General features: G+C 33.8%; 2 protein-coding genes and 1 long non-coding RNA gene across 4 annotated transcripts; all 3 read right to left on the reverse strand.

Annotated features, from left to right (window-relative positions):
- Positions 1–3,713: 3,713 nt before the first annotated feature.
- Positions 3,714–29,293, reverse strand: LOC138309407 (solute carrier organic anion transporter family member 74D-like). The gene is made up of 11 exons (XM_069250595.1): positions 29,203–29,293; positions 26,714–26,830; positions 22,589–23,354; positions 17,334–17,420; positions 16,733–16,921; positions 15,802–15,966; positions 13,996–14,179; positions 12,334–12,487; positions 11,310–11,464; positions 10,878–10,942; positions 3,714–4,558 (listed from the first exon to the last, which is right to left on the reverse strand). The coding sequence occupies exons 3-11, from the start codon at positions 23,343–23,345 to the stop codon at positions 4,284–4,286; spliced, it is 2,031 nt and encodes a 676-aa protein (XP_069106696.1). The 5' UTR covers positions 23,346–23,354; positions 26,714–26,830; positions 29,203–29,293; the 3' UTR covers positions 3,714–4,283.
- A 9,212-nt stretch (positions 29,294–38,505) lies between these two features.
- LOC138309406 (solute carrier organic anion transporter family member 2A1-like) lies at positions 38,506–50,948 on the reverse strand. 2 transcript variants are annotated; one of them, XM_069250594.1, is made up of 11 exons: positions 50,801–50,948; positions 48,070–48,824; positions 47,665–47,751; positions 47,358–47,546; positions 45,763–45,927; positions 44,963–45,143; positions 42,371–42,521; positions 41,768–41,922; positions 41,227–41,291; positions 39,719–40,014; positions 38,506–39,017 (listed from the first exon to the last, which is right to left on the reverse strand). In XM_069250594.1, the coding sequence occupies exons 2-11, from the start codon at positions 48,815–48,817 to the stop codon at positions 39,003–39,005; spliced, it is 2,052 nt and encodes a 683-aa protein (XP_069106695.1). In that variant the 5' UTR covers positions 48,818–48,824; positions 50,801–50,948; the 3' UTR covers positions 38,506–39,002. The 2 variants fall into 2 exon arrangements, with proteins under 2 accessions (XP_069106695.1, XP_069106694.1); XM_069250593.1 differs by having other exon boundaries at positions 39,704–40,014.
- Positions 50,949–60,056: 9,108 nt separating this feature from the next.
- On the reverse strand, positions 60,057–63,021 carry LOC138309526 (uncharacterized). Its single transcript, XR_011206295.1, has 2 exons — positions 62,735–63,021; positions 60,057–61,429 (listed from the first exon to the last, which is right to left on the reverse strand). It is a non-coding gene; the product is annotated as an uncharacterized lncRNA (long non-coding RNA).
- Positions 63,022–72,089: the final 9,068 nt, after the last annotated feature.

Below are 72,089 nucleotides of genomic sequence, written 5' to 3' on the forward strand. Positions count from 1 at the left end.
CTCCCTCGAACTCTAAACATCCCAGAATCCTTAGCGGTTGGATCGGAAGTAGTTACCATATTGATGACTGATCCTGACGTCACCGATACCCATACTTACATATTTTCCTACAATCCTTCGTCTGCAGCTTCTGCGTTTTCATTTGATACTACGTGTGGGTAATCTTTTATAATAACATCCCTTATCATTATAAAAATTCTATAGCATAGAAAGATGAGTGTTTTTGTTGTAGTTTGTTCGATAAATATAGAAAGCAACATTAGCATTCGCCCTCAAGGAGAGGGATTGTGCTTTCATGTATATACATGTAGACCTACAATGTACACTGATGCCCAATTTTTTGGATTCGTATCTTACAGATATTTCAAGTCCCGATGTATTCGCTATTGAAAAGTAAAAAAACTAATTTGAACACTTCTATTTAATGTTCAAAATGCATACATTGCAGATACATTCATATTGTAAATCCATCACTAAACTGCTATTATAATTACTACTAATTGCTTTTTAGTCTAATTAGAAAGTGGACCAGATGTTTAAATATCAAATATTATATATATGAAACAACACTTTCAAAGATATATGCTACAACAAATGAATACTGATATGTATTCCCTAATCCATCCATTTCAGCACGACGCGTGACTGTGGCCTCGCCACTTAATTACGAGTCCGGAGTGATCCAGTATACGATTAGTTTTACCGTAGATGACGGGCACCTGTCAGACGGACCGAAGGACCTCATCATCAACATTCTCGACGTCAACGAAGCCCCTGTATTCCAGAAGGCCATTTATTCAACCGCCTATATAGAACGCGGTGTACGTGATGAGTTTCGTTGAAGAATTTCGTCTTTGCATATTGTAGAGTTAGCTCCCTTGCGGGTAGGAATCGATTGTGTCGTCATTATGTTGTTGGCGCAATTCACGTCGTTATCTCCGAAAGTTATGATGTTACGATCGCAAGCACATGACGTCAAAATCAATACCTACCCGCAAAGAAAGATAACTAGTAACTAATATGCAAATGCAGAATACAGAATCAAGCTAACAAATGAAATATATTCGCGAGGTCATTTCATACACTCCTCAAAACGATCTTGAAATAAATCAAAAGCATAATAACCTAAAACGGATATGTCTTTGACAATCCTTTACAATACAAGAAAAGATAATATTTTTGAGATCAAGAACAGATATGAATGAATGTTTGATTACTTTAGGAGTAGATACATATTTCAAAATACAACGTCCATCAGGAAAAATACCAAGGCATGAAAGCTAATTCTAACAGATCAACATTTTTTATCTGAAGATGTTATTTTATTGTAGATAGATGTTTGTCAAACTCCATCATTGTTTAGCTCTAAAGAAATTTTAAGGAAGATAACGAATGGTTTTAACAATAATAGGAATAGGAAGACAAACTATCTGGTATTGTTTCCATCAAGTAACGTACGCTTAACAAATTCGTTTTTTCCAGATTAATTATGCCCTCCCAGATCCCGGTTTTGTTGTCACTGACGACGATATAGGAGACACAGTTTCGTATTCTATTACTTCCGGTAACTCACTTGGACGATTTTTCATGAACTCCACTACAGGAATAATTTCATATATGGTTAACTATGACGTCGACAATGGAAACATGCCAGAATTCGTAGACTTGGTCGTTACTGCAACGGATTCTGACGGTCTGACAGCGACGACATTACTACAGGTTACAATAGTGGACAACAATGATAATGGCCCGGTGTTTGAGCAGAACTCGTACGAGACAACGATAACGTCGGAATTAGCCATCGGGTCCTCCGTGATCCAGGTCATAGCCACGGACGCTGACCTTGAGTATTACTATAACAATATCGTATATACATTATATTCCGGATCAACGGAATATTTCGGAATCAAAGACAATGGTGAGATTTACCTTGTGAAGAGTGTGTCACTTTACGGGAACAATACAGAGTTAGATATAGTAATACGTGCAACAAGTCCGGGGAGAAATACTGATGTTCCTGTCAAGGTCATTGTGGTGCCTCCAAGCAGTGATGACTTCTTTGATGATTCTGGAAATGTTGCCTGGTTTTCGATTTGTATTATTATAGGTGTAGTTGGAGTCGTTATATCCTGCGTTTTGTTATATCGTTACTTCCGGTATGGGTATATCTGCGCCAAAAAGACAGCGGAGACAAGGTGAGTTTGGAAATCAATGTTCTATTTATAAATACTTTGTAAAAGGTCCATAGAATAAACAAGAAGAATCGCCACACTAAACTGACAGTGACGAAGACATACACCATTATCTTAAAATATAATAAAACTGATTTCAACAGAAATTCTTTGAAATACAGAAACGGTAATACGAAAGAATCTAGAAATATTACTATTTTATTCTGCAGCAATCCCTAAATAATGATCTAGATTGGGGTACGACAACAAATCAAATTTATCACTTGTTTATTTAAGACACTAAGGCACTTGACCTTGTTTCTTTTAATACGTTTTATCATTATTTCAGCGTTGAACATATAAATATGAAGAACGCCGATTCTACCACTAGGTAAATATTATTGCTCTTTTAAACGAGAAATACTAGATAACCAGTGATTGTATATGTCCTGACTTACTTAATGTTGTAAACAATGAAATAAAATATATTAATTAAGAGAGGTGGTTAAATGCTATTTTTTAGCAGACGCGTTCCATTTTCTGTATTTGTCCTGTGGTTTTTATATTATGAGAACTAAATTAATACATGTGTGAATATTTTTTTGTAAAATTTATCACGTATTAATTAATTAGTAATGAATTTATTGTGGTTTGAAATTATTCTGAGAGATACATTTATCATTAAATAACTTACTTCTTGTTAATTTTACTTAACGCTCATAGCCCATAAATGTCAAGAAAAATACAACAATAAAACAAGTTTGAAGAGAATGAAAATTGAGCCGCAAATGCATGGGAACACATATCCCTAAATTATTAATTGTGCCTGCAGAAACTGTTGAATTTGATATTTGTAGTGGTATTTCCAACGAACAACAGATTAACTCGGCAAGAGAGGTTCTCAGAGATATTTAACAACGCCACAGAACGTCTACCAATCAACACAATCGTTTCAAGAATCCATTGGTGTGTCGAGGAATTCTATTGGCCAGGGAATGTTGATAAGTTAACCAGTGTTTTCTGCCATATATATCGTTCTCATAGAGGACGGCGCAAACTGCTTGGCACTACTTTTACGACGTGTGTTACACAAACTGTTGGCACTACTTTTACGACGTGTGTTACACAAACTGCTTGGCACTACTTTTACGACGTGTGTTACACAAACTGCTTGGCATTACTTTCACCACGTGTGTTACACACTGTTTGGCACTACTTTTACCACGTGTGTTACACAAACTGCTTGGCACTACTTTTACGACGTGTGTTACACAAACTGTTTGGCACTACTTCTGCCACGTGTGTTACACAAACTGTTTGGCACTACTTTAACCACGTGTGTTACACAAAATGTTTGGCACTACTTTAACCACGTGTGTTACACAAACTGCTTGGCACTACTTTTACCACGTGTGTTTCACTACATCCTACGTGCAGATTCGGTCATAAACCCAAGGGAAGGGGAATGGTGAAGTTACCTGTAACTTTTAACAATTCATTACAAATATGTTGCTGCAAATAAAAGAATAAGTTAAAATAAAATAAATTTAAATGGCTGTTTATTAGATATTGCAAAGCATAACCGTGCAAAAAGTAATACTTTAAAATTTGGTTTCGTTGGCCGTTTTGAGAAATAGTGACACGCAAAAATACCCAGCTTAGAATTAAAATGAGTTTTAAAATTGTGTGTTATTGACAATTTTAATTTCAAATTCTGATCATAGAATATGCATTACAAGGAATAATAATAGGTACAGGTAGTTGTAGAATAATCATTACAAGGAATAATAATAGGTACAGGTAGTTGTAGAATAATCATTACAAGGAATAATAATACGTGTAGGTACTGGTAAGTCTAATGTTTCATGTCGAGTGTGACAATATTACGTAATCCCGTTTTTTCCTTTTTTATCAAAGTTATTTTCTGCATGTTGTAACCAAGAGTCTGATATTAGTCCACCCTTCAGCATCAAATGGCTAATGACGCTCCATTTTTCCGTTTATCCTTTTTTTAACCAAATAACTTTCGTTCAAAACCAAGACAGCTTGAAATTCTTCCATCTCTACAGCAAAAAATTGGCTATTGACGTTGTTTTAAAATGGAGTTTATATTTATCCTTTATCAAAATCGTCTTTCGGCACGACGACAGTTTCATATTCCTCCACCATTTCACTTGCCCAAGTTTTCAATGTGCGAACTTTATAAAATCCAAACGAGAGACAACATATACCACCGAACATGTATACAAGAGGAATTAGATGGATTTTGAGTCGAAAGTCAACATTATCGTAAAACAAACACGCTCCCTCGGAATCACAGCTTTTTTGCCAAATCAGACATGTCGAGTCGACCACTTTTCCAAAAATAATTGGACTTGGTAGGAACCCTGAAAAGTTCAAAATAAATAAACGTCTTTGATTAAAGATATTCCACAACAAAAACAAAACAGCAGCAGACGAATAAGTATTTTTCTTCAGTTAGAAAAAGTGACTAAGTTTACTCCATTACCAATAATAATAAAAAAAAGTTTGAGCTTTCTTTATTTCAAGATGGAAATATTAAAAATACTTTTTCATCCCGAAAAAAATCCATGGCACTATGCCCTATATGGAATAAAGTACTGATTGTGCAAGCACCATATGCAAAATGAACTATTTTCTGTACACATTTGTGTTAATTGATGAGTATGCTCTTTCGTCGGTGAAGCATCTTTAAGCTTAAAAACCCCAAATATTTCATACTAGAGTTTGCTTGAAACACAATTACAACGAACGTATATTTCTCTCACAATTAAACTAATGAATACAAATCGATACGTACTCATAAAGGCAGATACCTGTGTTATATGGGGAGACGTAATATGCCGGTACTAAGATAGCTCAAAAAAAAATATCGATTTTTTTTTAAAGACAAAACCACATCATATAAAGACAATAGCACATCGTATTTTGGTGCATGCACATAATATAAAGATATAAGCACATAATATAAAGACAAAAGCACATAATATAAAGACACAGCCACATCATATAAAGACAAAAACAAAAACAAATCATATAAAGACAAAATCACATCATATATAGACAAAACCACACAATATAAAGACATAATCACTTAATATAAAGACAAAACCACATAATAATCAGGCAATTGAAACTTAAAACTTAAAAAAGCTCCAGGAGCCGATATGGTAAAGAGCGAACACATTCGATTTGGAGGGAAGGCCGTTATTGAAATTATCAAAAAAAAATATGTTTTTAATTTATTTTTTATTCATTTTTTTTTCAAAAAATATACACATCACAACATATACAGAAGATACATGAAAGACGAGTACAATAGAAGTCACATTTATAGAGTTATTACAAATTGAATATTTTAACGTATGTACATTCATATATTTACAAGTAACTTATTAACGTAACAAATACACGCACACATTCACATAAAAGGGCTATCAAGAGTTATTTCCCTTCCTACAGATGTAATGAGAAATTGAACTAGGGGAGACAACTCTTGATAAAAAACAACACCAAAGACAGGACAAAAAAGATTAAAAAAAAGAGGGGGGGGGGGGGAGTAAACCTAGGTCACAGATCTTTCAATTTTTTTTAAATATTACTGTTTATACATTTAACCAATTTTGTAATTCTGCAAGTGCTTGTGGTTTCCGCTTTAAATTACTGTTGGATATTATAATCCTGTGAGCTTTTAGTTCAAATTTAATATGATTTTTAGACTGTTTAAATTGAGTTCTTTTTCTAGACATTTGCAGTTGTAAATGTATTATTTTACTAGAAGCAGTATCAAATTTTCAATATGGAAATTAGTATTTGTACTATCTTGTTTGCCGAAGATAAAATCCTGTTTTTCGAATCTAAGACTTAAATCATTAGTAATTATAGAAATTCTTAATTGTTCAATCAAATTTGATACATTTTCACAGTCCCAAAATATATGAGTGATTGTTTCTGTGATGTGTTTTACGAAATGTACATAGATTGTTGTTTGATTTACCAATTCTTAAAAGAAATGTTTTTGTAGTTAGTATTCTGTGATTTATTCGGAATTGTAACCATTGAAGCTTTGAGCTAGTAGTATCATTAAAAGGTTGTTTATAAATATTTCCCCATTCATCCCGATCAATTTCAAAATTTTGATTCCATTTATTTTGAGCAGTAGGTATAACTTCATTTTTAATTAAAACATTATATATATTTTGAACACCTTTTTTACAACTTAAAATCAATTTGAGGTTTATTGGTATGTTAGGAAGAGTTATATTTTTTTCAGAGTCAAAACTTTGTTGATTGTTTCTGATGACATGATTAATGGCATTTTTCATACACTGATATTCTAGAAAATTGGTCTGAATATTATACGTTTCACGAAATTCTTCTAGACTATATATGGATTTGTCTGTTTTCAAAATGTTATAGATAAATATAACACCCTTTTCATACCATAACTTCTTAAAAGTAACTTTATGATTTATTCTGATTTCATTATTAAACCAAATAGGGTTTTCTAAAATATTTGTTTTGTAAATATTACTTGAACTTAAGGTCGTACACCAAGCCTCTAGAACATCTCTCCAAAATAATTTTTTACAATTGTTAGATTGTTTTTTTATGTGTTCAATTCCAGTATTCGCTAATTTTTGTTTGTCAAATAGAGATCTTAGAATAATATTCCAGTTTCCTTCTTTACAATAAATTCTTCTTATCCATGATACTTTTAGAGTTGTTATACTTTTAGAGTAGTTATAAAAGATTTTAGATGAATCATTTTAAGCCCCCCTTCCTCATATTTTTTAATAATTACTTTTAATTTGATCCGGTTTACCATTCCATAAAAAATCAAAGCACAGACAATTAATTTGTTTAATATACAAGTTATCAGGATTTGGAAGCGATATAAATAAGTGGTTGAACTGGGATATTAGTAAGGTTTTTATTACAGCTATTTTGCGAATTGGTGTAAGAATTCTTTTGTTTCAAATTGAAATTAGTGATTTTAGTTTTGCAAGTTTTTTGTCGAAATTCAGTTGGATTATTCTGCTTAGATCTACATCATATTCAATACCCAATAGATTAAAGCGTGTGGTTCCCCATTTTAAGTTAAGATTAGAATTAAATGTATTATTACTGTACTTCATACTGCCAATCCAAATTACCTGGGTCTTGGAGAAATTCATTTTTAAACCAGATATATTAGCATAGAAATTTAGTGATTTGAGAGTTTGATCTAAAGATTTTTTTTGAGCCATCTAAAATAACAGATGTGTCATCAGCAAATTGAGATAATAGAATTTCATCTTCATGTAATAGTATACCTTTAATATTTTCATTATTTCTTAGTAGTATGGATAAAATTTCTGCACATAAAATAAAAATATATGAAGAGACGGGGTCACCTTGACAACAGCCTCGCTCTATATGGAAAAAGTTGGACAGATTTCCCCCAATATTTACTGCTGACTTGATTATTGTAGGACCAAAATTAAAGTATTTTAGAGTTTTATCAATAAAGTTGCAGGATACAGAGTCGAAAGCTTTTTCAAAGTCTATTAAAAGTAAAAGTCCCGGTATATTATTTTCTTCTGTATATTGCAGAACATCATATATTAACCTTGTGTTTTCGCCAATGTATCTTCCAGGGATGAATCCAGTTTGATTATTGCTAATTAATTTACTGATTACCTTTTTGAATCGTTCTGCTATTGCGCCTGATGTTAATTTATATATATTATTTAAAAGTGTTATCGGCAATTCATTAATTGTAAGGGGTCCTTCAATATTTAAAGATTCTTGCTCTGATAATTTAGGAACAGTATAAGATTTTAGAAGTTGTTCAAGATTGACATTACTTAAATTACATTAATTAGTGTGATGTTTTCTTTATATAGGTTATTATAGTAATTTTCAGATTCATAAAGAATTTTTTTTTGATCTGAGATAACCGTTCCATCTTTAGTTATGTAAGGAATAATTTTACTAGTATAGTTGCGAGACTCTAAGTTGCAGAAATATTTAGTTGGTTTTTCCCCTTCCCTTATCCATTTCGCTCTAGATCTTATTATGCTACCACTTATTTTTTATGCGGTAAGCTATGTTGTGCTCTTGGGGCGAGATGACCTTAGGTGTGAAAGTTTTGGGGGCAGCAATTTGACTGGTCTTTATCAAGGATCACGTGGACGTGGCCCCTAGTGGGATTTTCTCTGATCCTTTTTATCAAACGTAATGATAATAGGAATCTGTGTTTTATTTTATTAGATTTGATGTAATAGGCACTATGTCTACAGAATAGTGTGAGGTACGAGTTGTCTCAAAACAATAACATACCCTTAGTCGATTGTCAAACTTTTCTTTCGATTGCCACCTCGAAAAGCTGGTATGTCTGACGTTTCGACCGTGCATGTGATTGCATATAATATCCCCTTTTGATACGTCAGTGTTATGTTTATGGCTACACGAGTCTATCTGATAAAGTATCTTGTGGTTATAACCATTGTTTAAACACTGGGGTTGATTTAGTGCACATAGCATGTTGGGTCGAAATAACCCGCCGTATACATCAAACGGGCCGAGACATTTCGTACCTGCACACAATAGATGTAAACAAACATGTAGACAAACACGTTGTGTTAGTGTTATTTCGGACTGAAGAAGGCCCTATAGTGGCTGAATATATATTCCATAGAAATGATTTTGATTTTACTTTGAATTTATTTATTTTGGCCTTTTATTTCGGATTATTAATATACTAGCTTTATACCGTTTTTCCTCATTATGACACTTATTTTTTGTTTTCTTATTTCTTCTAATTCCTTCTTTTTATCTTCTAACTTGTTTAATGATGTATTATTTGGCCCTGTTTTTTCTAATGCCTTAATTTCATTAATTAATTTTTTTCCCTTTCATTAGATGTTTTTTTTATATGACTTGAGTAGGATATAGTTTTACCCCGAATTTCCATCATTAGTGTTTCTAAAAAGAGTTGGTCATTTATTGTAAATACTATAAGATCTGACGATATATCTTTTACATTATTAATATTATAAACGGGTACTGCATATTGAAATTTGATATCTTCTATTGTAGATTTAATAAGTTTTAAAAATTCATTATCGAATAAAAGAGAATTATTAAATTTCCATAAACCTTTTCCACGTTTAAAGTTATTAAAAGACAAGTTAATTATTGAGAAAGAATGATCTGAACGGTAACCTGGTTCAATTATTGAAGAAGTCAAACTTGGTAAAAGACTATATGATATCAGTATATAATCTAATCTGACCTGTTTGTGTGGATTTTTTCTACGCCAAGTATATCCTTTAGTCTCAGGATTCTTTTCTCTAAATGTGTCTACTAGTCCAAAAGTGTCTATATATTCCAAAACTTTCTTTCTTGCATTTGGGTTGTTTATGTTTATAGTTTTCACAATCTAATTTAGGATCAAATATCATGTTAAAGTCTCCACATATTACATATTTGTCATTTCCAAACTCTTCTATCATATCAAATATTTCGTCATAAAAAGGAGGTTGGTCAATGTTAGGTCCATATAAAGTAATTAATGTTATTTTTTCTCCTTTAACTATTATATTTAAAGCTAACGTGTTACCGTTCAGATCTTTCTTTTCCTGTAAAATTTTGTATTCAAACAATAATAATAATTGATATACAACAATATTATTCTTAAATACAATGAGAATTTCATGCAGCATATATTAATCTATGTATAATACATATACATGGATTTCAGTCAGATTAGAAAATTTTATATACATAAAACATTATACGCTGTGTGGCTCTGCCTTCACATACTCCTGCTCACAACCATCGTTGATTCAAAACCCTTTAGCACTTATATAACATATTTGAGTAAGATAATATAACGGACTAATGTGATAAAGGGAAATAACTCTTTAGACAGACGTTCACACCAGAGTTATCTAATTTGACTCGCCATAGATTACGATTTTTGGAAAATAGTTATAAATACGGTTTGATATGTAGTAACAAAATTCATTTATGATATCATGCAATGTGATTTGTACGGGGAAATATTTCATCACATACTATTAAAAAAGATTAATTAGCGCATTACTGAAATATAGTTAATTTGACAGATATCTACTTGTAAATTGTTGGTCAATTTTTGGCGCATATTATGAAAATCACATTACAGTACATATAAAGAAAATAAAATGTCTTTCTGAATACACCCCCTGTGTTGAGACCGAGACGATATATTTGGTAAAGCTGAACTGGCATAAGAATAAAGGAAGATTAAAATATTGTTTTCATAATACTAGTATCACTCACTATTGTGATTGACAACGACGAAGTATAGTTGTTACGACATGATTTTTTAAGTGCCTCAAGATTGAAAGAACAAGCTCAAAAATACCTTATTATGAAAAAAAATATCGATGGTTAATCATAATAAAACAACAACAGAAACAATAACAGAACTATAGGAAAGAGACAGCTAATTATTTACCACAATAAAAAATGACTGTTAAATGTTTCCAAAATTTTGTACAGGGAGATAACTTCACTACACACAGCTGGTGTACTGGGAGATAACTTCACTACACACACCTGGTGTACTGGGAGATAACTTCACTGCACACAGCCGGTGTACTGGGAGATAACTACACTACACACAGCCGGTGTTTGGGGGAAATAACTACATACCTAGTAGTGATGAGAAGAATGAAGATATACCTATTGACGTGGATTTGTCCCGATCTTCCACACACCTGTTAGATATAATGTTACACATCAATAGTGGGTTGGTTTGAACTGAATATACTTTATTCCTGTTAACATCTTTTTTTGTTTATGATCGTATCGATATGTAATTATATTTCTTACCTGAATTCATCATGAATTGAAATCTATGTAAAGAGGCAAAACATGGAGATAAAAAAAAATCATAATAATCAATTTTATTGCTTTGGTAACCGTAGGCCAGTCACTTTTAACTTGAACATTGAAGTCGTTTCTTTACCCAATATGGATTGAAATGCATTACATTGCATGTACTTATATCCATAATCAAAAATTGTTTAAGGATACACATTGTCAAAAAAAAACCACAAATATAATATAGTAGTTATAGCTTGCCTTATTTTTGCCACGATACTTGGTGAAATAGCAAGAGCGACAATAAATCCAGCTGCAAAACTGACGATGGCGAAAGGATACAACATTCCGCAGTCAGATTCACATAGTCCAGCGGAAGCTCTTCCGTCAGGTATGCACGTGCAATTTGCAAAATTCTAAATAATAAAAATATATGAAACGAAGTGGGTGTAGATGCTCCATCTTTGTATAAAAGTTTTTTTTTATGTTATTACATCTATATGTCAACAGATAGCCTTTACACTTTTGTACTAAAAGTGATTTTGAATTTTATGTCTTCATTTATAACTCAAATAAATCACTTTCAATCATGGTTTCTGTTGTTAATAACCCTTTTGAACAAACTGAGCACATCCTTTCTCAGTCATTGATGCATAACTAAATCCATTTACCCGTTTCTTATTTTTTTAATATATGGGTCATGGCAGTAAGTATAATCTACATGTATAAGCCTACCAAGACACACAATTAATTTCTATAATTTCCAAGATTTGTACGGGTTTCGGACTAAGTTAATTTTCACATCATGCAGATGAGTATATTCGTATACTCATCACATTTAGCTGCGTTATATATACAATTATCAATTATGGACTTTTGTCGAGGCCAACATGTTGTAATAACACTAAAATAATGATCGCCGGCGTTATTATTAAGGTTAAGACACCCGTTCAGACGTGAAGTATTCATTGGTTAATCTTATATATGATATCGATACAGTATTGCCAGTGACAGCCTTTGATATCGAATTGATGTGTTTGCGAATATGTTGAAACTGATGAGGTGAAAATGTGGTTTACGATATTACAAAAACTTGATATCTTATCCCAACCTTCCCTAGTTACGAATTTACAGAAACTTGATAAGTAAACCCAACCTTCTCTAGTTACGATATTACAGAAACTTGATAACTTACCCCAACCTTCCATAGTTACGAAATTACAGAAACTTGATAAATTAAACCACCCTTCTCTAGTTACGATATTACAGGAACTTGATAACTTACCCCACCCTTCCCAAGTGGTGACTCACAGCCGGCGTAACATGGAGAATGGTAGTTAATTCCATTTGATCCACAGATAGGGAAAAAGTCTTCTTCTTTACAACCGCAAGTCGATGAGCATATCGCTGAGTGGTTACCTGATGAATAGGCGTACCTACTGTAACATATTAACAAGGTAAATATTCCACTAAAAGTACATCTAATATAACATAATAACAAGGTAATATTCCACTAAAAGTACATCTTATATCACACAATAACAAGCTAATATAACATAATAACAAGGTAATATTCCACTAAAAGTACATCTTATATCACACAATAACAAGCTAATATAACATAATAACAAGGTAATATTCCACTAAAAGTACATCTTATATCACACAATAACAAGCTAATATAACATAATAACAAGGTTATATTCCACTAAAAGTACAATCTTATATCACACAATAACAAGCTCTAATATAACATAATAACAAGGTTATATTCCACTAAAAGTACATCTTATATCACACAATAACAAGGTATATTCCACTAAAAGTACATCTTATATCACACAATAACAAGTAATATTCCACTAAAGTACATCTATATATTATACATAATAACAAGGTAATATTCCACTAAAAGTACAACTAATATAACATAATAACAAGCTAATTCACATAATAACAAGGTATTTCACTCAAAGTAACAGCTAATTTCTCACATAATACAAGCTAATATATATTACAACAAACAAAGTTAAGTTCAATAAAGTACATTAATATACATAATAACAAGGTAGTATTCCACTCAAAAATGTTACATATGAATATTAATAAATATCTAATATACATAATCAAGGTATGTTCCACTCAAAGTACATCTTATATCACACAATAACAAGCTAATATAACATAATAACAAGGTTATATTCCACTAAAAGTACATCTTATATCACACAATAACAAGCTAATATAACATAATAACAAGGTTATATTCCACTAAAAGTACATCTTATATCACACAATAACAAGCTAATATAACATAATAACAAGGTTATATTCCAATGAAAGTAAAATTGATATTACATAATAACAAGGTAATATTCCAATGAAAGTACGGCTAAATGATGCATAGTCAAACTTAAACCACCCTCCAGTCTCTATCTTGTAACTGACCAAAGATAGGGATGAAGAAGAAAGCTTGGAGGTTGTCAAAAGCTATACCCGTGATTACACTTTTGATGATATATTTTTCTATATTCTATATTATTTATTTACCGTGACAATGTGTATGTCCTGACAGACTTAGGTCACTGTTTCCATTCTTAGTTACGCCTGATTTCCATCAGTGTTTGCCGTTCTTTTTAAAATTGATAAAGAATATAATCAATTTCTTATTTTCTGATATCTGCATTTACGCTTATCATATTAACAAACCAAACCCAAAGTTAAGTTCAGAAATCAAACACGTGAACATTATGACGTGATAATGATGACGCGGACACGTCAAGTGATCACCGTCAAAATATTGTTCAATATGAAGGATTAACTAAATCTATCACGCATCATGCAGATTTTCAGCAAATCTCTGGCATTTATATATACTAAAAGTTTGATTCAAACAAAGTTGAACGCTGAAATAGATGTGTATTCAGAAGGGAGTAAAATGTCGTACCTGTTAGGGCCTACTAACTCAGGCTGGTCACACCCGAGTATCAAACCCCCCGCAAAGAGGATCATATTCCCAGCGTATAGACCTATTAACAAGCCGAGCGTCTTACAAGGTGTGAGTTTGATCTTTCTGGTGATGAAACCGCCAAAGAATGAGCCTAGGGCGACCGAGGAAATGTTGGCGAAGGCTGAAATAGGATGATGTTGTCATGGTGACATTTCACTTAAAAAAAAAACAGAACCAACCTATATTTGGATTCTTCAAGTGACATACAGACGAACTAATTTCAGTGCAATGATATTTAAACGCAAAATTGATTTTTTACCACTGTTGTGCCGTGATAAAATTGATATGATAAGAACATAGAGAAAACAATATTACCTTTATTATCATAACTTAGCGCAAAATGACTGGCTAGGAAAGATCTCAATTATTTTTGCCGATAAACACAATACCGTCACAGAAAATATTGTTATCAATTGTTATTTTTCAACAAAACTGATCTCATTTCTGACACAAATAATAAGTAATCTAGCATATTTAAGAAAATCTGTCATGATCTCAGCACAGAGGTAAAATAAAATCAAATCGAAATAACAAATCCAACGATCATAGGCCTTGTGACGTTTAAATGGAGACAAACATAAAACAATGAAAATGTGTCAAGTCGTAATATTGAAATCCCCGGGGAAAAGGAAAATACGTCAAATAATCTCTATATCTAGGTTTTCGCTCGTCACATGACGGTGGTTATCACTTCCAACAGGAATATGTTCCAAAAACTCAAAAATGTAATTAAAGTTTTATCGGATCAAGATTAAATATTTTTTTAAACATTGACGAAAAGAGTTTCTGATAACAACTACAGAACCGTTTAAGATCGGTTTACATCATATGTTATAAACATTATTTCAAATTATTTAAAGGTTAAATATGTTTGGAAAATCGTATTATCGACTCACCATCCTTAATCGATGACATTAAGTCATTGTCTCTATTATGATGCCACGCGTCATATAATGAAGGTCATGTCACAATGATATATTGATAAAAGTTTGATCACTGACTCTTGACTCTAGTAATGTTGTTTTGATTATTAGCTTTATACATTATGCATCCGAATAATCTTGAATACTTTCAACTGTCAACTCATGCGCAAATATAGTCCCGTTGATGTAAAACCCAGCAAAGCCTAACCAAAGCGAGGAACACTAGAGAGCCAATAAATTAACATAAATTACTTGACACGAGAAACAACCTCTTTCGTGTAAGTAGGAAGATAGTGACATTTCACTCTCGGAGTCATTAATTAGGTAAATTCTGCGGTAGAGAATAGGGTTTTACTTAATTTAGTAATACCTCTGGTGATATATCACTATCCTTTTATCACATAATCCGCCTGATATCCAGTAATTTCGCCCGTGTAATATATTTGCGAATGTCACTTGTTTAAAGTGACCTGGAACGATTTTCATTGGCTGGAAATTCATAATGACGTCGGACAGAAACAATAAAATGACGTCAGTAAAAATGATGTGACGTCAGGATTACGAAGACGTCGGGACAAAATGGCGGCGTCCGTAGATTTTTGGAATACATTTGAACGTGAAATTCTTTGTTATGTAGGTATTTGTAGCTATTTGATAAAAAGTATCTTAGATTTGTGTTCATTTTATATGAAATTTTATGAAACTGGTCTCGAAGCTTTAATTTTTGCTCGCCAAGGCTCGGAAATATAAAAACTTCTTAAACTCGTTTCATAAAATCTCATATAAAATGATCACTCATGTAAGATCCTATATATCGTACCTAAAGTAATGTTGGCCTGCCATAATGGGATGTTGAATTGAGTGTGTATGTACTTGGACAGGAACGCGTAATAGCCCGCTCTACCCGCCATATCCAGGGTAGAACTGATCATCTGAGCCATATAAACAGGGTTGTTTATGATACGCCAGTACGACAGTGCACTCTCTACAAAGAACAAAAATCGTAATTAGGGCGACATACATGATATGTTTATCTAACGTCGCATATTGAGTAACAAACAGCATTAGTTCTGTAGATCTACCATGGCGACAAACAAAGTAAGAATACAAATAAATAACAAGATAGATTATAAACAGTAAAGCATGCGTGTAAGTAGGGCAAGCATGTATAACACCACATTGTTTAAAGACAAAAATGGTACTAAAATGAAGCAGCACATATTATATTGCAGAATATTAAATAGGTTGAATTTTAAGTTATTAATGGATACTAGTATATGACACATATACTTCAAAAGGTATAAAACACTTAGAGAGTGTATTGCACATATATGCTAACATAGCACAGTGTCAAATTTGACAGAATATACACCAATATAGTGTTCAGAACTAAAAGGGATAGACTTTGTAGTAAGTTCTAAGTAAATATTGAAGCTGGAAACGATGGAATAAAATAATATGCTGCATAATATTACATGAATAGATATATTTCGGAGGTAAGTAAAAAAAATTGAAATTCACAAAACGTGATAAACGAAATATAAAGCGAAAGCATCATCACCATCATTATTAAATCATCACACGCAATCACTCGTTTTTTTCTTATATTCGCTTTGGGGCTTTTAAATATGAATTTGCAATAAATCGATATTAATTTTATTGAACGTCTCGACGAAAGATGTTAAACTTTAAAAAGTTTAAAAATAAAACTTTTAATAGCACCGATACGACAGATCATAATGACATTTCACCTTTGATTTTCTCTTTCCGGTTCATTTCCTCTCGGGCTTTCCCTTCTATTACAGGAGCTGCTTGTTTCTTCAGATGTTTTGGAAACAGAACGAGCGGTAAGGAGAATACAATACTAGCGGCCCCAAACACGAGGAAGCCGAGCCACCAGGCTCCTACCCAGCGAGGGTCTCGTGGGGACATATCAACGTCTGTAAATCAACAGATACCAACACAATAAGGTAATAAATCCATAAAAGTGAACATGCTAGTTAATATGGAAATACTTATTTGTCTTTGCAATTAAAGAAAATTGTCTTCTTTTGTGGGTAGTTATTGATTCTGACGTCATGGGTTTGAAAGCAGAATTTCCCTTATTTTTGCATGCATAGTCAACAAGAGTCTTGTCGACGGACGGTAAAACCAATTTAAACTGCTTTCCTCCCTTTAGTTCCCTACTCTCCGCCAGGCTGCGCTCCTCGCTGTGAAGATTTCGCATGGAAGGTACCAAAGGCGGGAACAAGTTTTAGAAAAAATGGCGCATGCAAAATAGTGGCATCACAATCAATACCTTCCGCAAGGAAGATAAATTCGTACTATAGAAAACTAAAACGGAATACGTACCTTCTAATGTGACGTAGACACGGCTAAGCATTCCTCCAAACACATAGCCTAATACTGGACCACATATAGCTAGGGCTACGATGATACCTAGTCAACATACAGAGGAATAATGGTGATAGATACCCAGTCAACATAAAGAGGAATAATGGCGATAGATACCCAGTCAACATAAGCAGTAATAATGGAGATAGATACCCAGTCAACATAAAGAGGAATAATGGCGATAGATACCCAGTCAACATAAACAGTAATAATGGAGATAGATACCCAGTCAATAATAAGCAGTAATAATGGAGATAGATACCCAGTCAACATAAAGAGGAATAATGGCGATAGATACCCAGTCAACATAAAGAGTAATAATGGAGATAGATACCCAGTCAACATAAACAGTAATAATGGCGATAGATACCCAGTCAACATAAGCAGTAATAATGGCGATATATACCCAGTCAACATAAGCAGTAATAATGGAGATAGATACCCAGTCAACATAAACAGTAATAATGGAGATAGATACCCAGTCAACATAAGCAGTAATAATGGCGATAGATACCCAGTCAACATAAACAGTAATAATGGCGATAGATACCCAATCAACATAAACAGTAATAATGGAGATAGATACCCAGTCAACATAAAGAGGAATAATGGAGATAGATACCCAGTCAACATAAAGAGGAATAATGGCGATAGATACCCAGTCAACATAAACAGTAATAATGGAGATAGATACCCAGTCAACATAAACAGTAATAATGGCGATAGATACCCAGTCAACATAAACAGTAATAATGGAGATAGATACCCAGTCAATAATAAGCAGTAATAATGGAGATAGATACCCAGTCAACATAAACAGTAATAATGGAGATAGATACCCAGTCAACATAAACAGTAATAATGGCGATAGATACCCAGTCAACATAAAGAGGAATAATGGAGATAGATACCCAGTCAACATAAACAGTAATAATGGAGATAGATACCCAGTCAATAATAAGCAGTAATAATGGAGATAGATACCCACACAACATAAAGAGGAATAATGGCGATAGATACCCAGTCAACATAAACAGTAATAATGGCGATAGATACCCAGTCAACATACAGAGGAATAATGGAGATAGATACCCAGTCAACATAAACAGTAATAATGGAGATAGATACCCAGTCAACATAAACAGTAATAATGGAGATAGATACCCAGTCAACATAAGCAGTAATAATGGCGATAGATACCCAGTCAACATAAACAGTAATAATGGAGATAGATACCCAGTCAACATAAACAGTAATAATGGAGATAGATACCCAGTCAACATAAACAGTAATAATGGAGATAGATACCCAGTCAACATAAAGAGGAATAATGGAGATAGATACCCAGTCAACATAAACAGTAATAATGGAGATAGATACCCAGTCAACATAAGCAGTAATAATGGAGATAGATACCCAGTCAACATAAACAGTAATAATGGCGATAGATACCCAGTCAACATAAAGAGGAATAATGGAGATAGATACCCAGTCAACATAAACAGTAATAATGGCGATAGATACCCAGTCAACATAAAGAGGAATAATGGAGATAGATACCCAGTCAACATAAAGAGGAATAATGGAGATAGATACCCAGTCAATAATAAGCAGTAATAATGGAGATAGATACCCAGTCAACATAAGCAGAATAATGGCGATAGATACCCATTCAACATAAACAGTAATAATGGAGATAGATACCCAGTCAACATAAGCAGAATAATGGAGATAGATACCCACACAACATAAAGAGGAATAATGGAGATAGATACCCAGTCAACATAAACAGTAATAATGGCGATAGATACCCAGTCAACATAAAGAGGAATAATGGAGATAGATACCCAGTCAACATAAACAGTAATAATGGAGATAGATACCCAGTCAACATAAGCAGTAATAATGGCGATAGATACCCAGTCAACATAAGCAGTAATAATGGAGATAGATACCCAGTCAACATAAAGAGGAATAATGGCGATAGATACCCAGTCAATAATAAGCAGTAATAATGGAGATAGATACCCAGTCAACATAAGCAGTAATAATGGAGATAGATACCCAGTCAACATAAACAGTAATAATGGAGATAGATACCCAGTCAACATAAAGAGGAATAATGGAGATAGATACCCAGTCAACATAAAGAGGAATAATGGCGATAGATACCCAGTCAACATAAACAGTAATAATGGAGATAGATACCCAGTCAACATAAAGAGGAATAATGGAGATAGATACCCAGTCAACATAAACAGTAATAATGGAGATAGATACCCAGTCAACATAAACAGTAATAATGGCGATAGATACCCAGTCAACATAAAGAGGAATAATGGAGATAGATACCCAGTCAACATAAACAGTAATAATGGAGATAGATACCCAGTCAATAATAAGCAGTAATAATGGAGATAGATACCCACACTACATAAAGAGGAATAATGGCGATAGATACCCAGTCAACATAAGCAGAATAATGGCGATAGATACCCATTCAACATAAACAGTAATAATGGAGATAGATACCCAGTCAACATAAGCAGAATAATGGAGATAGATACCCACACAACATAAGCAGTAATAATGGAGATAGATACCCAGTCAACATAAAGAGGAATAATGGCGATAGATACCCAGTCAACATAAAGAGGAATAATGGAGATAGATACCCAGTCAACATAAAGAGGAATAATGGCGATAGATACCCAGTCAACATAAACAGTAATAATGGCGATAGATACCCAGTCAACATAAAGAGGAATAATGGCGATAGATACCAAGTCAACATAAAGAGGAATAATGGCGATAGATACCCACACAACATAAAGAGGAATAATGGAGATAGATACCCAGTCAACATAAACAGTAATAATGGCGATAGATACCCAGTCAACATAAAGAGGAATAATGGAGATAGATACCCAGTCAACATAAACAGTAATAATGGCGATAGATACCCAGTCAACATAAACAAAATAATGGAGATAGATACCAGTCAACATAAGTCATACATCACATAAAGAGGAATAATGGAGATAGATAGATACCCAGTCAACATAAACAGTAATAATGGCGATAGATACCCAGTCAACATAAACAGTAATAATGGAGATAGATACCCAGTCAACATAAACAGTAATAATGGCGATAGATACCCAGTCAACATAAAGAGGAATAATGGAGATAGATACCCAGTCAACATAAACAGTAATAATGGAGATAGATACCCAGTCAACATAAACAGTAATAATGGAGATAGATACCCACACAACATAAAGAGGAATAATGGAGATAGATACCCAGTCAACATAAGCAGTAATAATGGAGATAGATACCCAGTCAACATAAAGAGGAATAATGGCGATAGATACCCAGTCAACATAAACAGTAATAATGGAGATAGATACCCAGTCAACATAAAGAGGAATAATGGAGATAGATACCCAGTCAACATAAAGAGGAATAATGGCGATAGATACCCAGTCAACATAAACAGTAATAATGGAGATAGATACCCAGTCAATAATAAGCAGTAATAATGGAGATAGATACCCAGTCAACATAAAGAGGAATAATGGCGATAGATACCCAGTCAACATAAAGAGGAATAATGGAGATAGATACCCAGTCAACATAAGCAGAATAATGGAGATAGATACCCAGTCAACATAAGCAGAATAATGGAGATAGATACCCAGTCAACATAAACAGTAATAATGGCGATAGATACCCAGTCAACATAAGCAGAATAATGGAGATAGATACCCAGTCAACATAAACAGTAATAATGGCGATAGATACCCAGTCAACATAAACAGTAATAATGGCGATAGATACCCAGTCAACATAAGCAGTAATAATGGCGATAGATACCCAGTCAACATAAACAGTAATAATGGAGATAGATACCCAGTCAACATAAGCAGTAATAATGGCGATAGATACCCAGTCAACATAAGCAGAATAATGGAGATAGATACCCACACAACATAAAGAGGAATAATGGAGATAGATACCCAGTCAACATAAACAGTAATAATGGAGATAGATACCCAGTCAACATAAGCAGTAATAATGGAGATAGATACCCAGTCAATAATAAGCAGTAATAATGGAGATAGATACCCAGTCAACATAAGCAGTAATAATGGAGATAGATACCCACACAACATAAAGAGGAATAATGGAGATAGATACCCAGTCAACATAAACAGTAATAATGGAGATAGATACCCAGTCAACATAAAGAGGAATAATGGAGATAGATACCCAGTCAACATAAAGAGGAATAATGGCGATAGATACCCAGTCAACATAAACAGTAATAATGGCGATAGATACCCAGTCAACATAAAGAGGAATAATGGAGATAGATACCCAGTCAACATAAACAGTAATAATGGAGATAGATACCCAGTCAACATAAGCAGAATAATGGAGATAGATACCCAGTCAACATAAACAGTAATAATGGAGATAGATACTCAGTCAACATAAAGAGGAATAATGGCGATAGATACCCAGTCAACATTAAAAGCACTCCGGATTTATTTGAAGACATCCATACAAAGGTGGTTATACTTCCCAAATGGATGTAATAGGATAATATACGGTACTCTTATAGGTTACAAATGCAGCACAAAATAGTTGTTCGCATTAAAATTGGAATAGGCAGAAACTATTACACAAGCAAATAAAAAGTGAACTTTCAACTTTGTATTTGAAGTTCACCATTTTAAACAGATTTCCTCATGCTCATTAATATGCCCTTTCACTTCACTGGTCAGAAACGAACATGGAGAGCAAAGACTAACACTCTATACAATGGTTTTGATATTCACAAGTCAATTATTTATCAGTTTATTTTAGATTATGTAATGGAAAGAAGTGTGTTTAACATATATATATGTATGTTTCGGTCCAGTTGTTCAAAATGGGATCAGGCTAACCACTGTTTAACGATTATTTTCAAATCAATATTACAAGCTTATTTTAATAGTAAATTGACAAATTCTTTAAATTCCTTTTAAAGGTTATTCCATCATTTATCATCTAAGCCAACTTTAGAACAGATGTAACCACAGGTTTTGGCAGCAAACAAAAATTATAATTCCATAAATAATGCAATTTAGAAAACCACGTATGGGATAACCTTGTCCTGTGAACCCTATATAATGTAAGTGAACACATTTAATACAGTGTCATACCCATGTAAAAGCCGGTCCTTTTTCGTTTTCCATTGTCGTCAACATAGACGGTGACAAAAGGGCCCCTCAGGGATTTACCTACGCCTTGTAGCATCATACCGATGCCAAAAAACGCCAGAAACATGTTTCGTATTCCATCATTTACCAGCTCAATTCCGGAAGCCTGATCAGCTTTACCAGCCACGCATGCGTCGGATGTGAAGTTACTTCCGTTGATATAAGGAGCACACAACGGGATGTTGTTCGAAGCCGACATAACAGGGATACTTCCGTTGTCAGGGACAACTGGATTTGACGTCATAAATTGAATGCTGTTGCTAGCAAGACTTATAAAATGAGGGAGGCTGCAGAGGATTCCAGAGACGCCATATAAAACGAATGCGCCAAACAAGATCAGCGGGATATGCACGTATTTCGCCAAAGAACTGATAAATAGAATGAAACAAAAATATCCGATATCATTAAAACTCATAATGATACCACTATAGCTACTCTTCAGTCCATACTGCCTCTCAATGCTGGGAATTTGTGATCCCAAATATGACGTCATTATTGACGTCATGACTCCCACGACGCTATAAACGCCCATAAAAGATTGAACATTGGCGAACCGTTGTAGAAAATCTGGTCGGCAGGAGCCGATTCCACATTTCCTAGAATCAGAATCGTCCTCCCCCTCCTCTTCCATCAGGACTTTATCATCTTTGCTGAGAACTAGCGCATCACCTGGAGGCTCCTGGGTGTCTGAGTTCCTCATCCTGATATTCTGGAATTTGGAAATATGAACTATTACTACAAGATTATTACAAAGATAAGCACGTTAATTTTATTGTTAAAGCGCATATGCAACTTAGTCAAATTCTTCTCCAAGAAAGAGTTTATTTCATGGAAGAAGATGGATGCCACCGAAGCAGTGCTGCTGGTGTATTGTTCATTTATAATCTGTTAGTTGATGTATTTAATGGTATATCTTGTCAAAAGCGGTTATATTGTTGCCCTCGTGGAAACTCCAGATTTTATTAACAGCAAACAGAAGCGAAATGTGATAAGATGGTAAACCGTAATTGAAAGCCTTTAGTTACAATACGATACCTGGAGTATCAGGTAGGCGCTGTTGTTTTAATGCTAATATATTGTAAGATATTTAGCACGGCTCTATGCGTATACACGTATAAATCAATGCTTGAGTACAGTGTCATCCAAAATCCTTTTGGATTTTATTATGTTATTCGAATCTTTGTAAACATAAACCACTATCTATCGGGTTATTTTTATTAAAATTTGATGTCATCAGCTTGTATAAGGGACCATTAATGCCACGTGTCGCCGTAAAATTTTAGGTGTGTATGCACCTGACATTGCTAGATAGGTGTTTTTTTTCCTCCTAGATAAAACTATCCATCTCCGGCGTCTCGAATGTGTTATCTCAAGGAGGTCAAGGTTGCTATTTTGTATGTGATGTAACAGATTAAAATTCGTTTAAACAAGATTCTTTTTGTTCTCCATAATCACATCGACATTATAAATATTGTAAATTTCACCACTAGGATGACACGATGATAACAACCGCGTTTGACTGTATGCATTTCCAAAATGGTGATTAAATTACAAAAAGTTCGTGTTGAATAATACTTATTTGCTAGAGTTATTTGTCCTTGCGAATAGGTATCGATTGTGATGTCATAGGTAGCAAACAAGAGAAGAACAGCCTGACCCCGGTCTATATTTTTATTAAGTGGGGAGTCCCTGTTTTGAGCCATGCATAAAAAAATAAAAATCAAATATATTCTGAAATTGGTACATCCAATATGGAGGGTTTGATTTAAGCTTTAATTTTTTCAAAAATAAACATAACAAAAATGGGTTAGAGATTACAATTCTGGGCTCCTCCGGAAGTGCGTCTTGACCGGAAATGCTAGCTTTAGTTGAAGAAAAATCCATAGCGCGGGTTTTGGCAAAAATATTGAAAAATCCACACGATCGACCTATGAAATAAATTAACTTATTTTGCCATTGTGATAGAAGTGCTCAATTTAAGGTAGGTCTTAAGAAAAAAATTGAGTACAATTTTCTGCAATTTTGGGCTAAAAATCATGATATTTTGCAATTTTTCAGGTAGTTTTTTGTTGTTACCATGGTATTCACATGCATGAATAAGCGCAGAATATGGCCAAATCTGTATCAAAATATCAAATTGTAATTGCAAAAGTTGTGCTGATTAAAGGCCCAATATCCGTATCTTTCTTATTTTTTTTTATGATTTAGAAGAATGTTGAAAAAAGAATCCTATTGTAAATCATGCAGAGACGGGACTAAATCGAAGTCAAGATGAGCGATTATGATTAGGAATATTTTGATAAAAATTAAATAAATATTGAACATCGCTAGGTGGGTCCCACTTAGTCAAACAAGCCGAAGTTAGCCGACATTGTAACGTCGTTGCCGAGAACGTCATGTGACTATCGTAACTACGTAACGTCTGTCCGAACTCTTCCGAAAATGGGTCATGAACTTTCCGACTTCCGTTCGGCAATAATCGTAACTTCTATGGCGACCAGTTTAAAATGAAGGCATGTTTACATGCATCGACTTTCAACAACTGCTGTACCAAAGTTATTAAAAAAACATTATAAATACTCTTTAATATATCTTAATTTCAACTACATCTACAAATACGAACAATATCGGAGTCGAGTTTAACTTGAATATTTGCTAATAGTTACGTATAGTGTGCCTTTAATTATATATATACTTTTGTACAGGTATTTTTTACAGTTAAATGACTATATCTATATTTCTAAGGCATGCGCCTTATTTTCATAGATTGTCCAAATCTACTGTTTTCTGCCACCATATGTTTGCAAACATAAAGAGAAAAACGACGTGAGCTTAGCTCACATATTAATGACATCGCAATAAATGCGTATCCACAAGGGGGATAACTATGTAATCTGCACACACGGTATATCGTGAAGGGTCAGGAATAGGTGGTAAGTTGTAGCAGAATATAAATAGAATGGCGATACAAAACAGATATTTACCGTTTATTACTTTTGTAACATTCAGTTTTAAGATATGAATAAATATATATTAAACCATTCCGCCTGAAGACGCCTGTTAAGGAAGAAACGTCTTGTAGCAAAGTCTGAGTTTTATTTATTCATTCATTCATTTCTTTATTCCATTAACTTCAAGAGTAACATGATATGAACAAATAAGTAAAGAAAAAAAACAATATGGAAAACACGGAAATACGTAAATGAAAATTATAAATAAAATAATAAAGTAGTATATAATACGGCCTTGGTCATTATTTCATTATTTTATATTCTACCAAGGTGGTATAACAGTATATAGACAAAATCAAAGGTCCTTAAGCTGTATATTAGGTATGTAGTTCATTTCACAAATGTCAATTACAAGAATAACGGTGGCGATAGGACGTCACCCTGAAAAACTCAACCTCTGAGTAATGAAACCACAGAAGGAAAAATGAATCGATGTATGTGATATATCAAACCTCATCTGACCATGTATTAGCCAATAGGAATAGAGGAAAATCAGAGCAAACCTAAAATATATAAGCAATTTTCACATTACGGATTGGTAGAGGAAAATGCCGCACCAACAGCGATATAAACAGGACAATGGATAGAAGATAAACCAACAGAATATATATATCTCACACATAAAACACTTAATGCAGTAAACATATTTGAATTTGTCTTTGTATTGTATGTGTACACATTACCTGTATTCGCAATAGATAAATACCAGATGCACTTACCTTGTTCGTATTTTTCTTGTTTATCATGTTATCTTACCGAGTCTATCTGTTTCTCTGTTTGTTTATATTTCACGTCCCACCCACAGGTAAGGTCATTTAGAGTTAAACTCCAGATTAACAGACACCAATAGCTTAACTTTAAAATCATATTAAAGTAAAACGTAGATAAGTAAGGCTTAATCAAACTTCGATGTTTCTATGGGCGTTTAAAAGACTGTGATTGGTGATCAATGCAGTTAAAAACAAATAGCAATCATATCAGAAAAGGATAAGGCATTATCTGGTAAGATTGTAACATCTTACATTACATATATTACGATCAATAAAAATCTACTCACCCTGATGATCGGTGCTGAAGTGTTGATGTGTCCTGTCCAGGTATCAGGGACATATGAAGTTAGCTAATAGCTCCTATATGCTGACCTCTGATCACACCAACATATGCAGACTCATACCTATAAATTAACGATATAGACCCATATAAATTCTGTGTAGGTCAACATTCAGGGCTTTAATGGATTGATCTAGATTTACATTAATTGCATTTCAGATTTTTTTTCAATTTCAACAAGTTTTATTGACATATTATTTACAGTCAAGAGGATTAGACAACATGCAAGGCCTTTCTAGGTCATCTCCTTAAGGTGAAAAGTGGCAAGAAGTATATACAAATATAATAGTTTATCTACAAGTACACATTAATACAAATATTCAAACAAGCAAAAACAAAATTGCATTCCAGATGTCATTAAACAAAATAAAACAGGGGACGCCAGCATTCCCCGAATGTCTGAGATAATATTTCTTTAACTTTAAGGACTGTATTAACTTAAAATGAAATTCCATAGAAAAGCATGACACAATTAAAGGGAAGTTCCTTAAGAATTTTCTCTTCACTTCTGTATTGCTTTCCTGTGGAGATTTCAGGTTATGGAATTATGATGAAACCTGACCCTGGTTTACCTTCTTCTTATATTATACCGTTATATGTACAACAGAACAAATACATTTCAAATCACTGCTTCCACTTGTGCGCATGATCTGAGAATTTACTAGTCTGCTTCCAGTCTAACGATGAAGAGAATGTGTTAATCTACAGTACGTCGACATTAGAAAAGGTACACTTTGAGATCTTTGGAAATATATATTGATAAATAGTATATAACATTTTGCAGGGTAATTTTATGTTCCAAATACTAACTATACATGTTTAGTTTCTTTTAATATCTTCGCTGTAGCAAATCGTATGTATGGACATGCACATTTGGAATAAATAAAGAATATTGAATACGAAACCTTCCGAAGGTTGTTTAACTTGTATTCATGTACAACCTCTGTCCCCATGTACAGTAGTAACTTCCGGGCTTTGGTGTCGCAGACTTATGCCTCGTCATCTTTTATCAAGAAGCTAAATGACAGACAATTAACATTTGTTGACTGAACTGCATGACGTTAACATGTGTATGCTGAGCTAGAAGGCCGAACTGTTGGTTAAGGTCGGGAGGCATCCCGAGTCAACAGTTTGGTGGAGGGCTTATAACTTGATATACTCATGTAAGACTATATTAAAACGAAACGTATGATCGCTGTTAATGTATGCTACGGGGCTCAATGTTATGGAACCGCACTTGACTGAAAGTTGAAGTTCGATATTAAAGGTAGTAATTCCATGGTATGGAAAATCAAAATATTCAAATAAGAGCTTGATTAAAGTGACTATATAATAATGTGACTTAATTAAATAACTAGACTTCTCCTTGTTTGTTGTGATGCATGCAGCGAAGCAATACTATAAATATATTTAATATACCTCTACTTTATTTGCGCTATATAAAAGTTTCTTGGTTAAATTGACTAGCTTCATACTTTTTTTCCAAAATCCTCGCTCAGCTGTGTGTTAGTTTTTCGAACTAACACAACCCTGGAAGCTAGCACACACCCGGACCCAGAGCTTTTCGAAGTGGGTGGGGCTTGTTTCCGATGGAACTAGTTTCCGTTCACGCCATCTCCATTTACGTAATCAACCGACTTTAGTATCATCGGAAACTGTTACCGAGCACGTTGTCATGTAAATATTGAAAGTGAGAGGTTTGTGAAAAATGTAATTGGATCAGAGGACAATACCTTTTATTTACATTTTAGACTACCTGTAAGTTTAGTTTTATAATTTTTATCTTTTTTATTTTTATAATTTATGTTTAGTGGTACAAAATGTTAAAATATTGAGAAATCATAGCGGAATCAAATTATAACCTGCAGTTTGAATAGGAACAAAACAAAACGGACATGGAATTACAATTATCACCTCGGAATAATTTGATGTCTAGTGACCAGCTTACCATGGCAACCATACTTCGTCACTGAGAAGTTGTTTGTGGTTGGACAGAAGTCTTAAAATCCAATATATCTTCATCGACATATCTGTATATATAGATTACAATGAAGTCGTGATTACTATGGCCGATCACTATAGGCTTGTATAGACGGCAACAATACCAATACCACTCCCAGCTAATGAGTCCATTTCAATATGTAACAGGCAGTCTTTACCTGAGCTTCACACATCTTGCAACACCCCTTTTCTCAGATATCCGAACCTTGAGATGTGTCTAATGATCTATTTGACGAACACCTCACTGTGAAAATGTATGTCTGCATATTATCATGGAAATAGGTAGTTGACTCAATTTACTACAATAGCTCCCTGGTACATATTTATATTGATACCGGCATGACTCTTTTACACTGTTTAAAGATATGATTTGAATGAAGTGTCGATTACAATACTGTCGCTGGTATAGACATTGTAGGATATAAAGCTACCTACTGGTATCAGCTACAGTACCATTCTACCTTTGGCGTGGTATCAGCTACAGTTCCATTCTACCTTTGGCGTGGTAAGACAAGCTGGATAGTCCTGTTCCATTTCAGATATCAGCACTGTGGATATTCTCTGGATTTACATAGACAAGGCAGTAGAAAGTAAGCTTTAAATTTTACATTTACATAATTTAAACCTGTTTTATTGACATAAGATTAAATTTATTTTGCAAACTGTGTGAATCCAAGTGGCGGATTATCACAAGTGCTTCAACAACCTTTTTTCATGTCCCGATGACATTAATAAATACTTACATCAATGTTTATAATTAATGTTTTAGACCATAGTATAAATTAAAACAGGTTTTCATGATTTTATTGGTTTATCAAAGGATTTTTTTTTTCAAAATCAATACGCAATGTTTATGTCTCTATAGTGACATGACGATAAAGTCGGTTTTTTCGCGCCGTTTACAGAACTGTTTTCATAATGGTATAAAAAAAAATATCTAATATTGATATTCGTGGTGTAAGTCGTAGATTCTGTGTGATGTGGTGTAGAACTCAAAACGCAGAATTGAAAGTTCAGTATCACATTAAATGGGTATGGCGTGACCCAGTACTTAACTAGTTGTAGTACTTAGGGAGTGATACTATGCACCGTAACGATTATGGTTTTAAAGCGAAATACATTACACATCAATAATTTGATAATCAGATATGATTCTAGTTAATTAAAATCACGATTTCCGGATAGTTTAAACTACATAACCGTGATTTGACCGGAAAAACCCTAAGGTTGATACAGTTTTGACCAACATTTAAATATACACCTGCAATACATTTCAATCTATAAAATTTCTAAACTTCATATTATATCACATTCTTCTCCATATTAAAAATTATAACAAATTACTTATAATTTGCTTTAATTTATTATAAAATTTCAAAAATACTGACCAATCAGAAGGTAAGATTGCGAGTATCTGAAAACAAGGAAAATCAATTATTAACCCACAATGTAATAACTGTCGTTTTCAACCTCGCCATTAATTTACAAACACTACACTATAACGACAAGTTTGATATATAGTGCATTCATTGAGTTGTAATCATTAATTAGTTACATTTTGTAAGGAAAAAGAGCCAGATTATTCTCTATTTGCATATTACAGAGTTATCTGCCGTTGCAGGAAGGTATTGATTGTGACGTCATGTGTTTGCGAGCCGAACTCATACATTTTGGAGAAAACGATGTGAATTGCAACCACAAAATAATGACATCACAATGGATACCTACAAGCAAGGTAGCTACTCTGCAAAGACGGAACACCCGTATCATACAGTGATTTTCGGTTTATCTAGAATACTCTGGTTTAAATGTAACAACCGGTTGCCGTCAAAAAGCTATTCAGGTCGATCCTGAAACATTTGTAATCATTTTCCCTTTCATCTCTTAGTAGAAAAAATCCGAGAATGTCATGAAAGTACGACGCTATTGTGACGTCACATTTAAGACATCGGTACCGTATTGATTTGGAAAAATAACCTCTTGGAAACTCAAATGAATGGTACGATTAAACGTATTGTATTTTATCAAATAGTCTGAATAATTGATCATAAGCATTGATGTCACCATTTTTTTAATTATATCGGGTTATGAAATAAATTTTGTTTGCAAAATCCGTAGCGAATTTTCAGAGTTTGCAAACAAAATCTCTTTCATACCTCGATGAAATTAAAAAAAAAAATCATCGTTTAACTTAAATGCATTTTAAATAGATTCTTTTAGGATATGTCAAAACCAGACTTGTTTTATATATTTTATACAAGGGCTTTTGCTGTTACGAAATCCATGTATGATCATGTATTTACAGTGGCAATCAGGTTCTGGCGTAGTAATAACTTCGTAAGAGTTCAAGAGGTCACAAAATGACTTGGTTCATCCCTGTGTAAGAATTTACTGAAGAACATTAACCAGAAATTCCTTCAATTGATCAAAATGAAAATAAATTTCATTAAATTTGAAATGGATCTAATTGATGTAATTCCGATTTATAATTCATTATGTTAATTGTTCGTTATAAGAATTCAATCATAATTGTTGACAGGATATTCGGGGAAAATGAATAACACCAACATTACCGAGACCAAAGATCAGGACAGTACAGCTTACCCGTGGACTGCAGTGATGGTAGCCTTCTGCTTTGTCTCTGTGATAGCGTTTGTAGAGCATCTGACGGTAGTTTTCATTGCTTGTCTAAACAAGACACTGCGACAGAAACCATTTGTTATGTCCATTCTACTACTGAGCGGAAGTGATATGTTTCTGTGTGTGGCTATATTCCTCCTTTCGTTGATTCATCTGGTATCGTTACGTCAGAGATGGATATGTGGATTAGCATTTTTCCTTATCCAACTCGGCTATGTCACTTCACTGGTCCAGACTTTAATTATCTGTGTTGAACGATACCTGCGGACAAGAAGTATTCCGATGATGGGGAAATTTTCTGTGCGCCATCGTTTGGTTCTCACAACCATATGCATTGGACTATGCTGTCCTATACTCGGAATACCGTACCTATTCACGGTCCAAGAGTCCGATATAGCATCGTGTGGTTTGGTAATGCTATTTCGGGAAAATTTCGGATTTGCATTATTCCCAGTAAAGTCGATTCTCTTCCTATTATGGCTGTGCACGATCATAGTGTATGTAATTACGGCAAGAAATTTCCGAAATAATATCAGAAAGACAAATCGTCTGAGAGAAATGCAATCCGTCCGAAACAAAACTTTTGCTGGAGCCACTGAAGCGATAACACCTACCAAAGATTATGTAATAAAACCACGTTCGGTTACTGTTATTACTGGTATTGTGGAAACTAGCAATGTTCAATCTAAATTTAGAGATACTGTTCCAGCAAAGGGGGGGGGGGGGGGGGGGGGACTGTTCCAGCAAAGCTCGAGAATATTGCAGGTAAAAGTGATAGTTTGCCTCATTATGTTCCATCATGTTCACTCCAGAAAGGGAAACAACCAAAAAAAAGTAATTCAAACACAAGCCACACGGAAATATTAGTTAAAACGGAAAGAGAGGAGGACAATGATCAAGAAGAGGGTGTGGCAGAAATGGACCAATCACACAGGCTCTGTGTTGGTGAGACAGGATCATGGGGAACATCTACAACATCCCCTTATTCTTCCTGTCCTCCAACTACGTTGAATGTGCATTCGACAGCAAAAACAGCGCCACAAACACAAGTAGCGAAAGCCTTCAGAATAGTTTCCACCGTTTTTATTGTTTTCCTAATAACAATGTCGTCACACACTTTGATTGGACTTGTTAGTATATTTTATCACGTGCCGCCAAGTATTCAATTAGCAGGTGCGATACCAGCTGCTGCGTCCATTCTGACTAACCCATTCATGTTTGCCTTCCTTCTACAAGATTTTAGAAATATCCTGAGATGCCAGTAAAGTGATCAACAGTTTCTGTTGAAACGATACGACGTTACAGTTAGAAACACCTGACGTAATGATATCTAAAGCAGGCAAATATTTTATTCTGTGTTTGTATGTAACAGAGTTATCTGCCCTTGTTGGTAGGTATTAATTGTAACGTCACACTATTACGCCAGAAAACGGCGTGAATTTCGCTCACAAAATAATGACGTCACCTCCTTGCATGGGAGCTAACTCGGAAATATGCTAACATAGCACTTATCGATATAATGTGCTGAAAACCATCTGCCGTAAATGTGTTATCCATTTGGCTGTTGCGATTATTCCTTCCAATAAACGCCATTCCAGGTTATTCTGTAATTTTAATAGTTACACTGCTTGTAAGTGACATAATACGGAAAAAAAATATTGAGGTCTAAAATATACTTGTATCCCGCGAGGAAATACGGAATACCTGCTAACACAACTTCATCTTGGATATCGCGTGACGTCATTTTAACCAATAGGAATAAAGGATTATTGTCTTAGGCGGGATAAATATATATATATATTAAAAATTTTATTTAAAATAAGTTTACAATACCTAAGCGTAGTTAGTATTCTGTTCAATGTTTCAATCCCATGACCAGTAATTCAAGCAGGAATGTATTTACGTGACACTATCAGACCTCCGATATATGACGGAAGAAGTTACAGATACAGGATACCGCTATACTTCCTACCTAATGCGAGTTTAACAAACTTTGCATATACCAACACAGCTAGTTATGACTGAAACTATTATTTACATAAATGCTACAATTCGATATGTTAGAAGCATCAGGAGTGTGTTATCCTATGACATTTGGTGCCCGTATAGGGACCATAGTGAGCAACACTAGGACAACGTCCCGGTGGTGCGGATCAGAGTAGTCCCGATGATATTACGACTTCGTAGCGCTGCCAACCTTTTCTTGTATCGTCGATTATAATTATACAGGTCGTATTTTTTTTATTTCAGGGTTTATTTCTAGGTGTTGTGTGTGTTAATCTCCGTTGTAAATAAATATTTGTATGTAAGAACCAGCAAAGTGTATTTATCATTGTTACTTTTGGTTGTTATCCAAAATAATATTGTCGCATTTGTCTGTTGGTAGCGTAATCATTGAAATCGTAAATATACATCATTCTGATTCCTTTTAGGCGTTCAAAGACGTCCATTCAATAAGCTCTAAAGATGACAAAGTTATTATACTTCCGCGATGATGTGAAAATTGAGCAAATCCCAAGATATCGCCTGTTATTGGCTATATCTTGCGGTCGCCGTTTCCATGTAGAATTCTACAGTGCTTTAATATACAAAATCGCCCACGTCACTAATGTGTGAGTAATGTGCTTCAAAATGTAGCACCACACGCGAGTATTTGTCTACAGTAGGAAATCTTGCTCACGTAAAAGCTTGACTTGTATCTAAGTCACGTGAACAACGGAATATACTACGTACTAACCTATACGCAGCTTTAAGCGTGTGCTTATATAGAGATTGAACAGTGTTTTGATTGCGATAAAGGTGGTATGAACGCAATTTGATACAGATATATTCAATGTAGCGCGTTAGCCTACATGTAGAATGTGTCTGTATCCCATTGCGTCCATACCAACTTTAACGCAATCAAAACGCTGTTCAATCTATATTTTACATATATAAGTCTATTTTTACATGTTCGTGATAAAAAAATCGATGGTTGTTGCTAAGCTGGGTAACTACGGTAGTTTGGATGGCCGTAGATATAGTTCCGATTGTTGAATGTTATAGCTGCAGTTTGATTTGGAATATAACAATAACAGCTTTCAATTACTTTCAAAATATGTTTTTTTTTCAATTTGATCGCATATCAATAATGTCCATTTCGAATAAAAATTGAGATAACCGAGGCGGAATGACTACCGGTAGGTATCGTTGTCAGGGTAGTGATGCGGTGCGAAGTCGAACGAGCCGCCATATTTGATTTTCAACCGAAGAAAGTGACTGTGATATATATATATATATATATATAGTCTATTGATGGTATGACCGTTGTGCTGCTGAATGTTTGTCATGTATGTATCGGTCTACGAACGCGATTTAGACTAAATTCTTCAGAGTCATGACTTTTGTTTTAAAGTACGGAGGATAGACAAGTGATTGCATGGTGTGTGTAGGCCTATTTTGAATGCAAAGATGGGGGTAAAGCTGTTTCGGATAGGCTACCTGTAATGGGTTTTTTTCCTGAAAACCTGTGCATGACCTGTTTACCTATTGTTCGCTTAGACGCTCCCAGAATTGTTCTCCGAAAATCAGAAGTTCTGTATATTTATGCAAGATGAGTGACCGTACACACATACTGACGTAACTATGGAATTTCCCAAATATTTCTGAGGAAAGCCCCCCACTCCCCCCCCCCCCTCCGGTTGTAGCCCCGACCAGTAATTCATTTTGTTGTTAATTTCCGTTACAATGCTTAAACGCATCTTTTGTTTTGATGTCAAATACAGATTTAATTGGATCTAATAAAAATATCTTTATTGCTAATTTGAAAAACTTATGACGCAAAATCTTATCGAGGCGTGAAGTAGAAATAGTCCGAACCTGCATCGCGTTTGTATTCATACGTCATTAGCTACGCCCATTTTAAATGTTGCCTGTTCAAAGCCCGTGCTTATGCGCTCTTAGATAATTTCAGGACAATAAATGAAGCGAAAATGTGTGTTCGTAATATCTTAGTTATATAATTTAGTTTAGAAGCTCTGCAGATACCTCTGCCGTTGAAATGATGAAAAACGGTTCGACAGATTTCAGATTTCAGGCTTTGATACGCTTTGATTTCTGGAATAGTATTCAAGTAAGCTCCAAACGAAAATGGCCGTTCACTTCCTTAGAAACGATGCCCGGGACATCTCAAACGCATTTGGGATTTGAGTTTGTTTTTTTTATCTGAACACGAAAGTTTTTACCTAGCATTTTCAGCTTTAAGTAATTATCAAATATCATCATACATTTATATTCACTTATACTTTACTTCTGCTACGAACCATGCCAAAGTGAAGTCTATGAGGGTATAAATGACACCCAAAACGTCACAAATGTTGACATAGTAACATCAACTGATCACCGTCAAATGGATGTTCCATTACATCTTGTGGTGTATTCCGTCGTTGATAACTAGTGCGCAATATGAAGATTGTCTTCTAATCTGCATCGCTTTTTAATGTCAGAATTTGCAACGTAGAAAATACAGTGGAACAAGCAAAAATAATAATGGCGACTTAGAGTAATAGATACGACAGGATCACATCAATCCGTATTTCTACTTTAGATTCGTTTGTTTAGGTTTTGCGATCTTACAGCCATATTTGTTATTAAAGTGATGACTGGGGAGTTTGAGGTCCTCGGTTTCTGTACACAATCAATGTTATATTACATATACTCTGTTTTACGACTTAGTCACGGATACAGATACCAGATATGGTATTAATTTGTATTTCATATGGATATATATGATACAGGGAAATAAGTTCTAAATGATGCGAGGAATTCTTTCATGTTGTGTGAAACACATCATTGTAAAAGGCACTCAATGAAAGCTCTGGTATCTATATATAGACCTAATGTTCCATTTGGATGCCAGTTTTTTATCTGTTTCTCGTTTTCTTTATGCGTGATATCAATAATTGTTTTGTTAGCGGTTATGTCATATTACGTAAAAATGATCAGTCATAAAGACACGACAACCAAGTAGGCTTGAATCACCAGGTCATGTTCTTATCTAATTAGCACTGTGTAATCATATTAGTGAAACATGACTACCCAGTTGAAGAACAATGAACTGATATACGAGGTGAGAAAAACGAAGATACGGAATGTTTTATTGCGATACAATTATAAATGATAATCTATGACAGTGTGTGTCATTGTGTAATCGATACCACAGATGGAGAAATAGGATCTCAGAGTACTCATATTTTGTGAAACTCGTCTGGAAGTAAGGTGAGCAAAAATGAAAACTTCTTAGACTCTTTTCATAAAATGTCATATGATATGATGATAGGAGCACAGATCTTAGATACTTTGTTATCAACTCCAGCGATTTGCAGCCAATGAAACGAGCTCGAGGTTAAATTACACTGGTAACATACAAGAATATTAACATTAAATTGTGCGAAATTACTGGATATCAGACAGTTTGCATGATAGACATTAATCATCGCAGCATTTTCGTCCCATATTCAAGATTGTTATACCCCTATGAAATAGTTTCTATATAAACTACGATAATCTAATCCTATCTACGATACCCTTTAATCCAATCTACGATACTCTCTTATCCAATCTACGATACCCTCTAATTCAATCTACGATACCCTTTAATCCAATCTACGATACTTTCTAATCTAAATTAAGATACCCTCTAATCTAAATTAAGATACCCTCTAATTCCATCTACGATACCCTCTAATCCAATCTACGATACTCTCTTATCCAATCTACGATATCCTCTAATTCAATCTACGATACCCTTTAATCCAATCTACGATACCCTCTAATCTAAATTAAGATACCCTCTAATTCCATCTACGATACCCTCTAATCCAATATACGATACCTTCTAATCCAATCTACGATACTCTCTTATCCAATATACGATACTTTCTTATCCGATCTACGATACTTTCTTATCCGATCTACGATACTTTCTTATCCGATCTACGATACTTTCTTATCCGATCTACGATACCGTTTACTCCTATCTACGATACTTTCTTATCCAATCTACGATACTTTCTTATCCGATCTAAGATACTTTCTTATCCGATCTACGATACCGTTTACTCCTATCTACGATACTCTCTTATCCTATCTAAGATACTTTCTTATCCAATCTACGATACTTTCTTATCCAATCTACGATACTTTCTTATCCAATCTACGATACTTTCTTATCCAATCTACGATACCCTCTGATCCTATCTACGATACTTTCTTATCCAATCTACGATACTTTCTTATCCTATCTACGATACTTTCTTATCTAATCTACGATACCCTCTAATCCTATCAGCAATACCCTCTAATCTAAATTACGATACCCTCTATTCCGATCTACGATACTTTCTTATCCAATTTACGATACTCTCTAATCCAATCTACGATACAATGTAATCCAATCTACGATACCCTCTAATCCTATCTACGATACCCTTTAATCCAATCTACGATACTTTCGTATCCAATCTGCAATATCCTCTAATCCTATCTACGATACCCTCTAATCCTATCAACGATACCCTCTAATCCTATCTACGATACCCTCTAATCCAATCTACGATACTTTCTTATCCTATCTAGAGTACACTCTATTCCAATAAACATCGCAGTTGAATGAAATTAGCGGAAGTACATTTCAGCTAGATTGAATTAACCCTGTCTCCGCTTACCGCGAGATGTTTATCCACGAACATAACCCGTTATAAGTTATGGATATATTTTACTGCTTTTTAAGTGTACCTCCTTTCGACTTTTCCCGAATTTGATCTAGATTTGTATACTAGTGGTTAGCATAGTTATCATCATGATTTTTTGGTGAAGGCGAGAACGCTGTCACTTGTGGAGCACATTGTTCAGTGCGATTCGTGCTCTTTCAGAATGTTCAGTGACCAAAGGCGGTACATGTATCATATGTATTTTCTCCCTTGTTTACTTAGTAATCGTTTGTATTCAGGATATGTTCGAATATCAGTATTCTTTGCTTTATTCCATTGTCTGTATAGCTTTTGCTTTTTTATCATTTAGATGTTTACTAAAACAAACATATCAAACTAACAAGTTCACTTGGATTTGTGGTTTTCTAAAAGCATGTTTTATTTACATTATTTTGTAAACATATAAGTCTTGCTTATTACTGCCCCTTGTGGTTGCAAAAATCTCTATTTCATTAAATTACAATATATTATCGAGATTAATGTATAACCTTGATAGAAAAAATAACAAACAATAGCTATTTGTTCTGATTGGAAATATAGCCGAACTATACAGCCACCTGACAGCCACATTGGCCCTTTGGGACCGTACTACGCAGATGGTCGTCTTTATGCAGAGATTGGCGGTAAGGCATGTTTTCTGAATGGTAGATAGCGATACGCAAAAGGACTTTTGTTCAGAAATAGACTAGTCTCAAGACATGTCCAGCATGGTATAAATGAGTAATGATTATATCAACACCTGATATATACAGGTGTCTGGACAAAAAAACAGGTCAATGAGAGGTTTCCATTGTAATTACAGGAAATTGATTTGTTCTCTTTTTTCCAAACACGCCTCCGAACACATCAAACCTCAGGCTTCTGAAATAACGAACACAAATGAAGTTTACCGGCAACAGAGCATTCGGACAATAATTAACACAAAAGTGCACATAGGATAATTTAATTTGCTTTTGTTGACAACGTAGTCAGTATCTCATTCAATAGAGCATACTGTCATTTTTTTAGGAATGCAATTTATTGTTTTTTATTATTTCAAAAAGTTTTCTTCTGAAGAAAAATAAGAAAGATTACTTTTATTGTACTTTTATTTTACTTTTATGGTTTTAGTGTATAGTGAGTAACTTTAGTTATCGAAGAAAAAAATCGTCCGGCTTGTTTTAATTGATGAAAATTAATATTCGACGCTTATGTAGCGCCTTAATGATATTTTTATAAATGATGAATTTATATGTGGATCTGATATCACCTGGCTGAATAGAACATAACTTAATTAGTTATGGACTATAGTTGCATTTCATATTAATTAACTTACAAACTGAATTTTTTAATAATTTGCAATTTTGCAACATTCGATTCCGTAGTACTTTCTGTTTAATTTTTAAGAATTCAAAAACCGAATGGAACTCAATAAATGATAATCATTTAATCAATCTGATTAAAAGACAGATCATTATTATCACTACGTTTGATTTTTGATCGGAGTGGTTATAAGGAACTGTATTTTAATCAGTTTGTTCATTTACATATTTTTCTTAATTACTAACCTTTTCATCACTCACTTTTTCATCACCGTCTGTAAGAACTTTCATCTCTTCTGGAACCTTGACATCTTTCTGGGACGATAACTTTCTCTTCATATTTTGGGGCCATTCGTCGAGGTTCCGAACCAGATATAAAGCTAGGAATAGGAAAGCCAGTGATACGACCTTGTAGCCAAGGATGACCCCGTGAACTTTTAACCTTAGACCCGACAATATATAGTGCAAACACGCCCCAGAGGACGAGCACGTGTCCTGCCAGATAATGCACGTGGTGTCAATTACCTTTCCAATTATAATGGGTGTCGGCATCCAACCTGGATCATATAAACGATTAATTAATACTAATTGATAAATAATTACAGGTATTCAGTGGATATCTTAATTATTTATGTAACAAGGTAGTTATCTCCCTCTATGTCATTGACAGATTGTGTATCACTGTTTTTCTCTGGGTCCTAAATGGTCATTTCTAACAAAAATTGACCTGTGTATCAAGACCACTTGCTACGAAGATCATTTTTGCTTGGTTTATTGGTGGTTTGTATAAACAAGTTTATGAACAGATACAGTAGAACAAAACAAATTACTACATAGCTGTGGATATCGCTGTATTTGCGTTTAATTGATTTAAATGAACAAACCCGCTTAAACAATGAATCATCTGCATCTCTTTTGTAATGTCAGAATTTGCACTGCAGTAAATTGAGGAAGAAGCAAAAAAAATAATAATAGGAGCTTATTTTTAAAACACGTGAAAAACGACAGGATCACTTAAATCTGTATTTCTATTTTTGATTCGTTTGTTTAGGTTTTGCGATCTTACAGCAATATTTGTTATTAAAGTGATGTACGGGGAGTTGAAGGTCCTCGATTACTGTACATAATCTATGTTGTATTATATATACACTGTTATACGGCCTCGTCACTGATACAGATACCAGATATGGCATTAATGTGTATTTTATATGGATATGCATGATACAGGGAAACAACTTCTAAATGACGCGAGGAATTATTTCAGGTTGTGTGAAAAACATCAGAAAAGACACTCAATGAAAACCATGAGTCACTCACTAAAACATAGGAATGTGACACAATTGAGAGGTATCTATGCTTACAAATATTATATGTCATTTCATATTATAAAATGTTTACGAAATTTAAGATTAAGATATTTCTTAACACAAAAACATTTAATATCCTAGACATGTTATATATCTGAAGGCTGCCAAGGTTGGGGCCTTGGGGTCCGCCTTCAAAAAAAGATTAAGAAAAATATTATTATATGATAGTGTGTTGCACGAATCTCCTACTGTGGGAGGACACTAAGTGTTATGGAATATACTATGAATTTTGAATATATTTTTTTTAACCTAAATAACTATGAATTTGAGTTCGTATCCCACGTAATCCACCAACAGTATCCATTATATCAGAATTATACTGTAACAACTACACATCATCTGCTTTATATGACAAGTGACTGCAATCACACTTTACTGCATTTATCAGATGAGAATAGTTACCTAGAATAGAACTGAGAAAAGACATGCAGCCTAGCGCTGTAGCTTTGTCTTTATCCTCCACACACCTGAAACGAGAACACCATGACAATACGAACAATTGGTAATAACGCCGCAATATACAATGTAGGTTACCATATATCCATTTATTTTATTTTTTTCTTAGTTTTGCTTGTTGTTTTTTTGTTGTTGTTGTTGTTGTTTTTTTTTTGAGAACTTAGATTTTATGATATTCTCATACATAATCTGATGGCTGACCAAAGTCTTATTTCTAACATGCTATATATTTATGAGAATAGTTAAGCTAAGAAAATGAAAACAACTTTCTTCTCTAAATTTGTTATTGTAACTTTTCTATTCTATCTTAGTATTTTAATAACCTTATGTAACATTGTGAAAAGTCTTCCCATAGCGATCAACATTTGATTCAGAAACTCAAAATATAATTGCAATTATTGTTTGATACATTCGTGCGATTGCAGTATAAATTAAGTCACATGATTACAACATAAATGCATAAGCTGAAATGAAAAACTCTGGTTACCGTAATTTAGCGATGAATCCTGGAGATATAAGAAGTGCATTTAGAAGCCCCCCTAAAACACACAGTACGGCGAACGGGTAAATCATCACGCAATCTGTCTGGCACCGACCGGAAGTCGCCATTCCATCCGGAATACAAGTACAGTTGGTAAAATGCTTCAAAGAAAACATACAAAATCAGTTCTAATTGATTAGGAGAATATTTCCAACGCACGTAAATCAAGCAGGATTTGATTTTAAGCTATTTACACCTTCAAAATATCTTCTATGATAGGGTAGAACACTGACCTTACAGAACGCAGTTAAATATTCGGATCTGAAACATCACTGAATTATAGATACGATATAACAGGGTAAATATGTAAAGTTTCAATAATCAGTTCAAAAATAGTCGAAGTTAAGTTTAATCATCTGGCTTGAAGTCGTTGATAGAATAAGAAGCATTGTGTCCAAAGTAGCTTGAAACGATTTGTCAATTTATTCTAGTTCATCTAAAGTGAAATCAACAAACAAGCTATTCCTTTACTTATGCTATGATATGGACAAAAAACAAATCCAAATGATTGTGAAAGTTTTTCAGCATAAAATGAACAGAACGCGTTACCTGCCCTTTAATGGGAACTGAGGAGCACCCGGCATAGCAGGGAGAATGATAGTTAACGCCGTTAGAGCCACACACGGGGAAGAATATACTATCCTCACAAGCACAGCCAGCGGAACAATCAGCCGAGGTCAGGTTCTGTCCGGGGTGGTACCTACACATACAACGGTCATATAAACACGCTATGTCATTGACATCACCCCAAAATCAAAGCCTTACTTAACATTCACACAGTCACACAAACCATTAATGAGTCAATCATTTACAACGTCAATTCCTTCACATGGTCTCGCATTCAAGATCAAGCCTCGCACTGCATTCGCCGGGTCAAACACGCGAAATCTAAGTTCTAATTATTTACAATCATATTTAGATAGGTAAAATGTCAACAGACAATTAGGAGCGTTATACGTAATTTGTTTTATGTTGACGTAACAACTTTTATATAACGATATTTTTACACAACTTGTGGAAATGTTTGACATTTGATGACTAGTATGATGTGTACCCTATCACTATCAACAGTCAACGTCACATTTACAATTTCCACAAGAGATGTAACAATAGCATTTCATAAACTATGCTTTCCAGTCTGAAGAAAATGTTTATAAAATTTTACTTATTGTCATAAAAGCAGGATAAGTGAATTTTAGATAAAATATTTGCCTATTTTCACTTATTTGCTCTTTTTGCGCGTAAATTTGACCTGAAACTTGTCGCATAAAAATGGCCAGAAGTTGGCCTGTATTTACCTATTTTATTTCATTTACGTGTTTAATAACTATAGCATGATCGTAAAAGGCGACTAAAATTAGGATTTTATCGTTTAGCTTCAGTGATACAGCACTATAAAAAGGGCAACAGTACCACTATACAAGAAGACACAACATGAATATACCGCAGTCTCCCAAAACACGCACCTCGCACAACATACACGCGAAACACCGCATACATGGGAGGCCCTTACTTGACCATAGCTGTTAATAGGACGTTAATTAATCAAACAAACAAACAAACGTATGTAATACACAGTACAGATTACAACTAGTACTGTTTTTATACAGCTAATATTGGTGGGTTTATTTCAAATATTTTTCTTAATATAAAACATTTCATTGCAAAACATTAACTTATTCTATCTTTGTAATTTTTCAGTTTTACCTAAAAAAAATGGTGTTTTTTTTTAATTACTCATTGAACAACTCTGATTGTATAGGTCACTATGGCGTTATTTGCCTTCAAACCTGATAATGTCGCAGACTTTTATTTAATTAATATACTGTAAATCAACCTTTTTTCGAGTGTTATTAAGTCTCGCGTATTTCGCGAACAAGATGAATTCACGAAAATAAATGACAGCTAAGACCTTTCAATTGGAAAACAATTAAGGTTTTTAACTGTTAATCATGAAATAAAAACGACGTGAAAAAGACATTAGGTTAGCGATCACGAAATAAATACGCTGTGAAAAAAGACAAAAGGTCTTCAACCCGAAATAAAAACGCCAAGACCGCGAAATAAAAACGACGTGAAAAAAAGGCCTTACCTCTGAGATCGCAAAATTAAGTCGTCGCGAAATAAATTTGTTAACAGTATTTCGTTTCACCATTTTCCACCCTAACTCAGGTAGCAGTGTACAGTAGATTTGAAAAATTCAGCAAAATAATGTGCAGGCTTTAATTATGTACACACAGCTTTTTAACCTTAAATAACACCTATATAAAAGTATATATATATTTTAATCTACACAACATTTGCAATTGTCATGCAGAGTTCATTTTTGGACAGGTCTGCTTTTTGTTGTTTTGTGAGCCTGTAAAAACCATGGTAACCAATTTTTTTCTGAAAAATTGCAAAAAATTGGGATTTTTGACCCAAAATTACACTCCCTCTACTAGAATTTTTTTCTTGAATACAGTTTAAAACTAAGCATCACTATCGTGATAGCGGAACTGAGCCTTTTTCGACATAGGTATACTATTAAACTTTTGAGCAATCTTACCTCGTACCGCAGCTATCAATTTCTGCTGCTACAGAATTGAGTTTTGCCGTCTTAGACGCACATTAGGATACCCTCTAAACCATTAATCTCGAACCCATTTTGTTGAATTTCTTTATGCAAATGTGAAGCCTACATATAAGTCTCTAGATTGAATTCACCAATTTTAGGACATATATTTTTTATGCATATATTAAAACAGGGGCTTTCTGCTTAATATAAAAAAATCTCACCCATGGCCATTCGGTCTAACTGTACACTGCTACCTCATTCACTTATGGTATCTGATTAAAAAGAGTCATTCCCTTTTCTACCCCGTAATCTTATAGTGGAATCGCCAATCCGTAGAATGTAAAAACTCCCACCATTACTGCAAACCAACTTTCTTGCGCGTGCAAATTACTTTCGCGAATTTCGCGATCAGAATAAATCCGCGAAGGTTTATCTCAATATGATATAGGAATATAACCCTTCATTATACTATTTTATAATTCCATTTAATTTTCAAATTGGTAAAAATTAATCTTCGCAAACTTATTTTAAACAGAAATTCAGTAGTCGCAAAAGAAGGTTTATAGTATCACAGAGGTACACACTTTTCTGGTCCCACGAACTCGGGCTGGTCACATCCGAGGAAGAGCGAAAACAGGAACACTACAGTGTAGGTACTATATATAGATATCATCAGTCCCAAGGTTTTCCGGGGGGTCAAGTTGATCATGCGCGTGAGCAGACCGCCCAGGAACGTCCCCAGTCCTACGGCAGCCTTGGTTGACGCTGAAATCAAGTTTAATACCTTATTGTGTTCAATTTTTAAGCACAGTTACAGAAGAAGCTTATATGACTATCAGCCTCAACAAGAATGTCTTCTAAAATTTTGTACGGCATGGAAACGCAAAAGTAAACAATCGATTTACTGTAGGCAAATAATATGAACAGAATAAACATATGAAGTATGAATCTTAGTGTCAACTTGCTTGAGTCGGTTATTTTCCTAACTATTATTCAATTGGAAAGTATTCTATATGTTAAGATTAATTCCTTAGCGTAAATTGGTTCCTAACTTCTGTAAACCTTTCATATGGGAAAGTTTAAGTTTTGGAAGTTCGGTAACTTTAGAAATGTACTTAAACTTGTCCACGAATCGCCTTTCAGTTCTAATTTGTTGTTACACTATATAACATGAAATTTTCTGTATGTAGGTACTTCTGATTTTTCTATGGAACTACGATTAAAAAAGCAATGAAAGATATTTAATTCAATATTGAATTCATTGTGACAAAGATGAACTATGAATATATCAACCCTCGCAATAGATTGTAAGTTCCAAAACAGGAAAGAACTACCAACGATCTGTTCATGTTATACAGTAAGGAATTAAGTGTGTTTTACTTACCCAGAATCATGTTTGCTTGCCACAGAGGAATGTTGAACTGGATTTTAATGTATTTGGAGAGAAATGAGATGTACCCGCCGATAGATCCCAGGTGTATAGTACCGCTAACAAGGAGACATACCCACACACCGTTAGAAAAACAACGTTTGAATGATGTCAGACGCTCTGTCAAATCAAAACCATATTATTACTATTATCGTCCATCTGGTCAATATAATGTTTTATTAACCAGGCTAAATGGTTTAATTATACAGGGTGTCCCATAAATTATGTTACACTTTCAAAGTTCACTATTTTCTTTAGTACAGCAGGTAAAGCACCAGGATTTCATCTCCAAAAAGCCTGCAAACATACATTTCGTGATTTGATTAACAAACAGCTTAACAAACAAATTTAAGTTATCATAGCAACGATTTTCATAAAAGACACATTTTTGAAAAATGAAGTCAAAACGCCGTAATCTTTGATATTTGAGTAACCTTTGAACAGTAGCATTGAAGATTTGTTCCTATTTTATAATGCCTAATTAATGCCTTGGACAATATTTTCTTGTGTTGGTGAGTATTTTCCGTAATTCTGGAAATACTCATACAGAAATGATTTGAGATATCAAAGAGCTGGGGCATGACATGACCAAAAACTCTGTTTTACAAAGTATTAAACAATGCACAGTGCCTGTATAATGTCTTCTTGGCGTGCCAATATCCTTAATGTGATGACGTCATGATGACGTCAATGGTTTTCAGAAAGTCAAATTAATATTTTATATTATGCATTCAATAAAACGTTTGATTGCATGTTTTCATATACCAAAATATCTTTTTTGATGCTCATCTATGTTATAAGTACATGTATTTACATTTTGAAAGTGTAACCTGATTTATGGGTCACCCTGTACTATGTCGATATTAAACTTGCAAATGTTTCGTGTAAAATGTTACAATATCGTAATCATTCGTTCAATAGCTTAATCGCTAGGAAATGACATGCTATGGAACCTGGTTATATTGAGTTCTTTGGGGACTGAAAACTCCCTTCAAATATAACCAAGGATATGTGTGAACAAAGATTATAATTCATTTCAAATTAAGCAGTACATGTGTTTCAATATGATAAATTAAATGGGTTCCACTGAAGTACTCGAATTAACGGAAATTTTTTTTTTAATTGTGGAAGAAAATAATTCACTTATTTTACCTCAAACAAAGTAAAGCGGATAGTGCAAAAGTGCTAAAATAGTATAACCAACCAACTATGAACATTTACAGTAATGTAAGGTAGTATTAATAATATTTCATCGCTAAAATGTTATTTTCTGTGATTACCTACGCTAAATCAACCAATGTGATGGGTTCAAATAACTTTGATGTTTGTAATAGTTGTGGAATATAATATGCATTTTATGTATTGATATGCGTCAAAGCAGCGTCGGAGACCTACGGTTGATTGCACAATAGTGTATTGTGTAGTGCAATCGACCGTGGGTCTACGAACATTACTTCAAAGTAGATCATTTAATGTACATACACCACGGTTTATCAATGTTTCCAACATAGGTGTAACCTCAGTTATCCTTTCACAATGAAACATTTTACCTTTAACTTTTTCCAATATTTTCATGTCTTTGGTTGATTTCCCTTTCACAGTTATCGGCTTCGGTTTCTTTATATTTCGGGGGAAGAATACAATCGGAAGTGCAAACACAACAGAGGCTCCTCCAAACAACAGAAAGCCAATCCACCAGGCACCGATCCATCTCGGGTCTCTAGGGCTTATATCGACATCTGAAACGTGGAATGGAGTTTCGTGGTAAGGGAGATAAATCACTATGTTTTGATGCTAACGAATGAATTTTGACAAATGATCCGAGCTCTGAAGAGAAACGAAACAATGGATACTTACCTTCCAACGTAACGTAGATTTTACTGAACACACCACCCACCACGAAAGCAATTGAGGGACCAGCTATTGCAACGGCTATGATAATTCCTAATACATAAAAAATAGAAGAAAGAAAATAAGTTGAAGTGTGGTACAGTTGGAAAACGTAACAATAAACCGGTCTTGACATTTGTTTCCGTTCACTAACCCATAACGTTATGTACGAACACTCTTCTCAATTGCGTTATCTGAGATTTACAAAATAGACAAAAATAATTTCAAATACCGATTCATTTTAGAACTACGAATGATTTTGTTTGGTAAAAATGTACACTGACATATGTTGAACATTATCGAAGAACTTACGAAATTGACAAAACAAAATTGTAATGATTTGTTTAAGAACTACGAATCCTTTGAACTAACCCATGTAGAACCCAGTCTTCCTCTTTTCACCATTGTCGTCAACATAAACAGTAACAAAAGGGCCTCGCAGTGATTTCGCCACTCCCTGAAGGACCATTCCAATTCCGAATATGGCCAAAAACATCGTACGCACATCACTATGGCTTTCGTCATCTGCGCTTTCCTTCTTCATACCGTCGACGCATGCATCATTGTCAAAAGTTGACGTATTTCCGGATACCAAATCACATAAAGGAAACACTTTATTTCTCGTCGAGAGAGATGAGGATAAGTTGCCCTTTGTGACGTCATAAAGATTGAGTGACGGTAACGTACCACTATTAAGACTTACGAAGTGCGGTAAACTGCATACAACACCGGAAACACCGTAAAGAAGAAAGGCTGCGAAAAGGACCCTGGGGATGTGGACATATGGAGCGAGAGTACTGACAATCAGAACAACGCTAAGATACCCGATATCATTGAAACTCATCAGAATACCACTGTAGGCACTGGACAGACCGAACTGTTTCTCAATACTTGGAATCTGGGATCCTAGATAAGTATTCAGTGACTGAGAAAGGAGACCAATGATACTGTACCATCCCACAAAGCACGGGATATTGGCGAAACTTTGAAACATGGCGGGTTTACAGGGGCCAAACCCGCAAGGATCCATAACAAAATCCTCCTCATCATCATAATCATCGACGGTCCCCTTCTGGGGATATCCGTTCTGTTCGCTCCTGTCCTTCTCTTGTGGCTCCATTTCCAACCTGTAATTACAATAAGTGGACATATTTTCGTGGTAAGACTCAGTCGTCTTTAGTAAAGCATTGATAGTATGTATATTCCTGGTTCCATAGCAACCACTAATCACATCAATACCCGCATTATATGTACAGTACACAGGCTATATCTTAAGATGTATTTCTCCTGAAGGCCCTTCCACGTGAACTTCAAGTGAATATTTCCTTCATCCTGCATGTGACATTCACGTCAAAATGTGTTTGTGAATTTAACGTGAAATTCATGTGAAAGTCTCAAGAAGATCTTTTTTTTTGCCCCGGTTCACGTCAAATTCATGTCAAGAAAATATTGCCTGTGTATCTTTCTTTTCATATGACGTTTCAAGAGAGTGAAAAGGCTGTGTGAAAAGTATTTCGGTTTTCGTTGAAATGCATAGATATGTGTTACGGAAATTCATATATATGTGTTAAGGAAATTCATATATATATGTTACGGTGAATGCAAAATGGCCAATATTGAAACGGTAAACGATAAGCTATTAAATAAATGCTGTGTAAATCAAAGAATCACGGAGTTTTTAAAAGAAAAAAAAGCTGAGACTTGTCATACAGTGTTTTGTCTAACTGACTGTTAGCGTTTCACTAATTAGAATCATATTTAGATATTATATCTAAGATACTCTTAGAGATGTCGATATAAAGGATATAGGATGATACAAAATGAACTTATACCGTTGAAAATACTTCTATTTTTCACATCTATTTATGAAAGTGACGCATCTCAATGTTATATATATTAACGCAAGTAAATCCTTTTGTGATATCAAATAACGACTAAATGTAACGGGTTTTTTAGGAAAGAGATTACCCTAGTAATGTTAGCCAATGTCAAATGTAAGGAAAGTTTTCCTGAACTAGAAGCTAATGTATACAATGGAAAAGTAGATATCACTTCTGGATATTCCGCTGCATTCATTATGCTAATCATATGTTGTGATACAACTCTGAAATTGTTCACAGAGTAGTATCATGACAAAATCATATGCTTTCTGCAAACTCATTTATCTCACAAATCTAGTATGCCTCTGTTTGTGCCTTATGCGGAAAAACTTAATTTTCAGACATAAATGGATGTGAAAACAAATTGAAAATGCCAGATCACATCATCATAAATACATATTTGAAGGACTACAAAGTAAAATACGTAAATGACTTTAAGTTCTAGTATCAATTTTACAACTTTTTTGAATAAGTGGTGCTGCCAAATTTGTGATTGTGTATCCTTCCATATTTATGAAGGCATATATCAATGGATTTCCAATGGTTTTAACATTTAATATGTCTGCAAACTGTGTGGACGTAAGTTTGTTGTAAAACAGCACATTTCCTTGATTGTCTGAATTCAGCACTGTTTTGTAGATATTCTGTATTTGCATATTGAATAGTTATCTGCCCTTGTTGGTAGGTATTGATTGTGACGTCATGTGTTTGCGAGCGTTACGGCATGCCTTTCAGAGAAAACGACGTGAGTTTCTCTCGCAAAAATTATGTCCCAATCGACACCTTCCGACAAGGGAGGTAACTATATAATATACAAAATGGATTGCTGATGCTAACTGTTGGTTTTGTATTACATATATTTGTATAGTTCAAATAATATTTGATCATCGCATTAAATGCTTCAAACAGCAATAGAGCGGTTAAACTATAAATGCCGAATTAAATAACTTTTACATTACAGTTACATATATTTTGCTTTTCATTATCCCTATATTGTTTTCATTACTCACAAATTGAACAATTCAAAAACTTTTCGGCATTGGCTTTTCATTACTTACAATATAAGTATAATTAAAACATTTCGTCACTTGCTTTTCATTAGTCACAAATTAGACAATTAAAAAAATTCTCCATTTGCTTTTCATTATTCACAAATTAAACAATTCAAACATTTCGTCATTTGTTTTTCCCTACTTACAACATAGATAATTAATACAGCTTACCTGTAATGTTGGGTATACCTAAGAGGAATACCGTCCTTCTGTAAGCCTGTCAAACTAGAGACTACGTATATTTATATATATGTCATTTATCTCCATGTAATATGCATCATCATACGTCTACTGTAGAATTATGTATCTCAATATAAGTGAACATGCTATAAGCGTGACACGGCAGTATTCGTCCACCTGCGACTTTAATTCAAAAAAGAAATTCAGTCAAACACGTGCCAATGCAATATAACCATCACAGAATTCGTCTATTACTAATTTGTTAATTTTTAATATGTCCATAAAACGTTCACTCCTTAGAGCAAAGCTCCGGATTCTGTCTTTTGAATAAAACATAGCATATGATATAAACGGCGCACATATCCCAAGTACATTATGACTTTAGTCCTGTTCATTTCATGTTGAGATTATTTGAGATTAATCTCTTCGTTTTGCAACGTAAATTTTCTAGGGTTTACTGTAAAATTCACTAGATATGGTACAGAAATCAGGATGAAGTGAAATTAATAAAACATACTAAACATTAATTATAAACTATTATTAAATTTTTTTATTTAAAATTAGTCAAACTTCTACTCCTCTTTAGTTTGTAGAATAAGTGGACGACGCAGATAACGCCCCCTGTAGGTGAACGCCATGGTTTGGATCAAGTTCGTAATGTTACAGAATTGCAGAATTAAGATGACTGTTTTACCCAAGTTCAAGTTCTAATTACTTTAAGTCCGCTGACTACTCATCAGTTGGGTATTCATACATACGTTAAAGATGCACCACCGCTGACAAATTGTATGTTTTCTCTATCAAAAACAGGAACAGACAATTATGTATTTTTCTTCAGTTACAAAAGTTATTTACTTTACACCATTACCACCATTGAAGTTTGAGCTTCTTATTTTGCTACAAGATGAAAATATTAAACATAATTAATTGCATCCGACAAAATTCCATGTCATTATGTTCTATATGGAATGAATTTCTGACTGCGCATGCACCAAAATCAAAACAAATGATTTTATATTTTTTTGTGTAAATAAGACATATTCAACACGATTGAACACCCAATTATTGTTCGAATGATGAGTATCATTTATGCTCTGTCGGCGAAGGAGCATTTTTAATACATGACATTCAATGATATAGCATATAATACAAGCATAAAGGAAGACAGTACTACATTTGGAAGAGTATTTAAGGAATAGACATCTATTCCTTATATTTACAGGTTTTTTTTTCAAGTAAATTAATATTATTAATTCCCGCGGCATTTGCATATTTTTATTAAAATACTCATATTTTTTCTCTCCCATCATCGTCAACGAATTCGATGGAACAGCTGATTGGAATCAAGTCATTCATATGTTCCCGCCAAAAGTGGGGTCATGATCCCACGTTGCTACGCCATCGACTATTAACGTAACAATAGAATCGCCGTGCGTGTTGTGCTAACATTATGCACTGATAATGATAATACTAGAAAGCATGGTTATTGAGTCCATGTCAGTGCAAACTGTAAATATAACTGAATAATTGATAAAGATCTTATTTGGGTTGGCAGCTTTGAGGTATTTTGCTACCTGTTGTCAATATCATGTGACCAATAGATATGTGGTGATCTGTAAGTTCAGTGGCATGCTTCAGTGAGGTATCACTATAAAATTATTTAAGGATTAAAGTCTCTTTCTGGTGGTTCTATCGAAGGATAAAGTTGAGTAGGGTATCGATATTTGGAATGGATCGCTATATTTACAGTCTTAACTATTATTTTCATAGGGTATCGATATTTGGAATGGATCGCTATATTTACAGTCTTAACTATTATTTTCATAGCTTAAAATTTACCCTTAATAGTGTTTATGACATTTATAAGGCTAAAATTGAATTATATCGTTTGGTTCCGACAGGCATTTGGAACAGCCACTCGAAGTGGCGGAAATTCCCGCCAATTTATCAATGAACATACAAATAAAATGAGTTCCGTCTGATGAAGCATATATCTGGGGTTTTCCCGGTATGAAACTATGAATTCTTTTATCTATCTGTTGTTAAAGACACCATGGTGCAAAGCAGTTTGGTTTTAATCTTTTGCTTCGTATGATTACACACGCTTACACAATTTATAGCGTGGCAGGATATTTAACGCGGCGTTCGATTCAAACAGAGAGATTCTTCAATTTTGTGATCACTTGACTTCCACTTAATCAGTTCAGGTTGGAAATTACTTGAATACATGGATGTTCAAAAGGTTACATGTCGTTATTTCCGGATTTTGGAGATTTTCAAATATATCGGACGTCGTTTCGAGGAACATGTACAAACACAGGTAGGCCCATTACTGTAAACGTTAACGCTCTCAAAATGTTAGCTTATATTTATATTGTTGTTTCAAACACTTCAATAAATATTAGAGATATCTATTACAAGTATTGTAAAGCTACAACTGTAGGATTCCGTTTCATTGATATTTCGAAACACCTGTCCCAAACTACATTGTGTATGTAAGGCGTACTCTCGCCGATTCACAATTAGATAGACGACTTGTCTGCACCCCCCCCCCCCTCCAGGGTGAAAAAATGTATTGTCGTGCTAGATCGTTTTGGTTAAACTTATCCAACTCAAAGACTGATGTTGTCATGACATATCTTATCCATTTTGCGTACAACAAAAGATATTAAAGATACAAATAGGATGTAGATCTACATGTTGTAGCGAACAACACAGACTCACAGACACACAACATGTAAACATTGCGACGTCATCGGAATGTGCAAAACTGTACATTGTATAACATTGTTTATTTATCATACGCACGGAAGCATTGCTAAAAGAGGTACGGTAGAAACATTTTAAACAATGTCACTTTTCTACATTTGTATTTACACACGTACATGTATATGTGTTCAAACCTATTTTGATATTCGGTACTGAAAACACCAAAAGTTTCTGATTTGGACCATCATAAATTCATCCGCGCGGCTCCAAATTGCGCGTGACATACTCAATCTATCGAGAAATAAAGTTGAGAAGCCTTTGGTTGACATCATCGGGGTTTATACTATCAATTCACCACCGACTGTAAATATTAGTAAATAGAACTGATACCACAGACAACCCAAATATAAGACATTCTCTCGGATTACGTATTCAGACAAAATAAAATTGCACAATCGATAAAGAGGAGCCAGTACCGGAATGAATGATACTGATTATCGATGAAATATTTTCCAAATTAAATAGAGAATATTCCTTGGTTATTGATGAATGCCAGTTATTTTCATCGAGTAAGGTGGAAACTTCGCAAGATGAAATATTACTGGTATTCATAAAGAAACAAGGAATATTCTATTTTATTACATTTTTTTTTCTCGCTTCCATTTATAGAAGCTCATCACTACTAGTTCTACCAAAGGTTATTCCGCCATTGTATTATACAGAGTTATTTGCCATTGCGATTATTACGTCGTATTTTTGTGAGCATAACGTCATATTTCTACAAAAAATATGACGTCATTTTTGTGCACAAACTAATAACGTAACAATTAAAAAGACATTTTCACTGTCATTGCTGCATTTCGATTGATCAAAGGCGAGTGAAAATATCAATCAAAATTGATATTTTCACTGGAGGGAAGTATATCGCTTTTATGTTCACCGTAAAACCTGCAAAAATAATAAAAACAAAACCGTTTTCCCGGATATCCGTACAACATTACACCGGACCTTTTATTTTGCATTGTCAATTTAAAAATCGTATGGCTAGTATCACATTTTGTATTAATAAATTGAATAATGATACTGGCTAAATTTATCTAATATAATACAATTAGAATCTACTTGAGTCCCTAATCTGATCAACTATTCATATTGATTATACTTTTGCACGTACATAGGTACCAGGCATAGGTTAGACTCCGGCAGTAGAGCGCGTGTGTGCGTCATAGTAAATTAGGATAAGGTGTCAAAACATGGAACAGTTAGTATTTCGTAATTTGGTCTTTGATACAAAACAAACTATGTCTACAGGTCAACATATGTTTATAATATGTGTCAAAATTTGGAACACGAAATTATCACAATACATGGTACCAAACAAAGCATCCTTTATGATCCTATCGGGTTACTGTATATATTATGTGATGTCATATAAACATTAAGAACACAGATGTTATACATTGTGAAATTCATGTTTTATGCTTTGTATATTTAGATGGAAACATACTTGAAGGAATCAGCACTGTCAAAAATCGTTTTCAGCCAGTGTAAAATTAAAACCTGTGCATTTAAAGTATTGTAATTCTCAAAAAATGTTATTTTTAGTAACGTTTGGTAAGAAATAACATATTAAAATCTCTTTTGATTTTTTATTATGAAAATTGCGGCACATATAACTTATAAATCAAAATACTATTTCGTTGAGGGCATATTTAAGATAAAAAAATAAATATGGCTTCAAATACTGCAGAATTTTTCCACATTCATTAGTTTTCTAAAGCGCATATCGAAGCGAAAAACCTGGATCATCTTTACGAATGTCACGTGATCATTGCAATCCAGTCAAATATCAATACTGAAAATAGAATCAACAGGGTCAGAGGTAATATTCACACGCTTTACAGGAGACCTATCTTGTTGGTGTTGTTACTGTTATGAAAATAAATAGTAAATTTTACTACAAGGCACTATATTTAACGCATGCTATGTTAATTTCACGTTGACAATCCGGTAGAAGGCACGCTTCGTCTAGAGGCCAAAAAGGGGTAATAATAAAATGCACGAATAGTGTGACAGAAATCGTGTGAGTAATGCTATAAAAATTACATCAGGAAGAAGCAAACCCTGCTTGGGCAAAATAAAATTATGTAAAATGTACACTTCGCCTTTAATGTTTTTATTATCTTAATCTACACTGAACAAAATGAACCATAAAAGTTGCTCCTATGATGCGCTCTGTGTAAAACTATATTTTAAACAAACTATGTTAATTTCACGTTGATAATCCCGAAGATGGCACGCTTTGTCTAGAGGCCAAAAAGGGATAATAATAAAATGCACGAATAGTGTAAAAACATCGTTTGAGTAATTAGGTAGAAGCATACCCTGCTTGGACAAAACAAAATTATGTAAAATGTACGGGATGATAAAAGCTAGAAATAGCAATAGACGTCGGTCAACTAACTCACTAGATGTACATGTAACGAATGGTCTTGTGTAATATGCGGTCGATAATGTATAATGTAGACGTCTGTTTGTGTACATCTCTTTATTAGTTAAAAAAAAAACATATTGGATTTATGTCAAGGACTCGCAGACAAGACAGTTATAGAAGAAGAGGTAGATAAACCACGAGAAGCTCGATTATCTATTTGATATAACAGAATAGGGGATTTCTGTTTCTTGTCAAAATGAAATTAACAGTCAGACGTGATCTTGATTCGGAAACGGAACCTTTAGCACACGATACCACGACTCAATCATCTGAGCTACAACATAACACCAGACCTTTTATTTTGCATTGTCAACTTAAAAATCGTATGGCTAGGATCACATTTTGTTAATTAATTGAATAATGATACTGGCTTAATTTATCTAATATAATAAATTAGAATCTTCGGGAGTTCCTAATCTGATCAACCATTCATATTGATTATACTTTTGCACGTACTTCGGTACCAGGCATAGGTTAGACTCCGGCAGTGAAGCGCGGGTGTACGTCAGAGTAAATTAGGATAACTATCTCATATCCATAAAAGTTGCGCCTCTGATGCGCTCTGTGTAAAACTATATTTTACACATACTATGTTAATTTCACATTGATAACCCAGTAGATGGCACGCTTCGTCTAGAGGCCAAAAAGGGGTAATTATAAAATGCACGAATAGTGTGAAAGAAATCGTGATAGTAGTGCTTTAAAATTACAACACATTAGCGTGCTTGTTGGAGGACTGGCGACAGGCCTTGGATGGTCACAACATCTTGCAGGTACAGACATTATTCAGCTTTAGTTTGTGGAAACTATGAAGAGTTTCGGAGGATGTTGCGTGAGTGGGATAGCCCGAACTTGTATTGTGATATTTTTTCTTTATCTTTCTGTCCTGTGGCTATTTAGACTAATATTACTTTAAATCTGCTCCACAGAAGATATTGGATACAGCTTACATGATATGCATGTATTTATAATTCATTCCAATTTTACTGCATTTAATCTTTGTTTCTTTATTTAAAAATATAGAAAGCTAATTTTGCAGAATTGTTCTGTAATTACTTTTATACAAAGGGTCTTTTTGTAAATTCAAGATTTGAAATGATAGGACTGATAGACGTTTGACATGATTTCAGAATTCTGCATGTATGCCATCTTGGCTTTCTTCCAAGTTTTGATAAGTCACATCGTCATTACCATCCCCGATACTCCAGAGGTTACAATCACTCACTTATATCCATCCCTGGATTATCTCATAGTAAAACTGAAGGCAGTTCAAGACTTTTTCGAAACTACAGACAGAACGACGTCCAACTTCAAAGCCACAGAGTCAACCACAGTAATACGTGTACCGTTATACGGCTCTTTTGATTTGCATCAAAGGACTAAATTACCTGTTCTGTTGCCTCCAATTTTACTATGAAATAGTCCAGGGGTAGATATAACGTCAGGAATAGTAATCCAAGATGCATCATCATCATCAACATCGACAGTACTGAAGGGAAATCTAAGAGATTGATCAACACGATTATCAATATAATTTATGTTTTCCATATTCCTTACTTTACTGTCAGGCGCAGTATTACATATTAAAAATTGTCAAGCTGCATTTTGATCACTCAGTATCTTTTTCAGACAATACAATGTTGTTATCACCTAGAGGCTAAGAGACCTGCATTGAGCCTGTATCATGCTGAGATGCAGGGCTACCAAATTTGTTCAAATATATCACCTTGACCTTAGAAGGTTCAGATAGGCTACGGTCTTTAACGACTTACTGTGTGCTTCATTTCGATATATAACGAATTAATATTTTCATAAAAGGAAATACCCCCTCGATTTTTTGATAAAACGAAATAATATTTAATTCAAAACGAAACAGTGTCCATTCTTTATTGGATTTTTTTTTCAAGCAAATTACGGGAAGTCACAATAGATACCCTCACCACACGAGAGGTACAGTAATATAAAAAGGCGGAATATGTTAACATATGTGTATTTATGTACAAACATTTCTAGCCGCAGACTTGGTTTGAAGCCAGAAAGGAGAACCATTGAATTAAATCGGCCGACGAGATATATCAGTACACGTCTCTGTGTGATCGTACATAATATCAGTAGTCCTTTATCTGTCCGATGATCAAAGAGGCCTCTCCTACTAGGGATGGATTAAAGATCGTCACGTACAGCTCAAGGCACGTGGCGGTCCACGTAATTTGGGAAGGTAAACAACTTATACAACACGTTTTTATAATTACTGTATAACGAAGAACGTCATTTATGTATTGTATCATTACTTTTACATTAATTTTAATTCGTAGATTTCCATAAAGAATTAAAAAATATACTTTCTCTGATATTTGAATTGTCAATATTGTACGTTGAGTTATCATCTCGACTTTGCATTTGTAGACTTTGTCTTAATCTATAAATTACGTTGTTTGGCTTTATAAGCGTAAATATTCAGTAGAAATACTGTACTAGATTTTTCAATTTCTAACCATTGCCTTCATTCAAGGTCACGGGGGTCAAAATGGCCCAAACAAACGCCATTTATGTAATAATTAATTTTTCTTTATTTTCATACCAAATCTGGCCTTCTGAGAAAAAAAACCCGAGAATGGCGCGAAACCCCGACGTTATCGTGACGTCACAATAGAGTCATTGACGTTGGGTATTGATTCAGAAAAAGAATCCATTGAAAAACCACTATAATGTTACATTTAAATATACTTCATTTTATGAAATAGAGTATAAAATTAATTATAAGTATTGATGTAATTATATTTTAATTTTATCGGGTTATGAAAAAGAACTTGTTTGCAAACTTTTGTGAGAATCCGCTACGCGGATTCACACAGTTTGCAAACAAGTTGTTTTTTTCATACCCCGATGAAATTAAAAAAATAGTGACATCAATGCTTAATTGTATCATTATTTTTATATTTAGTTTAATTCATAGATTTTCATAAAGAAAAAAAATAATCAAAGGCACATACAATTTCCGAAAAAAAATCACGATTTTATAATATCATACTATCAATATCGATAGCCTTACAGCAACAAACAAATACATGATTCCTTTTGCACGACATTATAATTAATTTTTCTTTGTTTTCATACCCAATCTGGCTATCTAATTGGCCAATATATTTTTTGCATACCGGTTAAAAAGATCCGAGAATGGCGCGAAACCCCGACGTTATCGTGACGTCACAATAGAGACATTGACGTTGCGTATTGATTCGGAAAAAAGAATCCCTTGAAAAACCACTATAATATTACATTTAAACATACTTCATTTTATCAAATAGAGTATAAAATTAATTATACGTATTGATGTCACTATTTTTTAATTTTATTGGGTAATGAAAAAAAAATTGTTTGCAAACTTTTGTGAGAATCCGCTACGTTTTCTTTGTTTTCATACCAAATCTGGCTTTCTGATTGGCCAATATTTATTTTTTTTTTTTGCATACCACTTTGAAAAGAAATCCGTGTATGTTCATGGACTATTGTTAACAATCCTGAATTAAATTCTCATTTGATATGGTGTTCGCCTTGATTTGACCTAGATTTTTATACTTTGATCTAGATTTGTATACGTATGACTTGTGTTGTCGAAGAATTAAAAGACATTATATTATTGGAGCACCTGTTCATGTTCCTTTGTTACACGACAATTAAGTAAGGTCTTATTCGTCCCCTGCTGGTGAAAACGGAGGGGACTATAGTGTTTGTCCCGTCTGCCTGTCTGACTCTCCGAATTTTGTTTCCAGATGATAACTTGGGAACGAAATGATAGATTTTGATAAAATGAATACAGCTTGGAATTGAATTGTGGGTCAAAAAGTCAACTACAAAGATCACTGTTACTAAAAATAGATTGTTTCAAAGATTTTAGTTTCCGGATGATAACTTTGGAACACATCAACGACATTTGTTCAAACTTCATACATAGGGAATATGTTTCATTGAATGTGGGACACTGATAAGGCAACAAGACGAAAAAGAAAAAAAGAAATAGATAAATAAATAAACACCAATGCATCAATGAGAATAACAACATTATGGTTTGTTTACTTCATGACAAGGCGAACATTTCACATTCAATGGTGACATAATAAATAAATAATGCATAATAAATAAAACCTATGTTTGTGATGATTTGTGAATGGATATTTATGGCTACCCATGCAATAAAGCCTTGTGACGTCACAGCGTCAACACAATTACTATTTTCTCGGTGCAAATTTAACAAATTTTTTTCAGAAAGTAGGCTGGATTAACTTTAAAAGATACAAACAAATGGGTTTGCGTTGAAAATATCACGTATTTTTTTTATATATGGAGAGTTGACTTGCAGTCGCGTTTTTCTCGAATTTATTTCAAAATGATGGAAAATCATGGAAGTAAAATTGCAATAAAACGTTGAGGCATGAGAGAAAACTACTCTTTCATACGTGGATATGAAGGATAGGGACATTCTACCCTCGGGATCACAAAATGTTGCACAACCCTCGGCAAGCCTCGGGTTTTACTACATTTTGTGGCCCTCGGGTAGAATATCCCTATCCTTCATATCCTCATATGAAAGAGTCTTATAATACTGAGTGAACGTATATATATATATATATGTATTAATTGCAGAAAATGTCATTTTGTGTATTTTAGATGTAATTTCAAATACAAAGCTGTTCTTTTTAATGTCCTACTTTTCTTTTTATTATTTTTTATTTATTATGAATTAACTCAAAGTTGCAGGATACATTGTATCATCTGAAGAGATTTTTATAGTTCAACGCAGACGATACTGAAATATCTTAACCACAGTTTATTTCACAACACTTTCAACATTCCACATCCTCGCTTATAGTCTGTAGCTGTTGTTTGCTGATACTATTGATGCTCCCGCGCTTTTCCAATAACCTCGTTTTCATCTTTCTTTGCTCCAACATTTCGTCGGCAGAATTCTTCATGTTACTTTCAATATCACTTCTTATCCTCGGAGTCTGTGACTTGTTTCCCGGGTGTATCCGCCTTTCAAAAGATGGCGTTCTTGTTGCTTTGTTTCTGTTCATACCTTTATTGATGTCGTTAAATCCCCGATGTTTTTTTGTCTTGGAAGAGTTCCGTTTTTGAATGTAGTTCCGAAAGTCTTTCGCGGAACCTCTTGGACTTTTACAATATCTCCAAAGTCTATACACCACGAGGAAAATGATGATCAACCCAAACAACACACCGAGCGCAATAGCGGCCATTTCAAGGTCCTTTGTCAGTTTTGCTTGGTCAGATAAGTCACGTGATGCTCTACGAACTCTTAAATGTTGCATTCCTGCATTGTGGATGTTCTCCAAATGTTCCACAGGATTGGGTGGCATTGTTGTCTTCGTAGGATCAGTTAAATACATGATGTCAGGTACCTAAAATGATTGAAATAAGTGGTATCACTCAGTAGAAATATACGTTGGATTTTTAAACAAGAATCAAGCTTTGATGTCACCATTCTTAAACTTCATCTGGGTATGAAAGAAAACTTGTTTGCAAACTGTGTGAATCCGCGTACCGGATCCTCACAAGAGTTTGAAAACAAAATTTGTTTCATAACCCGCTGAAATTAAAAAAAGTTACATAAATGCTTAAATTTATTTTTTCAGACTTCATGATAACATAAACTACGTTTAAACGTACTATTCCATTGATTTTCCAATTGGTTATTTTTTTCTAAATCAATACGCAACGTCGACATCTCTATTGTGACCGCATGATAATGTAGAGGTTTCGCACCATTCTCGGATTTTTTCTTCACAGTAGTATGAAGAAAAAGATATATCAATTAGTCCACCAAGAATTATAACTGATAGGCCACCTGTAAATGGAGTAAAAGGATAGACTCGTAATAACAGAACAATTATCACAATTAAATAGCAGGAAAAAAACCAGCTAACGACGTGGCGAAATCATAACTGTCTATAGGAGTTTGTATCTTCCGATATATTGATCCCAGTGCTATTGTTTTTGCGTTAGTGCAGTATTCTTCATTTCCGCTTCCACTTAAATTAAACAGACATTGAGTTATTCACCATTGTAAGTTATATTGAAAACAACGAAAAAAAATATTTAAGGATTAACTTGAAAAGATGTTATGTTATGGAGATACTAATTGCAGAACTTGTTACCATCAAACTTGAATTATTGATAAATAAATGTTTATCTATATATTTCTATGCACAAAATGTGGGAGAAATATAATTAGTCAAATGTATCATTTTTTACGTTTTATCATACTAACTGAAATAAAAAATTACCATTACATAGCAAAATGATTAAGCTCACAAACTAAAACTCCATTGCATAAAAATAAATTGTTCAACCGTTAAACAATATAGGAATACCACAACAATATACTGATAAATGAACTATTGTATATATGTAATTTTACACCAATATAATTAATAACATAACGAATAGCTGCTAATTAAATTTCGCTACATTCGCAGTAAAGTTCATTTCCGCGACCTTAAGTATCCGCGTATAAAATGGAAAGAGTGACTTGTGAAAATATCTTTATAGCGTATTACTGTTAGAAATGATCAAAGCCCTGAACATGTTCTCCATGCGATTAAGTTCCAGAAAGGAAATTGCGAATTTCTCCCCGCTTAATTAAGCAACAAATTGTATGCCAATTGCAATTTTACATTGAAATAGAATAATAACCGGTAACTTACCTGTAAATGCGGATGAAAGAACTCAAAGAATTGAACTTGTTTACATCCTGTGTGTATTCTCAGATAAATAACTTGTTATTGTGAAACAGGTAGTAGATACTACGGCCACTGTACATGTGACACCTTAACTCTTACAAAACCGTTAAACGAGTGTGAAGATCCACACTATCCTTGACGGAATTAATATAATATCATATATTGGATGTCTTTATCTCCGTTAAATTAACATGACATAGTTTCCCAGTACCGCATGTAGTCTTAAATACTGTGTTGACGCGGTAGGGGGATTCTTGGACGGATCTATATTGTGATATACATGTAATAAGCAGATTGATCAATTATTACATGGCAGTTTACCTGTATACATTACCAATAAAATAGCATGTAAACCTCTACAACATAAAGCCTTATATGTACAATTGTCATTAGGATTGAAATAAAAAAGCTGGTACTAAAACCAACGATGTTGTATAAGATAACACATAAATCAAATATCATAAAAATATGAAAACACTATGAATACAACGATTCTCGTGCATCGATCAGCTGATTTCAAACAATGCGCCAGTTTCAATGTATAATAAATAATGTGTTGTTTCTAGAAACAACTAAGGTTTACTGTAATGAGTCAATCAAATATTATTTTAACTATATTTCTTGTTTATCGTTTGTCATTTGCAAAGCAAGGCCGACCGGCTTTATATCTTCCGAGGAGCGCTAACGCGCTCTACGGGATATGTAGATAGCTTCTGCTATTCATAGCCGCTATGAAAATTAGAAAAATACATTCAATCCCTATAAGCTAGAAGTAAAGACAGCAAGAACTAAAAAAACTACATCAACAACAATAGCAACAACAGTAACAACAACAACAAAACAAAAGCAAAAAAAAAATCAAAATAACCAAAAAAATACATGTATTTACAAAATTAAATAACAAAAACAACTACAAGACAAAAAAGAAATAAAAGAATTTTCTCTTTTTACAAATATTATCTTAAGATGAACGATATAAACCTAGAACTAAACCAACTAAAAGATAAAAAGAAATTCATATATGTACAAATGTCATTGAAATAAACAATAAAAGCTCTAGAACTAAACACAACTACACATGAAATAGAAAATTATGGTACATTGTCTTACAATTAGTATTATTTGCAAACTTTATCGTCCAAAGGTAGGACAAATATCAATTTAATAGCAGATTTGCAATTACAGTTCCCATTTAATGTATAATTGCAGATTTATCTATAGATATATTCAGTCCTTTTAAAGTTATTTTTGCTCTTTTTTTCTTTAAATAGTAGTAAGATAATGCATACATAAGCTTGTCAATCGATGTCATTTTAACATACCATATAAACCTTAAACGTACCCTAACTATTAGCATGGTTCGGACCCCACTGGTAATCAAAATCAATATTTCAGATCTACAGTCGTTACACGTAATCCTTTAGATCTATATTTAGACCAGATTTGGAACATTTTCCTACCAAACTAAATATGCATCTTTAAATAGTTTCGCTAATGTTTCATTTTTGGTCGATAGCGACCTCCTTCACGAGGGACAGTCTGCTGTGTCAAAGATTCAAATATACTTTATGAAATTGTTTTTCTGTCGTTCTTTCTTTTTTCAATAAGGGCAAACAAATGTGTGATTAAAGTTAATTATGTGTTATCAATTATCCCATTTGTTTCATGTAAAGAGATTACTAATTTCCAAAAACAAAAAATGATTAAGTGTACAGAACAAGAGGTAGTTCTCGTAAAAATGTGATTATCTACCACAGTATCGAAGAATAACATCCGAGATTAAGTACAATTGTCATATAGATGGGGAAAAAACTTGCTTATATATCCAAAATTCAACATAAAACATCATTACGATAAAGCTATAATAAATCAAATTTTAATTATTCTACTTATTGTAAATATAGTAACAGGCTCTGTCAAGTGAGACAAACGAGGCCTCTCACACAACGGCAGTAGACTGTCTAGACCTCCATTACAGCTGTTAAAAAATCAATTGTTATAGATTTTCAATCTAACAATCTAATACATCTCTGACAGTGATGATTTTTTTTAGTTTTAATCGTTGATGTTATCAATAACCCAGCCTGCTTTAAACAAGCAAATTTGGTGCTTATAATTCTCGGTGGCGATTAAATTCGCAATGAACAGAAGTACAGTAGAATTAATTGAGAAAGCAAATCGCCACGAAAGGTTTTTTGGTATTAAAACTCGAGATTGATTCGCCACAAAAATAAGTTCTTTTACAGATCTGATTAGTGTAGTCTGAAATATCAAAGTATTACAAATTACATTTGCATGTCTTCTGAACAAGTTTTGTTCCAGAAAATAAACATCAATTATTTCCTTTATAATATTTAAGTGTAATATATTAAGTGCTTTGAACTTTTTTCAGAATTTAACCCTGCATGATATATGTATCTTTTTTCAATAAAATATTTGTAATCGGGGTGTTGATTGCAATATTTACTGTTTTAGTAGCGTATCTAACAAATACATCCCCTAATGCTACACAATTCTTATATATGTCACTTTGAGTTACATAGTTGGATTAATGGTTTGTTTGTAAGTAAAGCAGTCTTTATATTTAGAGAATCAGTTGAAGTTTTCTTGTATTGGAAACGTCGTTTTTCATCCACCCAAATTGACAAGCGTTTTCAACATCCTGGACACGTGATAACAGTAAAGCTTACAAGACTCTTTTATATGTGGATATGAAGGAAAGGGATATTCTACCCGAGGGTCATAAAATGTTGTAAAACTCTCGGCACAACATTTTGTGATCCCGAGGGTAGAATATCCCTATCCTTCATATCCACATATGAAAGAGGTGTTTTTTCTCTCATACCTCGACATTTTATTGTAATTATATCACATGATTTTCCGCCGTATTGAAAAAAACTGCGACCGCAAAAATACGTGATATTTTCAAAGCAAATCCTGTTATTTGTATCTTGTAAACCCAGATTAGTTTCTGAAAAAAAATAGTGAAAATTGTACCGAGATAATATTCATTTTGTAGACGCTGTGACATGAGTGTATTGCCTTAGACCAGCCAGTATTACACGTGTAGGTATGAGGGAAATGATATGTCCTTGAATAACCCCAGACGTAATAAAAAACCAAGCCTGTGTGATAGGTATGATAATATCGTAATCCCATACGTTCAAACAGTATTGAGTCTTATAGTAAACAATGAATCAAAATATGTCATAATCTAATAAATATATGTTATAAATGATAAATACCCCGATATCTTACCCAGCAGGATACAAAATGGTATCTACCTGATCCAGATAATGAGTATCCTTACTTCTGATATGGCTAATCCTCCAATGTTGTTATTGATAGTGAGAGGAGCGAGTTCTCATTAACCGAATTTATCTAGATCTCAAGGCAAGTGACACTGATATTACCAATATTGTTCACGCTATGTCAAATGAACTTAGGTTCTATTGATTTTGATTATAGCTATGTTGATTTGAGATTGAAAATTCATTGACTTATCTCCTATCATAACTGTGGTATTATATATATAAATGATAAGAATTTTAGAGTTTGAAAGTTGGACTAATATATAATTATCTACATATATCTTTCAAGTATGTTACACTGTGTAGGTCAAGCACATGTGTTTCATATTTACAATAGTATATGTACGTACATGTGAAGTCTATTGGAAACCAACTTCTGTTAGGGTCATTGTATAACTACTAATTACATAGCCATTTTATTAATTATGATACATGATAAGTTCTAATGAGTAAACATGTTTCCCTATCAACGCTATTGGAAACCAACTTCTGTTAGGGTCATTGTATAACTACTAATTACATAGCCATGTTATTAATTATGATACATGATAAGTTCTAATGAGTAAACATGTTTCCCTATCAACGCAACAATCCCTCTGATGATGAACCTGTCCCTCATATGGAACTTCGCAGTCACAGAAATAAAAAGCAACAGCACAACACAAACATCACTTCCATTGATTGTACCCAGAACAAGGTAGTTCACACCTCCACACAAACAGATACAAATACAGCACAAGACGGTACAGATAGTGACCATATACAATCATACAAAGTGGTGATACAACATATGTTAAAGACACACGAAACATTGGTCAATTTACTACCTTGATCAGTCTATATCATTTTATTCTGGAAAATGCAATAATTCACATTCAAAACTTAAAACTTCAACTCAACATGCTCTCATTAAATCACCTTTCACCAAGCACTATTACACCATCTAAACTTCGACAAACACTGTTAGAAATTCTAAACAGACTACCACGCACATTAGAGCTTCCATCCAATCCTCAATATGATATTTGGCAATACTATCAATATTTAACTTGTTCTACATTAATTATCATTATTATACCCATACCTTTAATGGATGCAGTGAATAAGTTTCGCGTATATCAAGTTTTTAATATTCCAGTAGCTATGCCTCTACCTTCCAATTCAAAATCTTCAAATCAACAAGATTGTGGAGCTTGTAAATTAGTTGCCAAATACCAATTAGAAACGTCTTCTATTGCTGTGAACCCAGAAGTTTCTAAATATATGTTTTAAATGACCATGATACTCGTATATGTTCCCATCCTTTTTATAAACAATGTCAGCTTACTTCCGCAGTATATCCAATTAATCTAAGTACTCATTGCATAGTTGCCCTATTTACAAACAATAAGTTGAATATTAATAAATATTGTGTCACAATTGTTGTCCAAGACTCACAACTTCCGTTAGGTTTTCACATACAAAATGGTTCTTGGGCCATGACAACCAACATAGAAATGAGATTTTCCATTGTGTGCTAGAAACCTGATGAAACTTCACAAATACTTGTAAAACCTCCCATACAAATTACAACTGTGCCTTATTCATGCCCCGCATCCAGCGATCATATCATTTTGGCAGCCTCTTTTCAAAAGTCTATGGCAACTCGTGCACTAAATATTACTTTTCCTACACACAAGCATCTAAATATTTCTATGAGCTATTTATGGATACATTTTCATCAAAAATTCCCTAACTATTCAGCTGTAACAAACCTACTCACTTAAAATATATGGACAAACTATCGATGGCATCGTTAATTTCTGAACTTTCATCTATAGAACCTATTAATAATAATTTTTCACGTATACAACAATACATTATTCCATTAGTTTCAGTAATAGGTGTCATTTGTTTATTTATAGTGTCGATATTATTGTATTGCAAATGTTCACATAAGTGTAAAAAGAATTTTGAATCTACTAAAAATGTAACATATGGTGTTCAAAAGAAAGGAAGTAACAGTAATAGTCCATCCGAGGTACCATCGTCATCACATGCTACGGGAGTTCTCATACCACCACGTTATGACTACCAACACCTGAATACAGCTATATATCCACGCCTGTCATCTATAATGCCGCCGCCAGTAAGTGGATCAGTAGCCCATCATAATTCTGACTTTATTTTGTCTTCGTTTATATTTGACTCGTTTTGTGTATGCCGTCTTCATTCTATCATTGGAGTTCCTGTTAATATATATATCTCCACAAAAGAAACTTAACATCTATTATTTCAACATACGTATATTTTCTGGATAGTTCCCTGAAGTGATTAAACACCAGGTGAAAATTGTTATAAGGACTATGCCAGGCTATGTCAGAGTCAGAGATAGTGACGTGTTATTTCACGCAAATTTTCAATTATATCTCTGTGCTTGAAGACATAAACATTCACAAAAAACAAAAACAAAACAAAAACCAAAAAAAAACCTACATATTCAACGGATAGGGAGGAGCCGATGCAGTCTAATGCCGGAATGTTTGTCTAAAGTCTCCTTATCCGAAGAAGTCAACACAACACCTTCCACGTCAACTTATATCTTCGAAGTGCTCAATAGATTTGGAAATACCTGATGCAGTCTTATGCCAGGGAAAACGTGTTTTATATTTTCATCTCCGGAGAGGATTCATTACACTTAGTTTAACTTATATTCTACAATTTTTACACGGAACTCTCATCTTAAATAATTCTTAGCCTTGTTGTGCAAGGAATCACCGTTGGATTCAAGATGGTTGTACATCGCTTTCAACACTCATTAACTTTTCATCACGCGACGGCATATTTATAAACATTTCTATATCTACGTTGGACATTTTAAAGTTATATTTTGAATACTGTGTTTTTAATAATCTATTTGGAACTCTACGTTTTACATACTATACTTATTATGCTTTATATAATTGTACTATTTTCAAGCAACATTCATATCAATCATTTCACTTTCTTTATATATATTCCATTTTCAATCAAAATATTGAAAATTATTTGAAAGTGTCTTACTTTCATTTTAACTTAACTGTAAATTTTCATTGTATGTATGTACATGCAGTTCGTACTACAGTTCTAGATTCAGTAATTTAGAATATAATGGTCATAATGATAATATGATAATGATCAATGATAAGAATTTTAGAAATTTTATAATTTATTATATCAAATTAGAAATAATTTAATATAATATATCAAATTAGATATAATTTGATATAATGTATAACATGGCGACGAATGTGGTATAATATATATAAATGATAAGAATTTTAGAGTTTGAAAGTTGGACTAATATATAATTATCTACATATATCTTTCAAGTATGTTACACTGTGCAGGTCAAGCACATGTGTTTCATATTTACAATAGTATACATGTACGTACATGTAAAGTCTATTGGAAACCAACTTCTGTTAGGGTCATTGTATAACTACTAATTACATAGCCATGTAATTAATTATGATACATGATAAGTTCTAATGAGTAAACATGTTTCCCTATGTAATACAGCATCTACGTTGGGTCAACTGTTCCAGGTATTGGCTTTCATACCCAAATATTGACATTTGTTATCCCGATGTACTGCTACATGTATATTAACTCGCCAATAATCTCTGTACAGAGTCGATTCCTAAGACTCCAATAAACGTATCGTACCATCCACTCAATCTGCGTTGGAGTTCTACATCTACACACACCACAACAACCTACGAAACTACACGAAGATATAGACATCATATAACATTGTTTGCGCGTTTGTCAACCGCAATTTCTCAATGTTTATGCTCTCTCTTTTATTGCCAATTTGTAAAGTAGCTGGAGGTATAAATAACTATTTATTAATCTTTTTTTTTTCTTATAGGTTTGAAAAAAAAATTAAAAAGCTATATATCTTTCAATAACTTACGTTGGAGTTCTACATCTACACACACCACAACAACCTACGAAACTACACGAAGATATAGACATATAACATTGTTTGCGCGTTTGTCAACCGCAATTTCTCAATGTTTATGCTCTCTCTCTCTCTCACTCTCTCTCTCTCTCTCTCTCTCTCACTCTCTCTCTCTCTTTTATTGCCAATTTGTAAAGTAGCTGGAGGTATAAATAACTATTTATTAATATTTTTTTTTCTTATAGGTTTGAAAAAAAATGAGAAAGCTATATATCTTTCAATAACTTACATGATATAGGACCTCTTTCACGAACAATGGAAATGCCCACAAACCAATTTTATTAAAAATATCTGATATACATGTATGTAGCAACGTTAATGCAAACCCTTGAAATGCGTTTAAAAAATCAAAAGGTCCCAAGGGCCTATGCTATGGCTAAATTAAAGTTTCCAATAAATAGATGAATAATAAGGTTACCTTTTTGATCCAAAACGTTATCAAAATCATGTTTTATGTCGACAAACTGTAATTTATGATAAAAATATTTTGGCAAAACGTAACAAATAAAATTTGGGGAAAATTATTAAAACAGAAAATGTCGAAATTTGATTGCTATTTTCGGCCATGTCAATTATTAAAAATGACAGTTTGTTCTCGTATTTTCCCACTGAACGCATTACGTCATTAGTCTTACTATGGTGTCTGAGAGTTCGAGTGTCATTCGCCGTCGCATTGGTCTTTAGTTATTGGGTATTGATTCCTCTGGGTTCGACGCTTGCCTCCTCAGTTCCTAAGTTTCCTCGTCCTGGGAAGTTTGTGTTGTGTTGGTACAGACAACACCCTCCACTAATTATAATGGTAAACTATCGACGAATGCAATCTTCAAAATATTTTAGCAAGCACAATCTATAAAATGTAAAGTAGAAGAATGAATTTTTAAGTACATACTATAGATATCAGTGTCTCGTAAGCCTTTATGTTACATGTATAGGCTGGGTGTCAATTTTAAATTTGAATATTTTGTACAGTATTTTGTTGTTTTATGTAAATTGAAACTTTAATAAAATAAATTGTATTGTATTGTATTATATTGTATTATCATCTCGAATGCAAATAATTGTTTACTAATCAAAAATTGAATAAAGATTGCGATATGTTTCAAAAATGTTAATATGTTATTTATTAGTTACGGGACTAATTAGAATTTTTTTTAGATTTAAAATTTGTATAATAATATTAATCAACTAGAAATTGTCATGGGACAGTTTCACGGGCTTTTCACCAACAAGGAATTTCGGTCAAGGTCATTTGTATTAGCAATTAGTAATTGTATTAGCAATTAATAATTGTATTAGCAATTAGTAATTGTGTAGCCCTTTATTTCATCGTGCTACAGTTCCAATTTCAGGTCTCTATGCCTTTCAGAACTTGACAAGAAGTAGTTTAAAGATTGTAGGATTCTGGTCCCTGTGACCTTGAATAAAGGTCAGGGTGAATCATATTAACAGAATGTCTCTTGGCCGCCTACTGGAATTTCATAAGAAGTCTTTTGAAGATTTTAAGATTTTGGCCCATGTGACCTTGAATGAAGACAAATGTCATTCATATTAACAAACTTGGTAGGCCTCAGGGATGTGTTCAATTACATAGCAATGTAATTAATTAAATAACACATTACATTTTAAAATAGCATTACCATACCATTACATATATGTTGCAATGTAATTAATTAAATTACCATTACTTTACCAATGTCATTCATATTAACAAACTTGGTAGGCCTCAGGGATGGGTTCAATTACATAGCAATGTAATTAATTACATAACACATTACATTTTAAAATAGCATCACCATACCATTACATTTGTGATGGGTCAGAGAGGCGACGACCGCCTATGATAATAGACCTCGACGACAGGTAACAGGTAATATATTTTGCAATGCAATTAGTTAAATTACCATTACTTTACCAATGTGATTTATTAAATTACTATTGCTTTACCAATGTAATTAATTAAATTACACATTACTTTTAGTTTCCCACGGACTGGACTCTACCTCTATGTAAATATAACTATCTT

The sequence above is a fragment of the Argopecten irradians genome, chromosome 15 (assembly GCF_041381155.1).
Source record: "Argopecten irradians isolate NY chromosome 15, Ai_NY, whole genome shotgun sequence".
NCBI classification, from domain to species: Eukaryota; Metazoa; Mollusca; class Bivalvia; order Pectinida; family Pectinidae; genus Argopecten; species Argopecten irradians.

Bases quoted from the DNA above. Each gene is read 5' to 3' on its own strand.
- LOC138309407 (XM_069250595.1), bottom strand. From the start codon at position 23,345: ATGAGGAACTCAGACACCCAGGAGCCTCCAGGTGATGCGCTAGTTCTC. The intron at 15,967-16,732 runs GTGAAATGTCAT...TGTTCTTTGTAG, and splicing joins CCGGAAAGAGAAAATCAAAG to AGAGTGCACTGTCGTACTGG. The intron at 11,465-12,333 runs GTAAGTTATCAA...TTTATTATTTAG, and splicing joins CACCACTTGGGAAGGGTGGG to AATTTTGCAAATTGCACGTG.
- LOC138309406 (XM_069250593.1), bottom strand. From the start codon at position 48,817: ATGGAGCCACAAGAGAAGGACAGGAGCGAACAGAACGGATATCCCCAG. The intron at 45,928-47,357 runs GTAAAATGTTTC...TTGATTTGACAG, and splicing joins AATATTGGAAAAAGTTAAAG to AGCGTCTGACATCATTCAAA. The intron at 41,923-42,370 runs GTAACGCGTTCT...TTTTCTTTGAAG, and splicing joins CAGTTCCCATTAAAGGGCAG to CATTTTACCAACTGTACTTG.